Source organism: Symsagittifera roscoffensis, chromosome 7 (genome assembly GCF_963678635.1).
Source record: "Symsagittifera roscoffensis chromosome 7, txSymRosc1.1, whole genome shotgun sequence".
In the NCBI taxonomy this organism is placed as follows: Eukaryota; Metazoa; Xenacoelomorpha; order Acoela; family Convolutidae; genus Symsagittifera; species Symsagittifera roscoffensis.
This window is the reverse complement of record NC_087068.1, coordinates 45,350,507-45,422,595: the sequence shown is the minus strand read 5'-3', so window position 1 is coordinate 45,422,595 and position 72,089 is coordinate 45,350,507. Positions and strand designations below refer to the sequence as shown.

At 34.2% G+C, this 72,089-nt stretch overlaps 2 protein-coding genes and 1 long non-coding RNA gene across 3 annotated transcripts; all 3 read right to left on the bottom strand.

The window, feature by feature from the left end:
- Positions 1-22,385: 22,385 nt before the first annotated feature.
- LOC134851224 (uncharacterized) lies at positions 22,386-25,283 on the bottom strand. The gene is made up of 3 exons (XR_010164222.1): positions 25,209-25,283; positions 23,361-24,658; positions 22,386-22,853 (listed from the first exon to the last, which is right to left on the bottom strand). It is a non-coding gene; the product is annotated as an uncharacterized LOC134851224 (long non-coding RNA).
- Positions 25,284-37,222: 11,939 nt separating this feature from the next.
- On the bottom strand, positions 37,223-39,733 carry LOC134851650 (uncharacterized). Its single transcript, XM_063867827.1, has 2 exons — positions 39,082-39,733; positions 37,223-38,847 (listed from the first exon to the last, which is right to left on the bottom strand). The coding sequence occupies exons 1-2, from the start codon at positions 39,587-39,589 to the stop codon at positions 38,093-38,095; spliced, it is 1,263 nt and encodes a 420-aa protein (XP_063723897.1). The 5' UTR covers positions 39,590-39,733; the 3' UTR covers positions 37,223-38,092.
- A 4,548-nt stretch (positions 39,734-44,281) lies between these two features.
- On the bottom strand, positions 44,282-51,519 carry LOC134850994 (alpha-methylacyl-CoA racemase-like). The gene is made up of 2 exons (XM_063866859.1): positions 50,273-51,519; positions 44,282-45,184 (listed from the first exon to the last, which is right to left on the bottom strand). The coding sequence occupies exons 1-2, from the start codon at positions 50,590-50,592 to the stop codon at positions 44,335-44,337; spliced, it is 1,170 nt and encodes a 389-aa protein (XP_063722929.1). The 5' UTR covers positions 50,593-51,519; the 3' UTR covers positions 44,282-44,334.
- Between the last annotated feature and the right edge of the window lie 20,570 nt (positions 51,520-72,089).

Genomic DNA, 72,089 nt, shown 5'->3' with positions numbered 1-72,089 from the left:
CAGAAAACCAATTTTGACTGAACACCAGTTACCGAGAGTTAATTTTTAAGCCATTGAAATCTTACTTCGGATGAGTAATTTTCCGATTTTTCTAACCTGAATAAATACCTGTAAGTACAAAAACTCTGAGTTGATTTAGTTAATATTGATTTTTATAACCACTATTAACAAAGTGGAAAAGAAAAGAGCACAGTTTTGACTGATAGCCTGGAAAATGGGTATTCTTTGAGTGAGAAATGCTTTTGGGTTTTGACTTTTTTCATAAATCAAGTGTAAATAGAGTTGTAATTCACTAGACTAGAGGGGAAGATAAGACGATAGACTAGCGGAAAAAATTACACAAACTCATGTTTTTACCGTCTGAAATGTCTTATTTTAAGGACCATCTTGGACAGTTTTAACTTAGAAATTTGAAAAAAAAAATCATAGACTCATTGCAAATGATCAGAGGTTACACTCTCTGAAAGTTTCAAAATTTAATTTGAAACACTCATCAGTTTACTCTCGGTCACAAAAAGGCCAATTTTCACTTTTTGTAACAGATTTTCTGTAGCCGTGAACACTTTTATGAATGAGTTGAGTGATTAAACTTGTTCATGCGATATAAAACGTTTTATTGTTCTGTGTGACAACTTTTTCAATCTTGTTGTTTCTTATAAACTCTTACCGTTAAAAAGATATAAGACAAACGGTACAAACTGACACTTTAAGAGCTGGAATAGATTAGTGAGTGCTTCCTTCAAATCAATAATTGGCTCTAAGATAAAGTACTTCAGATCATTTGATATCGGTCAGTGTAAGCATTTTGTAAAATCTCCCAATTAATTCTGTCCAAAATGGTCTTTAAAATTAGGAACTTAAGAAACTAGAGAAAGTTGAATTTGCATTTTTTGTCCTCTAGTGTAGATATCTCCTTCAACTATGTCGATAAAAGTTGTTTGATTTCTCTGTTTTTGAATTCACTAATTACACTGCTTTCTTTCTCCAGTATGTATGCGCGGTCTAGGTTACTAATGCTTTTAGCGACACAAAGAGTTTATTAGAACACTTTTGCTTATCTGGTGTAAAAAAATTATAAAAAACTCAAAAAAAATTATAAAATATTGTCAAAAGTCAAAGCATTATTCATTCAAAAATTGCATTGGTGTACATACTCCATTGTGTGCTCAATTGTCTAGTAACTGTGTTTTAATTCAGAAACTAGCAGAAACATAATCCATGATAACAGAAAAACATACATTTCGTCTAAATGTTTCATGTAGCCAATTTCAAAACTACTCCAGCTAAATCATGGTATTGAAAACAAAACTGCTCGTATCAGGAAAATCCCTGAAAGTTCCAAGTGCCCTATAGTTGATCTCGAATGATTTTTGGTAAATTAAAAATTTGCAAAGTATTAAAATTAAGCTGATAATATCAAATTTTTAGGGTTAAAACTTGACTCGTGCATGCAATTGATAGAGATAAACTCAATTAGCTTTTTGCCTCAATTTATTTTGGAACAATTTTTTCGAGCGGGATAATTGGCCACGTTTATTATATAGAACGAGAAAACTATGCAGACTCTGGCAGAATACTATAGTGGTGTACACATAGTGGGATCGAATACGAAGGAGCAGTCCCCCTCAATTCTAGTTGCCTATTTTCCCCCAAGGGCTTCACTTTGAAATAACTTCACAATATCTATTTTTGTCTTGCAACCTCAAAATTTTGGCCTGTTTTTAGCCTGTTTTTTAAAATTAAAAACAAATTTTAAAAAAATTCAAAATTTTTCAAAAAACTGCCCTCCTTCCTAGAAAAATTTCTGCGAACACCTCTGCTTGGGAGTAAGGAGCTTTGTAAATTTTATCTGAATAAAAAATTAACCGGAGCAAACTTAATCCTCACTTTCTTCGAAAGTCGTCAAAAAACATGGTTTGTAAAAATTTACATAGTAATTAAAACATAGCCTGCAGTTTAAAAAAGCACCTTGCATCTATTGCGTAGTTCCTATAAACTGCAATGGCGGTTCGGTACAATTTTATTCTATAAATAAGACCAATTAAAAAGCTTAATTAAACCGAACCTCGAGTGCATTTGCTTTTTGGTTATAAACATTACGGATGGCTGCCTTACTTTTGCTCATCTTCTTTAATTTTTGATACTTTCCCCTGGAGTTTTCGCCAGTAGTAGCCTGTGGTAATTAATTTTGTATAGAAGCAAAAAAACTGAAGCCGTAATTCTTTATCAAGCTGAAATAAGCTGAAAAATTATTAAGGCCGACGATAGACCGATAAAACAGAAGTTTTCCAGTTTTCATAAAAAGCAGCCCGTCTGGACTCAAAATCTAGGCCATTGTTGTCTCTCGGAAAAAATTTACCTGTACGCGATTTGTGTAAAATGAGCGAATTAATTGATTTTTTAAAAAACAAGATGAAACTCGTGTAATAGTTGACCAAAATTGATCAATTTAACGGAAAAAAACAATACCGGTTGCGATACCGATAGATAGAACAACTACAAGAAAAATTGAAGAAAAAAAACACAAATATAGCTTCAAAGTCTTTCGTCGAGTTATGCGTCATATTTTTAATTTTGTCTGAAACCTGCCGTTCTTTTTTTCAACTCGAAGCCATAGAAAATTTACACTCTGGGCAATTTTAAAAAATGTCTTTTGCTTTTATGTTGCCCATAAATTTTGTGTTACTCTTTTGAATAAAAATTTTGGGTACCAGTGTTTTTTTTAAATTCTTCTATTCTATTGCGGTGGGATTTCGGTCACTCAAATTTCAATGCTCACACAAAATTCATTACGAGGGCAAACTGTGCTTTTTGGGAAATGTAAGCGGATTCCGCAACAAGGACGCTCCCTTTGTTCTGCTTTTGTTCTTTCATTTCCTTTGATCGTTCCGATATAAATTCAACATGTTTGAAGAGTTGTTTCTGGAATCCAGGAACATAAAGACACAAAATTGAGCGTCTATCCAGTGCACAGTTTGGTTCGGCCTTAATGTTAAACTTTCACTCACTGTTTAAAAGCTGACCATTTTTGTTCATTGTTTTTTTTCGCAGGTATAAACAAGGTTCAAAAATTTCAATTTGCAAATTAATGCGCACTGTGTAAGCTAAGTAGAATATGACAAAACATTTTCCCAGTTTGAAAATTTGATTTATATAATTTGATTTTGCAGTTTTTTAAATTTTTTTTCCCGTTTTTTCACTTATTGAAAAGCCCTTCCTAGAACAAAAACTGGACATTCAGACAAAAGAATTAGGAAAAAAAAACTACAAAAAAATTGATTTTTTTTAAATTTTGAAGTTTATAATTGAAGCTTATAATTTAAAAAATCTTTACTGAAATCAGTGTGACCAAAACACATATTATTACTGGCACAGCAACAAACTATCCTTGATGCATTTGAAGACATAATAAAGTCTTTTTCAAATTGAAAAAACGGACTCAAAATTTAGTTTTTGTTTGAAACTCATTTTACAATATCATAAAATTGGAGGAAAAATTACATAAAGCCAATAACAATTTAGAAAGTAAAAAAAATAACTCATAAAATGTTCGAATTCAAAAATCGGTTAGAAACGAAATAGTCGAAATCAGTTGTTTCCTTGACTTCGTCGCGTCTAAAAAACTCAAAAAAAAAATCTGAACTCAGTATATATTCTGCTCAATCCTAATTATTCATAATATATGAGCAGATGAGAATTAATTATTTAAAAAACTTTGTTTTCGGCTTCATATCAGAACAAAAAAACGCTCAAAGTTATTGCTTACATTGAAAATCTGGATGACTTCTTTGTGCTAACAAATCAATGACAGGAAATTGAAATAAAATTAGTCTGAAACTCCACGAAACTTTTAGAAAACGGTCTAGAACTTTTTCTTTTCTAAATTACAATTTTAATTTTTGCAGAATTTGAATATTTTGATGTATTCAACTACACGTTATAGGTTTTTTAAGTTTTTGTTAATTTTCCTATTTGATTTTAATTAATTAAGCGGATTTTCCAGTTTTGCATGTGAACACTTAGATTCTAAGTCAATTGATTCAACTTTCACGTTGCAGCCGGCCTCATTTTCCAGTGAAAAATTAAAATGAAAAGGCAGAGTTGGGGTGTTGCCAAACATAAAACCTAGACGCTGGTGATTTCTTAAGTTGGCTCTGCTGATATCGGCTGCGGCTGTCTCAGACATTTAACGGATATGCTGATTGCGTTGAGGGTTTCTTGTCGATGATTTTGGATTTTGGTTGGTGAATGCTGACGCGTCCGCTGATTTCGGCAATGGTTGTGGTTGATTTTAATGTGTTGCTTATGCTTTTAGTTATTGCAGAAATTTGATTTCATGCATCTCAGATCAAATACAGATTCGTGGTTCTCAACCAATAACTGAAATAGGTTTTCCAATTTTTTTTCTCCTGGCGTCCAAATCTTTGTTTTTTTTGTCTAATCGTTTAGCTGTTAGTTCGAAAGTACACATGCGTGTGTTGGGTGTGGTGCGTGTGTTCATCTGGTTTTGTCCCGATGTTTTGTCCTGTGTAACTGATGGCTTCTGTTGAAGTTTAGTAAGTTGCGTGCTGAAAACTTTTTCATCAAGGTAGAGCTTTCCTGGAGTTTTTAGTTTCGTACAGTGTTTCCAATTGCGTTGTTATCCACGTTGGCTCTTTACAAGAGTTCTCGAATAAACTCAAAATTACGTTTAAATAGATATGCGTTTAAGAGCATGTTGAGGAAAAATTTGAAGATGAAAAATGAAGATAAAAAATGAATCACCATAAAAAGTTAACAAAAAATTATTTCAGGTACCAAAATAGGAGTTTGTTTAGTTCAAATCTTCATGCGTACAAAAAAGTTGAAAAACACTGAAAACTGATTGCTTTTAGCTGTTACAATATCTATGCTACTCACTGACTCACATTCATGAATTGGTCTCAACAACTCGGATTCACGCTCAAGAAGTTTTTTATTATTCCAAATTACATTTGATTCCTCGTTTTTTCTTGTTTGAAAACAAATTAATTTTTTTGAATAAAAAAGTTATATTTTGGAAACTAAATTGCTTTGAATACATCAAGTTATACAAAAGAGTTTTCCAAATCTTTCCGTAAACCACTAACAAAAGACATTTTGCTCAAACTATAAAAATTGAAACAAGCTTGCAACGAGGAAATAATTCGAGGACCAGGATAATAAAATGGATGTTCATAGCGTGCCTGTTTAAAAGAATGTAGATAATTCGTAATTTTACGATCTTTTTTATTCAAACTTTCAATTTTCTAAGTGGGGCACTAAGAATTATATTTTTTAACAGAAAAACATCAAATGTTCCTTACAGAACAATAATTTTTACAAATATTTACTAAAACAAATTTAGTTGTAAAATGATTAAACTCTGTTTGGTCTGAATGAAACGTCAAATTCAAAAAATTGTTCCAACACCCTCTTATTGGTAGATCCCCCAGATAATTTAAGTTGGCTGATGGTTCAACATCTTTTTCTGATGCTGTTAAGGGTTAGAGATTTGCTGCTTCTGAAAATCTAGTGAAGCAAACACTTAAACCTATTCAAACGAGTCATTCCAATCAAATTTTGATCTCAGATTCAACAAAGATTGTCAGTTCCAATTGAACTGCTTGTGATAACACGAGCGCTCCAGGTTGGTTGTATTAATGCGACCTTCAAGCCAAGAGAGGGGCTTATGCACTGATTATGCGAAAATAAAACCTGAGTGCTCTGTGATAACGCGGAGTTAACACTATAACTAACTTTTTTTATCTTTTTATTTACCTAAATTTCAATTTTATTTTTTTTCTCCTTAGATAAATATGAAAAATCATTGAGTCTCTACAGTAAAAGAGTGCAATCAAAAACACGGCAAATTGTGAAACTTAATTTTTTGAAACAACAAACTTAGGGTTATTGATTTAGTACAAGAAAAGCGTATAAAACATAGGGACGTAGAAGAGGAAAGTTTCAGGCCAACTGAGCAAATTTGTGATTTTTAGACCAACAGAGTCATGCAAAGCACTATAACATGAACATCATTGAGCAAACACTTTTGCAATTTATTAGATCGTTTCCAAACAACAGAGAAAAACTTCAAGATAGCCTATCTCAAAGCGTTAAGTGTTGAACGGAAACCTGGCTTTTGTCGAAGAAGAAAATCAAAATCTTCAATCATTGTGAGTATCAACCTCTCAGTGAAAGTTCTCGTAAGCGTAAGGAAGGAGGTGTATGATTATATAAAGAATTGGAACAAAGTATGAAAAAAAAAACAAGAATTAGCAACAGTCAATTTTTATGCATCAAAATAACAAATGGAAAATTAAAAAACACAATTAAAACATGTTTACATTCCTTGCAGCGCGATAAAATTTCAAGTACTCTCGATACTACAAATTGTTTTGGATGATAGTTTAGTAGCACAGTCTTACCTGGTGGTTTTAATTTCATTAAACTAATTAAAACAAAAAGTTTCTCTGAACTGATAAGTATACCACATGGAAGCGATCTTTTCCTACAAAAAAGAAAGCAAGCAACCAGGAAAACTAAGACCTGTAAAACCTGTATAGATCTGGTTTCTCTCCAAAATAAAACAAAATAACCAACTTCAAAACATCTGGAAGTGATCATAATGGGGTGATCTTAACGCAACATCACAAACCTGCAAAAATGAATTTCCAACATCTGACCGTGGTACAAACTTGAGTCGAAGTCTCTTTTGAAAGAGCTAAGTGATTCGTTAATTAAAAATTAATTTATTTTTAAAAGAAAAAATAACCAAAAAAATGCAATGAGCTTTTTTTTTCTGTGGAATGAAAAACTTAGAACTAACATTGAATCATTTTGACCGCAAAAAGCAATATTTAGAAAGAAGAGGTGCCAAATTAAGCTTCCAGAAAACATCAAGTCAGGAAAGTTTTCTAAAAACTGAAATCACAGAGGCCAGAAGAAAATTTGAAACTCAAACCAAATTAGTTATGAAATTTGAAACTCAAAACAAACTACAAATGCAATCCAACAGCAACTGCAGATATTTTTTCCGTCTGTACAACAATGTATTATGTGCTTCCAAAAACAATGACATGTTGGAGAAGAATATAACTGTTGATGAATTGAACAACTTTTCTGCAAACGTTGGAAGGAAATTGGCGAGGAAAACTAAGAATTCAAATTGATTTAAGGTCAGAGATGAAATTAAATCAGTGTTCTTATTAGACATAAAGGAAAAAAACATCAAATAAAATTGCGGAAAACAAAGCTTACTTTAGGTACAAATGGACTTAACCATCAATTTTAGAAAACGATTTGTCCAGTTTTGCTTTCAGTTTAGTCTAAAATTTTACAAAAAAAATTGCCTGGACAAAATTGCCTAGACAGTTTCAAAAATGTCAATATTAAACTTCTCCCCAACAAAAGCGTTGTTCTGAATCCATCAAACTGCCGGCTAACTTCTCATTTACCATTTTAAGTAAATTTTTTAAGCGGGTCCTTTATAACAGAATAAATCAATAACTCACAAAGTATCAATTATAACAAAACTGCTGGCTTGTAAGCAGTTCAAAAAAGGGTACAATTGATGTTTTGATAACCATAACAGAAAATCCCGCAAGATTGAAACTTTAAGGTCACGAAGACGCAGTGCAAATCCATTGAACTTAAAAAACATTTGATACGTTTGACTACATGCTTTTACTTGAGAAACTTGACGCAAAATTTATATGGTGACGCAAGTTTCAATGTGACACAAATTTCAATATAACCTATCTCGAATAAATTAATTGCCTAGCGCTAAATGTTGCACCGAAACCTGGCTTTTGTCGAAGAAGAAATTCAAAATCTTCAATCATTGTGAGTATTAATCTCTCATTGAAAGTTCTCGTAAGCGTAAGGAAGGAGGCGTGTGTTTAACTTAAAATGTGGAACAAAATATGAAAAACAAAAAGAACAAGAATTAACAACATTCAATTACTAAGCATCAAAATAACAAAAGAAAAACTATAAAACAATTAGTACAAAAGTTTACATTTCTCGCAGTGCGACAAAGTTTCAGACACTTCCGATACTACAAATTGTTTTGGATGATTTTATAGTAGCACCATCTACGCGTCGTTTACTTGGTGACTTTAATATTTTTTTTTGAAGACAAAAAGAAACTTTCTGAAATGATAAGTATACCAAATGGAAATAAGCTTTTCCTTCAAAAAAGAAAACAATTAACTCTGGAAACAAAGACCAGTAAGACCTGTATAGATCTGTTTTCTCTCCAGAGTAAGAAAGTAACTAACTTCAAAACATCTGTAAGTGATCATTAAGGAGTCATTTTAAACAAACAAAAATGAATTTCCAACATCACAAACATGCAAAATTGAATTTCCAACATCTGACTGTGGTACAAATTTGAATTGGATTTTTTTTGAAAGGGCTCAATGAGTCTTTACAATAACTTACTTGTTGTTGAAACAAAAAGTAACCAAAAAAATGCCATGACTGTTTTTTTTAAACGAAAAGCTCAAAATTATCATTGATTTATATTTACCGTAAAGAACAACAATTGGAAAATTCTTGAAGACTTGGGTAGATAAAGAGGTGACAAATGCAGCTTTCAGAAAACACCGATTTAAGAAAATCTCAGAAAAAGAGCTTTCTATCAAAACAAACTACAAATGTAATCAAACAGCAACAGCAGAGATTTTATCCGTCTGTATAACAATGTATCATGTGCTACCAAAAGCGACGACATGGTAGAGAAGAAACTAACTGTTGATGAATTTAACAAATTTTTTGCAAACGTTGGAAAGAAACTGGCGAGTAAGATTAAGAATTCAAAGTGATTAACGGCCAGAAAGGAAGTTGTATCAGTTTTCTTAGCAGACAAAAACAAAGTGAAAAAAGCAAATAAAATCGCGAAAATTGCAAGTTCCTCTTAGGTACAAATGCATTTATTCTTTATTTTTAGAAATCAATTTGTCCAGTTTTGCTTCCAGTTTTGTCTAAATTTTTACAAAAATGGACGGACAAACCTGTCCAGACAGTTTCAAAATTTTTAAAATTAGACCTCTCAACAAAAGCAATGTTCTAATTCCATCAAATTACCGGCCAACTTCTCGTTTACCAATCGTAGGTAAAATTTTTGAACGGGTCACTTATAACAGAACGAATCATTATCTCACAAAGTATTATAACAGAATTGCTGGTTTGAAATAAGTTCAGAAAAGAGTTCTACTGATGCTTTGATAACCATAGTAGAAAGTCTCGTCAAGATTAGAACTCTAAGACCACGAAAACACAGTGCAATTCCCTTGAACTTAAAAAAAAACTTTTGGTACGTTTGACCACATGCTTTCACTAGAAAAAGGTGACGCAGACTGTTTTCAAAGACTTGTATGTATGGATATCTCAATATGGTTATCCCAAAATGGATATTTTATAAAAGAATATGGAAAATTTATTTATTTAAGAAACCAACAACAAAACGTTGCCAATAAAACCAAACGATCTCAATGTGAAATGTATATTATGGAGTACCACAGTTCTCCATATCTGGCCCGCTTCTTTTCATAAACTAGATGAAAACAGTAACAGTAATTTTAATTTATATGCAGATAGCACTGTCAAAAAAATACAGCTAGAAACAGTGAGTTAACTGGTAGACATCAAGAAGCAATGGACCAATCAGCAAATTGGCCAGAAAAAAACAAGCTGATCTTAAATGAATATAAAACAAAAACAATGATACTATCTAAGAAGAGCAGTAGAAAATCAGATATAAAAATAAATGGATTAACTAATGAATTGAAACAACCTTTCAAAATGACTCTAAGCTTGCCTTTATTGATCATGTTACAAAAATTCAAAATAATTTGTTAAGGTTTTGTGTCATGTATCACAGGTTGAGAAAAATTTCAGGTGAAATTTAACTATTGAAAGCAAAAATTGCTTACATGAAACTCATTTTACAGCACGGGTTCTTGGCTCAAGGGTCAACGGACAAAATTAAGTTAGAAACAACTTAATTTAAAATCAAACGACTACTGAAAATTATTTGTCTTTAATCAAAAATTAGCGCATAGAATAAATAAAACAAAATCGGTAAAAACAATTGATAAAATAATTACATATCAATTAATTCAAAAATTACTATGTAAGATTTTAAGAAAAAATGCAAATCGACCATAGTTCAGGAAGCTGTAACTGAGAGAAATTTGATAACAACTCCGAAAAAAAAACATTTTCAGCGGAGCAGATACCTGTGCATACAAAGGGTTATCGAAAAACTTTGATAAACTTTAGAATTAGAAATTTTTTCTTTTTTGTTCTAAAATACTACCCAGATTTAGTATTCTGGATTCCGAGTTGCTCAGAATATCAACAACAAATTTTCAATCATTAGTTTTTGGAAAACTTTATTCAAGGAAATTATCAACTGTTTAAGCTCTTTTTTGAGTAAAAGGGACATTTTAAAAATGTTTTGACGTCAAGGGTAAAGTTTTTTTAGTTTCACAAAATCGTTTTTTACTTTTTTTTGATTATCAATCGATATTAAAAACCAATAGAAGTTATAGCAAGATCAAACGCGCGTAAAAATAGGCCGCAAAGTTCCACGGCGTTCTCGCAATGAGATTTTATTTGGTTGTAAATATAGTAACTTTTAGAGTGAATGCAATTTATATTGCAAACAATTTGTTATGATTATTATATATGTTTTGTCGAAAAAATTTTACTCCGCTGAGAAAGTCGAAATAAACCAAATTTTGGTTTAATTAAGTCAAAGCATCTCGTCTTGAGGTTCAATTGAATTTCCCATGATTTATAACACAGTAGAGTGTAACATAGACACAATAGAGTATAACACAGTGTTATATCAAAGTTCTGCATTTGTTGTCGAAATGACATCATTTCTCCGCGACGCCAAAGTTTTGTTTGTTTCTTCTGAAATCAATTTATCAAACACTCTCCAGCCAGCTTCATTACTTTGCAAAATATAATTCGAGTTATCTGGATTTTGATTCGCTGCATGGAGAGTCCAAATCTGGAGTTGCAGCAATCTTGCTAGAGTGGCCTCCACTAAAAATGACCACTCGACCTCTAAAAGAGGGCGGATTCTAGTGAACCCTTTCATGAAGGCATTTCCTGTTTGAGCGAAGCTCTTCTCAGGTGTGCATGTTAGAAGGGAGCTGAGAATGGATCCGAACTCGAACACCAGATAGGAAGAGCAAGTGTCCTCGAAATCGATTATTGCCCTGACTTCATCGCAACTAATTTCATCGGAATTTTAATATTTTAACTTAACATAAAATTTTCCAGTCTTAATTTCATGGAACTCAGAAGTTTGATCCGTAAAATGATTTCAAAAAGTTTTCATAGATGCGTATTAAACAAAAAACGCTTTAATTTTTTAATAAACTGAAAAACTGGAGACGTCTAAGAACAATTTACAAGACAAAAATTGGCTCTTTTTCAGTTTTCCACCCCCCTCGTAAAATTAAAAAACAAAGCTGTTCAAAAATTGTTCAAACGGCATGCTGCATGTGAGAAAATTTGTAGCAATTTAATCACGCTGCCACGTTTTAATGTAGTTTATAACATGAAAAGTCATTTTAAACATACTTTCATGCTATGAATTTCAGAATAAAAAAACAAAAAAAGGGGGGGAGGAAACTAAAAAAGAGCCCAAAAACGGAAACTCGAAGATCTTTCAAATACAATTGAATAATGAAGAGAAAAATAACAAAAAAAACTTAACGATTTTGACTTATTTTTCATTATTGACCAGAATATTGTTGCAATTACCATCTGAATGAATCACCGCTTCTCTGCAATTTGATTCTATTTTTTGAAAGACTTAGATACATTTTTGCGTGTTTTAACGTGGTAGTTTACACTGTCGAAGCCATTTAGAGGTTTCAAAAGTTCGATATCATCGATTGAATAACTTTGCAAAAGTAGCTGGAGTAAATCTTCTTCAATCGCAAATGCTGGGTAAAATATAGCCATTTCAAGATAAGTTAAAAATTAAAATTTTAAATTAACAGAACTACACTATACAAAAGCGTTGAAAAAAATTCGGAGTAAGTTTTATAATTGGAGAATTGATCTTATCAGGGGCTGATCTTGGATTTTAGTAAGTGTTCTCGCTAGAATTAATAGCGAGAAAAACCAAAGTCGTAACTAATAAATTTTCTGGTGAACGAAGAACAGTGTGTGAAAAAAGACAAAAACGGAAAGATTGAAACAAAGTTCACAAGTTGTTCAGACGCTGTTTTAAAATTGATTTATCAATGTTTGCATTTTGCGTATTTTATGACATTGAATTCTGCTTTTAAATACCTAAATTTATGGCAGTCCGTTAATCTTTGTTGACTTGTAATATCCGATAACTACGTTTAATTTACGTATGAAATGAAATGTTTTCATTTCGCCAGCTACCCGAAACCGATCTACCTCAGAACCGAAACGAGACAGAAATAGTAACTCCTCGACTTAGAAAAACCCCCAACTATAAAATTGTTTTGGGTCGTCTTACACAAGTGTTTACTCTGTTCAAGGAAACATTTCACGCCGTTGCGAATACAATTTAAAAAGAAAACGTTTGCTTTATCGTCATTACACAAGAGCAACTTCGACATCAGAAAAATGATTGTAATTTTTGAATGGCAAAACCGTCATTAATATGTCCTTCATCTATTTATTTGAGCTACACACATTATTTATTTTCTTAAGCGTATTATAAAAGAATACTCACGTGCGTAAAGTTCTGAGGGACGCTCTGAAAGACGACAGATCAACAAGCTAGATTTGAAAAAACAGTACATCTGCTAGCAATTCGTTTTAACAAAATAATTTTTTTGATAAACTAGAGAAGCCGATTGTCGTTTATGAATAACAGTGCTACAAAAAGTCACCAACACAAAAAAAAACAGAAAGCTAGAAGTTATTCCAGAAAGTCAAGTTTATCTCTTTTTTTTGCATTCTTTTTAAATAATTCTCCGAAACTGAAAAACTGGAGACGTCTAAGAACAATTTACAAGACAAAAATTGGCTCTTTTTCAGTTTTCCACCCCCCTTGTAAAATTAAAAAACAAAGCTGCTCAAAAATTGTTCAAACGGCATGTTGCATGTGAGAAAATTTGTAGCAATTCAATCACCTGTTCACGCTGCCACGTTTTAATGTAGTTTATAACATGAAAAGTCATTTTAAACATACTTTCATGCTATGAATTTCAGAATAAAAAAACAAAAAAGGGGGGGAGGAAACTAAAAAAGAGCCCAAAAATGGAAACTCGAAGATCTATCAAATACAATTGAATAATGAAGAGAAAAATAACAAAAAAAACTTAACGATTTTGACTTATTTTTCATTATTGACCAGAATATTGTTGCAATTACCATCTGAATGAATCACCGCTTCTCTGCAATTTGATTCTATTTTTTGAAAGACTTAGATAAATTTTTGCGTGTTTTAACGTGGTAGTTTACACTGTCGAAGCCATTTAGAGGTTTCAAAAGTTCGATATCATCGATTGAATAACTTTGCAAAAGTAGCTGGAGTAAATCTTCTTCAATCGCAAATGCTGGGTAAAATATAGCCATTTCAAGTTAAGTTAAAAATTAAAATTTTAAAGTAACAGAAATACACTACACAAAAGCGTTGAATTAAATTTGGAGTAAGTTTTATAATTGGAGAATTGATCTTAGCAGGGGCTGATCTAGGATTTTTGTTGACCTTTTTTCAGATAGGTTGAGCAAAATGAACTTCCGAGCTCTCCCAAAGCACTAAAAAGACACTGTTTTGGTTAATTTTTGTGCGCCGCAGGCAAAAAATTGAAAAAACAGGCCAAAATAGGCGTTTTAGGGTACTTTTGGGGAACACTTTGACCAAAAAATTGCTTTTTTTTGGCGAGCGCTCCCCTCTCAAAATTATTATATATTGGCGCCGAAGGCGCCTATAGAACGTTTTTAGGGTTCGTCGCCCAATATGGATTTCTCAAAATAGTACAAGGGGGACCCTTTGTGTCAGCAGGGAGTCGAATCCTTGAGGAGAGGCGTCCGCCCGCCCTAAATCCCGCCCCTGAATCTTAGTAAGTGTTCTCGCTAGAATTAATAGCGAGAAAAACCAAGTTCGTAGTTAAGGAATTTTCTGGTGAACGAAGAACAGTGTGTGAAAAAAGACGAAAACGGAAAGATTGAAACAAAGTTCAAAAGTTGTTCAGACGCTGTTTTAAAATTGATTTATCAATGTTTGCATTTTGCGTATTTTATGACATTGAATTCTGCTTTTAAATACCGAAATTTGTGGCAGTTCGTTATTCTTTGTTGACTTGTAATTTGCGATAATTACGGTTAATTTACGTATCAAATGAAATGTTGTCAATCGGCCAGCTACCCGAAATCGATCTACCTCAGAACCGAAACGAGGCAGAAATATGGTCCGCCGACCCGGAGCGGAGCAGTTCCTGGATTTGAGAGCTGACCCGGCTGACCTTGGAGGTCTCACCTCTTCTCTCTCTATTGGGTGGCAAGGATGTTCTCGCTAGAATTCATAGCAGGAAAAATTATAGAACAATTAGTACAAAAAATTACATTTCTCGCAGAGCGACAAAGTTTCAGACACTTCCGATACTACAAATTGTTTTGGATGATATTATAGTAGCACCATCTACGCGTCGTTTACTTGGTGACTTTAATAATATTATTTGAAGACAAAAAGAAACTCTCTGAAATGATAAGTATACCAAATGGAAATAAGCTTTTCCTTCAAAAAAGAAAACAATTAACTCTGGAAACAAAGACCAGTAAGACCTGTATAGATCTGTTTTCTCTCCAGAGTAAGAAAGTAACTAACCTTAAAACATCTGTAAGTGATCATTAAGGAGTCATTTTAAACTTGCAAAATTGAATTTCCAACATCACAAACATGCAAAATTGAATTTCCAACATCTGACTGTGGTACAAACTTGAATTGGGTTTTTTTTGAAAGAGCTCAAGGAGTCTTTACAATAACTCACTTGTTGTTGAAACAAAAAGTAACCAAAAAAACGCCATGACTTTTTTTAGTTTTGAACGAAAAGCTCAAAATTATCATTGAGTTATATTTACCGTAGAGAACAACAATTAGAAAATTCTTGAAGCCTTGGGTAGATAAAGAGGTGACAAATGCAGCTTCCAGAAAACACCGATTTAAGAAAATCTCAAACCAAATTGGTTCGTAAAATGCTATTAAGAAAAAAGAGCATTCTATCAAAACAAACTACAAATGTAATCAAACAGCAACAGCAGAGATTTTATCCGTCTTTATAACAATGTATCATGTGCTACCAAAAGCGACGACATGGTAGAGAAGAAACTAACTGTTGATGAATTTAACAACTTTTTTGCAAACGTTGGAAAGAAACTGGCGAGTAAAATTAAGAATTCAAATTGATTAGCGGCAAGAAAGTAAAAAATCTATCAGCGTTCTTAGCAGACAAAAACAAAGTGAAAAATCAAACATAATCGCGAAAAAAGCAAAATCCGTTTAGGTTCAAATGCATTTATTCTTTATTTTTAGAAATCAATTTTTCCAGTTTTGCTTCCAGTTTTGTCTAAATTTTTACAAAAATGTTTGGATGGACAAACCTGTCCAGACAGTTTCAAAATTGTTAAAAATAGACCTCCTCTCAACAAAAGAAATGTTCTAATTCCATCAAATTACCGGCAAACTTCTCATTTACCACTCTTAGGTAAAATTTTTGAACGGGTCACTTATATCAGAACGAATTATTATCTCACAAAGTATTACAACAGAATTGCTGGTTTGAAATAAGTTCGGAAAAGATTTCTATTGATGCTTTGATAACCATAGTAGAAAGTCTCGTCAAGATTCGAAGTCTAAGACCACGAAAACACAGTGCAATTCCCTTGAACTTAAAAAACACTTTTGATACGTTTGACCACATGCTTTCACTAGAAAAAGGTGACGCAGACTGTTTTCAGAGACTTGTATATATGGATATCTCAATATGGTTATCCCAAAATGGATATTTTATTTAAGAATATGGAAAATTTATTTAAGAAACCAACAACAAAACGTTGCCAATAAAACCAAACGATCTCAATGTGAAATGTATATTATGGAGTACCACAGTTCTCCATATCAGGCCCGCTTCTTTTCATAAACTAGATGAAAACAGTAACAGTAATTTTAATTTATATGCAGATAGCGCTGTCAAAAAACAACAGCTAGAAACAGTGAGTTAACCGGTAGACATCAAGAAGCGTTGGACCAATCAGCAAATTGGCCAGAAAAAACAAGCTCATCTTAAATAAAGACAATGATACTATCTAAGAAGAGCAGTGGAAAATCAGATATAAAAATGAATGGAATAACTAATGAAGTGAAACAACCTCTCCGTTATTAAGGTGTTCAAAATGACTCTAAGCTTGCCTTTATTGATCATGTTACAAAAATTGAAAATAAATTGTTAAGGTTATGTGTATCACAGGTTGAGAAAAATTTTAGGTGAAAATTAACTATTGAAAGCAAAAATTGCTGACGTGAAACTCATTTTACAGTACGGGTTCTTGGCTCAAGGGTCAACGGACAAAATTAAGTTAGAATCAACTTAATTTAAAATCAAACGACTACTGAAAATTATTTGTCTTTAATCAAAAACTTAGCGCATAGAATAAATAAAACAAAATCGGTAAAAACATTTGATTAAATAATTACATATCGATTAATTCAAAAATTACTATGTACGATTTTAAGAAAAGAATGCAAATCGACCATAGTTCAGGAAGCTGTAACTGAGAAAAATTTGATAACAACTTCGAAAAAAAAAACATTTTCAGCAGAGCAGATACCTGTGCATACAAAGGGTTATCGAAAAGTTTTGATAAACTTTAGAATTAGAAATTTTTTTCATTTTTGTTCTAAAATACTACCCAGATTTAGTATTCTGGATTCCGAGTTGCTCAGAATATCAACAACAAATTTTCAATCATTAGTTTTTGGAAAACTTTATTCAAGGAAATTATCAACTGTTTAAGCTCATTTTTGAGTAAAGGGGACATTTTAAAAATGTTTTGACGTCAAGGGTAAAGTTTTTTTAGTTTTACAAAATCGTTTTTTACTTTTTTTTGATTATCAATCGATATTAAAAACCAATAGAAGTTATAGCAAGATCAAACGCGCGTAAAAATAGGCCGCAAAGTTCCACGGCGTTCTCGCAATGAGATTTTATTTGGTTGTAAATATAGTAACTTTTACAGCGAATGCAATTTATATTGCAAACAATTTGTTATGATTATTATATACGTTTTGTCGAAAATATTTTTCTCCGCTGAGAAAGTCGAGATAAACCAAATTTTGGTTTAATTAAGTCAAAGCATCTCGTCTTGAGGTTCAATTGAATTTCCCATGATTTATAACACAGTAGAGTGTAACATAGACACAATAGAGTATAACACAGTGTTATATCAAAGTTCTGCATTTGTTGTCAAAATGACATCATTTCTCCACGACGCCAAAGTTTTGATTTTTTCTTCTGAAATCAATTTATCAAACACTCTCCAGCCAGCTTCATTACTTTGCAAAATATAATTCGAGTTATCTGGATTTTGATTCGCTGCATGGAGAGTCCAAATCTGGAGTTGCAGCAATCTTGCTAGAGTGGCCTCCACTAAAAATGACCACTCGACCTCTAAAAGAGGGCGGATTCTAGTGAACCCTTTCATGAAGGCATTTCCTGTTTGAGCGAAGCTCTTCTCAGGTGTGCATGTTAGAAGGGAGCTTAGAATGGATCCGAACTCGAACACCAGATAAGAAGAGCAAGTGTCCTCGAAATCGATTATTGCCCTGACTTCATCGCAACTAATTTCATCGGAACTTTAATATTTTAACTTAACATAAAATTTTCCAGTCTTAATTTCATGGAACTCAGAAGTTTGATCAGTAAAATGATTTCAAAAAGTTTTCATAGATGCGTATTAAACAAAAAACGCTTTAATTTTTTAATAAACTGAAAAACTGGAGACGTCTAAGAACAATTTACAAGACAAAAATTGGCTCTTTTTCAGTTTTCCACCCCCCTCGTAAAATTAAAAAACAAAGCTGTTCAAAAATTGTTCAAACGGCATGTTGCATGTGAGAAAATTTGCAGCAATTTAATCACCTGTTCACGCTGCCACGTTTTAATGTAGTTTATAACATGAAAAGTCATTTTAAACATACTTTCATGCTATGAATTTCAGAATAAAAAAAACAAAAAAGGGGGGAGGAAACTAAAAAAGAGCCCAAAAATGGAAACTCGAAGATCTTTCAAATACAATTGAATAATGAAGAGAAAAATAACAAAAAAAACTTAACGATTTTGACTTATTTTTCATTATTGACCAGAATATTGTTGCAATTACCATCTGAATGAATCACCGCTTCTCTGCAATTTGATTCTATTTTTTGAAAGACTCAGACAAATTTTTGCGTGTTTTAACGTGGTAGTTTACACTGTCGAAGCCATTTAGAGGTTTCAAAAGTTCGATATCATCGATTGAATAACTTTGCAAAAGTAGCTGGAGTAAATCTTCTTCAATCGCAAATGCTGGGTAAAATATAGCCATTTCAAGATAAGTTAAAAATTAAAATTTTAAAGTAACAGAAATACACTACACAAAAGCGTTGAATTAAATTTGGAGTAAGTTTTATTATTGGAGAATTGATCTTAGCAGGGGCTGATCTAGGATTTTTGTTGACCTTTGTTCAGATAGGTTGAGCAAAATGAACTTCCGAGCTCTCCCAAAGCACTAAAAAGACACTGTTTTGGTTAATTTTTGTGCGCCGCAGGCAAAAAATTGAAAAAACAGGCCAAAATAGGCGTTTTAGGGTACTTTTGGGGAACACTTTGACCAAAAAATTGCTTTTTTTTGGCGCGCGCTCCCCTCTCAAAATTATTATATATTGGCGCCGAAGGCGCCTATAGAACGTTTTTAGGGTTCGTCGCCCAATATGGATTTCTCAAAATAGTACAAGGGGGACCCTTTGGGTCGGCAGGGAGTCGAATCCTTGAGGAGAGGCGTCCGCCCGCCCTAAATCCCGCCCCTGGATCTTAGTAAGTGTTCTTGCTAAAATAAATAGCGAGAAAAACCAAGGTCGTAACTAAGAAATTTTCTGGTGAACGAAGAACAGTGTGTGAAAAAAGACGAAAACGGAAAGATTGAAACAAAGTTCAAAAGTTGTTCAGACGCTGTTTTAAAATTGATTTATTAATTTTTGAATTTTGCGTATTTTATGACATTGAATTCTGCTTTTAAATACCGAAATTTGTGGCAGTTCGTTATTCTTTGTTGAGTTGTAATTTGCGATAATTACGGTTAATTTACGTATCAAATGAAATGTTGTCAATCGGCCAGCTACCCGAAATCGATCTACCTCAGAACCAAAACGAGGCAGAAATATGGTCCGCCGACCCGGAGCGGAGCATTTCCTGGATTTGAGAGCTGACCCGGCTGACCTTGGAGGTCTCACCTCTTCTCTCTCTATTGGGTGGCAAGGATGTTCTCGCTAGAATTCATAGCAGGAAAAATTATAAAACAATTAGTACAAAAAATTACATTTCTCGCAGAGCGACAAAGTTTCAGACACTTCCGATACTACAAATTGTTTTGGATGATATTATAGTAGCACCATCTACGCGTCGTTTACTTGGTGACTTTAATAATATTATTTGAAGACAAAAAGAAACTCTCTGAAATCATAAGTATACCAAATGGAAATAAGCTTTTCCTTCAAAAAAGAAAACAATTAACTCTGGAAACAAAGACCAGTAAGACCTGTATAGATCTGTTTTCTCTCCAGAGTAAGAAAGTAACTAACTTCAAAACATCTGTAAGTGATCATTAAGGAGTCATTTTAAACTTGCAAAATTGAATTTCCAACATCACAAACATGCAAAATTGAATTTCCAACATCTGACTGTGGTACAAACTTGAATTGGGTTTTTTTTTGAAAGAGCTCAAGGAGTCTTTACAATAATTCACTTGTTGTTGAAACAAAAAGTAACCAAAAAAATGCCATGACTTTTTTTATTTTTGAACGAAAAGCTCAAAATTATCATTGAGTTATATTTACCGTAGAGAACAACAATTAGAAAATTCTTGAAGCCTTGGGTAGATAAAGAGGTGACAAATGCAGCTTCCAGAAAACACCGATTTAAGAAAATCTCAAACCAAATTGGTTCGTAAAATGCTATTCAGAAAAAAGAGCATTCTATCAAAACAAACTACAAATGTAATCAAACAGCAACAGCAGAGATTTTATCCGTCTGTATAACAATGTATCATGTGCTACCAAAAGCGACGACATGGTAGAGAAGAAACTAACTGTTAATGAATTTAACAACTTTTTTGCAAACGTTGGAAAGAAACTGGCGAGTAAAATTAAGAATTCAAATTGATTAGCGGCAAGAAAGTAAAAAATCTATCAGCGTTCTTAGCAGACAAAAACAAAATGAAAAATCAAATATAATCGCGAAAAAAGCAAAATCCGTTTAGGTTCAAATGCATTTATTCTTTATTTTTAGAAATCAATTTTTCCAGTTTTGCTTCCAGTTTTGTCTAAATTTTTACAAAAATGTTTGGATGGACAAACCTGTCCAGACAGTTTCAAAATTGTTAAAATTAGACCTCCTCTCAACAAAAGAAATGTTCTAATTCCATCAAATTACCGGCCAACTTCTCATTTACCACTCTTAGGTAAAATTTTTGAACGGGTCACTTATAACAGAACGAATTATTATCTCACAAAGTATTACAACAGAATTGCTGGTTTGAAATAAGTTCAGAAAAGAGTTCTATTGATGCTTTGTTAACCATAGTAGAAAGTCTCGTCAAGATTGGAACTCTAAGACCACGAAAACACAGTGCAATTCCCTTGAACTTAAAAAACACTTTTGATACGTTTGACCACATGCTTTCACTAGAAAAAGGTGACGCAGACTGTTTTCAGAGACTTGTATATATGGATATCTCAATATGGTTATCCCAAAATGGATATTTTATTTAAGAATATGGAAAATTTATTTAAGAAACCAACAACAAAACGTTGCCAATAAAACCAAACGATCTCAATGTGAAATGTATATTATGGAGTACCACAGTTCTCCATATCAGGCCCGCTTCTTTTCATAAACTAGATGAAAACAGTAACAGTAATTTTAATTTATATGCAGATAGCGCTGTCAAAAAACAACAGCTAGAAACAGTGAGTTAACCGGTAGACATCAAGAAGCGTTGGACCAATCAGCAAATTGGCCAGAAAAAACAAGCTCATCTTAAATAAAGACAATGATACTATCTAAGAAGAGCAGTGGAAAATCAGATATAAAAATGAATGGAATAACTAATGAAGTGAAACAACCTCTCCGTTATTAAGGTGTTCAAAATGACTCTAAGCTTGCCTTTATTGATCATGTTACAAAAATTGAAAATAAATTGTTAAGGTTATGTGTATCACAGGTTGAGAAAAATTTTAGGTGAAAATTAACTATTGAAAGCAAAAATTGCTGACGTGAAACTCATTTTACAGTACGGGTTCTTGGCTCAAGGGTCAACGGACAAAATTAAGTTAGAATCAACTTAATTTAAAATCAAACGACTACTGAAAATTATTTGTCTTTAATCAAAAACTTAGCGCATAGAATAAATAAAACAAAATCGGTAAAAACATTTGATTAAATAATTACATATCGATTAATTCAAAAATTACTATGTACGATTTTAAGAAAATAATGCAAATCGACCATAGTTCAGGAAGCTGTAATTGAGAAAAATTTGATAACAACTTCGAAAAAAATATATTTTCAGCAGAGCAGATACCTGTGCATACAAAGGGTTATCGAAAAGTTTTGATAAACTTTAGAATTAGAAATTTTTTTTCATTTTTGTTCTAAAATACTACCCAGATTTAGTATTCTGGATTCCGAGTTGCTCAGAATATCAACAACAAATTTTCAATCATTAGTTTTTGGAAAACTTTATTCAAGGAAATTATCAACTGTTTAAGCTCATTTTTGAGTAAAAGGGACATTTTAAAAATGTTTTGACGTCAAGGGTAAAGTTTTTTTAATTTCACAAAATTGTTTTTTACTATTTTTTGATTATCAATCGATATTAAAAACCAATAGAAGTTATAGCAAGATCGAAGGCGCGTAAAAACGGGCCGCAAAGTTCCACGGCGTTCTCGCAATGAGATTTTTTTTGGTTATAAATATAGTAACTTTTACAGTGAATGCAATTTATATTGCAAACAATTTGTTCTGATTATTATATACGTTTTGTCGAAATTATTTTTCTCCGCTGAGAAAGTCAAAATAAACCAAATTTTGGTTTAATTAAGTCAAAGCATCTCGTCTCGAGGTTCAATTGAATTTCCGATGATTTATAACACAGTAGAGTATAACATAGACACAATAGAGTATAAGACAGTATTATATCAAAGTTCTGCATTTGTTGTCAAAATGACATCATTTCTCCACGACGCCAAAGTTTTGATTTTTTCTTCTGAAATCAATTTATCAAACACTCTCCAGCCAGCTTCATTACTTTGCAAAATATAATTCGAGTTATCTGGATTTTGATTCGCTGCATGGAGAGTCCAAATCTGGAGTTGCAGCAATCTTGATAGAGTGGCCTCCACTAAAAATGACCACTCGACCTCTAAAAGAGGGCGGATTCTAGTGAACCCTTTCATGAAGGCATTTCCTGTTTGAGCAAAACTCTTCTCAGGTGTGCACGTTAGAAGGGAGCTGAGAATGGATCCGCACTCGAACACCAGATAAGAAGAGCAAGTGTCCTCGAAATCGATTATTGCCCTGACTTCATCGCAACTAAACTCATCGGAACTTTATTATTTTAACTTACCATAAAACTTTCCAGTCTTAATTTCATGGAACTCAGAAGTTTTATCCGTAAAATGATTTCAAAAAGTTTTCATAGATGCGTATTAAACAGAAAACGCTTTAATTTTTTGACAAACTGAAAAACTGGAGATGTCTAAGAACAATTTACGAGACAAAAACTGGCTCTTTTCCAGTTTCCCACCCCCTCGTAAAATTACAAAACAAAGCTGTTCAAAAATTGTTCACACGGCATGTTGCATGTGAGAAAATTTGTAGCAATTTATGTTCACCTGTTCACGCTGCCACGTTTTAATGCAGTTTATAACATGAAAAGTCATTTTAAACAGACTTTCATATTATGAATTTCAGAAAAAAAAACTAAAAGGGGGGGGGGAACTGGAAAAGAGCCCAAAAATTGAAACTCGAAGATCTTTCAAATAAAATTGAATGATGAAGAGAAACATAACAAAAAAAAACTTAATGATTTTGACTTACTTTTCATTATTGACCAGAATATTGTTGCAATTACCATCTGAATGAATCACCGCTTCTCTGCAATTTGATTCTATTTTTTGAAAGACTTCTTTCTTAAATCTCTGCAAAAATGTTGCACATTTCTTGATGCGTTCATCTTGGCCAAAATCAGACAATAGATAGAGAAAACTTTCACATTTGATCACGTTTTTCGGATCCCATTTAAAATCTCTGCGTTTTGTAATAACCGAAGAAAACTTCTGAAGCGCTATTGAAAGTCGGGCAAATTTTTCACCTACATTTTCGATAAGTGCTAATGAAAAGGGAATCATCTCAACCATAGGCGTTGCTTCTATGAATTCGATTAGCGTTACATTATGAAAATGTTTGCCCTCATTTTTGGGATTCTTACAGGCAACCATTGTCTTGATAACTGTTTTTCCATCTACGGAATTAAAAACTCGTTGTGTAATTGAAGGAACTTTTTGGTACAGAAATCGCATCAAGTTTATCTGGTCATTAAATATTTCAGACACATGATCAGGGTCGGTGCAAGGGCCAATTTTTAACAAAAAGTTTCGACAATCATCGAAATAAATTTTGCGTGTTTTAACGTGGTAGTTTACACTGTCGAAGCCATTTAGAGGTTTCAAAAGTTCGATATCATCGATTGAATAACTTTGCAAAAGTAGCTGGAGTAAATCTTCTTCAATCGCAAATGCTGGGTAAAATATAGCCATTTCAAGATAAGTTAAAAATTAAAATTTTAAATTAACAGAACTACACTATACAAAAGCGTTGAAATAAATTCGGAGTAAGTTTTATAATTGGAGAATTGATCTTATCAGGGGCTGATCTTGGATTTTAGTAAGTGTTCTCGCTAGAATTAATAGCGAGAAAAACCAAAGTCGTAACTAATAAATTTTCTGGTGAACGAAGAACAGTGTGTGAAAAAAGACAAAAACGGAAAGATTGAAACAAAGTTCACAAGTTGTTCAGACGCTGTTTTAAAATTGATTTATCAATGTTTGCATTTTGCGTATTTTATGACATTGAATTCTGCTTTTAAATACCTAAATTTATGGCAGTTCGGTATTCTTTGTTGACTTGTAATTTCCGATAATTACGGTTAATTTACGTATGAAACGAAATGTTGTCAATCGGCCAGCTACCCCAAACCGATCCACCTCAGAACCGAAACGAGGCAGAAATATGGTCCGCCGACCCGGACCGGAGCAGTTCCTGGACTTGAGAGTTGATCCGGCTGACCTTGGAGCTCTCACCTCTTCTCTCTCTGTTGGATGGCGAGGATGTTCTCGCTAGAATTCATAGCGAGAAAAACCAAAGTCATAACTAATGAATTTTCTTGAAGTTGTTCAGACGGTGTTTTAAAATTGACTTATCAATATTTGCATTTTGCGTATTCTATGACATTGAACTCTGCTTTCAAATACCAAAAATTATGGCAGTTCGTTATTCTTTGTTGACTTGTAATATCCGATAACTACGGTTAATTTACGTATGAAATGAAATGTTTTCATTTCGCCAGCTACCCGAAACCGATCTACCTCAGAACCGAAACGAGACAGAAATAGTAACTCCTCGACTTAGAAAAACCCCCAACTATAAAATTGTTTTGGGTCGTCTTACACAAGTGTTTACTCTGTTCAAGGAAACATTTCACGCCGTTGCGAATACAATTTAAAAAGAAAACGTTTGCTTTATCGTCATTACACAAGAGCAACTTCGACATCAGAAAAATGATTGTAATTTTTGAATGGCAAAACCGTCATTAATATGTCTTTCATCTATTTATTTGAGCTACACACATTATTTATTTTCTTAAGCGTATTATAAAAGAATACTCACGTGCGTAAAGTTCTGAGGGACGCTCTGAAAGACGACAGATCAACAAGCTAGATTTGAAAAAATAGTACATCTGCTAGCAATTCGTTTTAACAAAATAATTTTTTTGATAAACTAGAGAAGCCGATTGTCGTTTATGAATAACAGTGCTACAAAAAGTCACCAACACAAAAAAAACAGAAAGCTAGAAGTTATTCCAGAAAGTCAAGTTATCTCTTTTTTTTGCATTCTTTTTAAATAATTCTCCGAAGGAGGGATTGTCGATCGTCATGAAATTATTGTAAGTGCTTAATTTTACCCAAAGTATGGCAAACTTATTTCAATTGTATCATCTTTTCTTAGCTAAGCATAAAAAAAATTCTGGAAGAAACCCATTGCAGTTCAATTTGTTTACTCAGAATTGAGAAATCTTTGCAAGGACATCTCATGCGATTGCATCTAGAAACATTTGTGGGTTTTGAGTTTGCGTAAAAAAATAAAACCCGAACTTCAAATTTCATTTTTTTTAATTTGTCGGGAAAAATCACTCACTCCAAAAAATGTGAATACAGCGAAAAAGCTTTAGTGAAAAGCTTAATGCATCAGAGAAAAACGCTTTGAAAGATTTCTAATTGCAGTAGAAAAACTGCATACCCTACTTTGTTAACTAAGTAAAACGCAATTACAAGAAAGTGCAACCCAGATATTTAAATGGTGTTTATGCACTCAAAATAACTTGTCGAACTTAAAGAGAAGTTGAGAAACAGTATAAAAAAGCGTAAAGATAAAACAATAGAAAGGTTACGTCTCCTCCTCTCAATCGAAAGGTCAGATTTTCGAGGCCCACCATGATCCGTGCTCGTTGCTAGAAGGTGAGGCAACATTACCCAGACCAGAAAAATAACCAAAAAAATTGCGTGTAGCTCTTAAGCAGGTGCACAACAGCGATTCGCCGTAATGAGATGTACAGCTCGCATGTTGGTCCTTTCCCTCGGGGATAAATGGTCTTAAAAACAATGCTTGACATCTTGTGCAGACAGATTAATTGATGCAGACAGATTGATTGAAGCTAATCAGTTTGGAGGTCAAAACTGATTAAACTCAGACAAGATGAACTAGTGGTCCCAAACTAATTAATTAGTCAGTAATTAATTAACTGGTACTTTTGTGATACTTAAGTTGTCATAAAAAAATTCTATTCTCGTTTTCAATTCAATCTTCTACATAAACTACTTCTTCTTAATCCTCAGCTTAAACCTCAGATTCTATCTCAGTCTCTAACCCCAGTCCTTAATCCTAATTGCACTAAATCTGAATCTTAACAGGAAAAGAGCCCAGAATTTTAAGTTTTTTATAATTTTTCTGTCAGAAAATTTAGCTTTTAGCAAGCAGCATTTACCAACGGTGGAGTTGAAACTGGCGGCTTTCAGTGTTAAGTCTGAAGAGTTTGCGGCTTGGTCGACAAAGTTTGGCGCTCATGCACACGATGGGCCTGTTCAGCGCAGTGATGGGCAACGATGATCTGCCAGAGACTGAGTTTACTCTCCAGGAGAGCCCAAATGTTGATCAGCAAGCAGCATATGATACCAAGATGCAAGAGCGATCAGTGGCACCAAGATGCAAGAGCGAACAGTTATCATCTTTTCTTAGCTTAGCATAAAAAACTTTTCTTGAGGAAACCCATTGCCATTCATTCTGTTCAATCAGAATTGGGAAATTTTTGCCAGGAAATCTCACGCGATTGCGTCTGGAAACATTTGTGGGGTTTGAGTTTTTGTGAAAAAATAATACCCGAAATTCAAATTTAAACTTTTTTAGTTTGTCGAGAAAAATCACTCACTTCAAAAATGTGAATGAAAAGAAAAAATTTCGGTGAAAAAAAGTTTTGAAGTCTGCTCTAGCTGAATGTTCTAATTTTTTAAAGAAAGAATGTTTCATTTTGCATTCAAATAAATTTTTCAATTTCCTTAATTGTTTAATTTGTGTTTCAAACTTTTTTCTGTCTTCAGATTTCCACTACAATTATACATTTGTTTCTGATAAACTGAAAAAAATTAAATAAGAGTCTGAAGAAGGATTATTTGCATCTGTTCAAAAGCGTTTTCGATTAATTTTTCCATCAAAAACTTCTATTTTTTGTTAATTGATAATGAATAGCATCGTTAGTTTGCATATTAATTTTTGAATTTTCGAGGTTCAGCCATTTTCTGGACGCTAGTGGTTCTCCGCATTTTTTCTGATTTCCACCACCGTTCGTCAGCTTAACAATGTAATGATCTGTGATTGATATTTTCAAAATTTTTATATTTCAGTCAAGGCTGCTATAAAAATGTTTTAAGCAAGATTTTGACCAGCTGGTTTCTGCTATACGGAAAGTTATGACGAACAAAATTAAGTGAAACGTTTTCTTAAAAGAATTTTAAAAAGTTTATTTTTTTGAGACTTAACTGCTATAGGTCAATTTTCCAATCTAGACTGGCATTAATATATCTGCAATTAACGCAGAATCAATACTAGGAAAATACTTTTAATTAAAAAGTTTCAGATTTGTAATAGTTCAATCTCCGTAGAGGCTGTGCATCAAATTTCTAATTCTGACCCTTGTTTTCTCTTTTGTTTTCAGGGAACAGTCTAGCATTCGAGTCTTGTTTCCTTGCACTCCTTGATCCCACTGATGCAGTACTCAACCTCTTTTTACAGCCTGGCTTTCTAATGCCATCACGTCTTCCTTCTCGTGCACTCTGACAAAAAAATTGATGCACCTTTTTTGTGTGAGCACCAATTCAAGGCAACTGTTTGTGATTGTAATCACGCCCATTCTTTTCGCCGCTGACTTGATTTCGGCCTCACAACTGGGTAATATTTCGGATATGTAAAAACACTTTCTGCTCACAGCGTTTACTTTTCCCCTTAGCTTTTGCCTAGCTCGGAAGGCGTCATCATTGTCCGCAAAGTGAATAAGTTTCCAAATCGCTGAGGGCAGGAGTCCCCTTGAGCCACCCGGTAATATATGACAAGTTTTTATGCAATGATACCTAAGTTTAACACCCTTTAAATTTTTTTGAAAAAATATAATGTATCCGCTGTTACATCTTGAGACCTTGGAATCAATGGGTGGCTTTAAAATAAATACGCAGTCCTTACTTGTATAAATCTCCTGCGCTCTAAGCCTCACTTTCATGTTTTTTTTTTCATTCTCTTGCAAAACTTTTTTGTTTTGGCCTCTTAAGTCGCCAGAGCCCTCAAATTTTCTGTTTCTTCGTGAACAACATCACTTAGATCAGTTTGAATATTCATGGTACTCAAGACACCGCTCAATGCTCCTGTATGATGACCCAGTTGGTCCATTCTTAGCAAAAACTGACAGGTATAACTAATAACGGGTTTCATTTTGAGGTTAGAAAACACGAAATGAACCCCCTAGAAAAACACACAAGAAGCTTGAAATCAAGTGATATAATCCATTGGGAACAGGGGTTTTTTGATTTTTTTTAAACTTGGGTGTCTTTGATTTTGTTTTTGCTTCTCTAATCGAACTCGAACCGCAATTATATATATTCAAATTTGAATCTCAAGCAGAATCTGATTTAGTCTAGAATTTATTTGTATTGCTTTTCAAACACTCTCGAGAAAGATTTTTAAGCGAGAAAACGCAGCAAGTTTGAAACTACTCTCAATTTAAATTTAAAACTCTTAAAATCGACGCTACAGAAACTTTCTAGAGCACTGATTTTGTGGCAACTGTTAAAGTTAAAGTTAAAGTTGGTAGCACCGTTTTCTTGATCAGGATTTTTACTAGTGTTTCATTAATGAGCTCTCAGAATATAGGCTATAATGAGCTTTCAAGAAACAAGTTTTTTTGTTTAACTAAACTCCTCCGCGATCTTAATCACAGCATTGAAATTTTCCAGGTGTGTGAATATGAATTCGACGAGTGTCTTGGGCTAGGTGATTTTTCCAACTCCGTCTTTTTTCCAGCAAAAAAAAGCGGTAAAGCTGTGTCAGGAATTCAGTGATTTCAAGCGTTTCTATGCGTTTTACCATTAAATGGTAAGAAAAAGCACAGTTTAAGTTCATTTAAGTTTTTGCATTAAGTCCTCGTACAATCAGTGTTTGAAAACTTTTCTCATGACTTGAAATGAGTTGAGTATCAGAACAGTTTTTGACTGTGCATTATCTTATTCATACCATCCTTATACTCATACCCATATTCCGCTAAATTAGTTCACATGCCTCAGGGTTCATTAGAAATAGTTGACTTTATTTTTTGCAAGCAATCAAAATAGTAATGATGATTTGATTTTTACTCAGTTTTAAATATCGGGTCACAAATTACTATACAGCTCGAAACTATTATGATTATCTCGGTGTTGTCTGTGTAAATAATAAAACGCAGCAGTAGTTATGATTTGATTTTTACTCACAGTTTTAAATATAGGGTCACAAATTACTATACGGCTCCAAATTACAAATTACAAATTACTATACTCAAAATTTTTGGGGCCTAGGAAATTAGATAAGAAAATAGACGACCGTTACAACGGAATTTACGGACAAACCAGTATTTAATCAGCCAAAATTTAATTTAAGTCTGTAAACAAATTTCACGCAATTTGTTCGCTAGTTATTGTCCAAATTGGGGTTTGATAAATTAGACGATAAGCAAATTAGACGGAGGTACTTAAAAGGAAATTAGAATTAACTTTGTTTGCACACAAATTGCGTTAGAAAAATAAAATTGTTTGTAGACAACAGTTCAATTTCGGTGGCCGAAAACTTTACAAGTCAATCATGCATAATTTATTCAATTCAAAACTCTCCTGTAATATTCAGATTTGACATTTGATGTTCATTTAAACTAATTGATAGGTATTGGCATTTTATGTTCTTTTTGTATTTGTGAAACTTGACTCTTAAGAAAAATTTTTGTTGGCCCTTTCCCTTTCGTGTAAAATGCCAGATCTGTAAAAAATAAATTCCGTCTAATTTCGTTTTTGTAGCATCCGTCTAATTTGCTTATCGTCTAATTTCCTAGGCCCCGTCCAAATTGGACAATCAGTATTTACTCTGCCAAAAGATAATTTAAGTCTGTAAACAAATTTCACGCAAGCTATTGTCTAAATTCCGTTCGATTTTCTGATCGTCTTATTTTCTTGTCGTCTAATTTCCTAACCCCTTCAAAACTACTATAATTCTTTCGGTTTTGTCTGCGAGTGGAATTTCTGTTTATTCTTCTATCCTCAACGTCTAACCAGAACAGTTGATTTTTGTTTCAATGCATTTTCTGATCGTGTGCAGAACATGGTTCGAATTGGCTCAAAATGGCGCAATCGTCTTATGTTTCTTTTGTAACTTATTTTCACTACAAGTGCGGAATCACACACATGCCTTCTTTTTTGACAAGTTTGAATCATTTTAACTTTCAATCAAAACCCCTTAAATTCAATATTGCTGAAATTTTCAGACGCACTAAAAAGTTGAAGTGTTCAATTTTTAATTAAAAACCTTTTATCAGACAGAGAGCTTTTTGACAGTGCTTCGCTTTTGAGCTTTTAAGCTGGAGTTCAATTATTATCTGGAAAGCTCTGGAGAGGTAAGAATTGTCATTTGAAGGACAATCAAGAATCAATTGATAATTTTTATAAAAAGATCAACAACTATACTTTGCAATGAGAACATTTTGAACAGATGGAGACCGCAGTTTCGAGATGTGAACAATTTTCGAGATGCACCACAAGCTCTTTCTTTCTGGTTCGAAACACATGTGAAAAAAAATTGAGCAAAAAGCACTTTTGAAAACGCTCCTAATTTTCATTCCTAATTTGCTATGTTTATGTACTAGGAAAGATTGGGGACTATCATTTCAAATACTGAAAAAATGTTTCAACGATTGCACTTATATTTTAAATAGAACACGCGATTTGAAACATTAGTGCAGTAATTTTAATACTATTACACTGTCTTCTCTATCGACTAAAACAAACAAGATTGCTCGCATCAGGGCGAGCACCTGAATGTTCCGACTGCCTCTTAAGGTCTATGGAGCAGGGATAACATGAAAAAATTAAATTTAATACACAAAAATGAATTTTTTAAATTTGAGATTTTTTGTACAAAGTGATAGCTTTGCTCCTATTAACAAATCAATTATGGCATATAAGCTTCCTTCAACCAATTTGGAACGATTTCTAGTAGCGCGAAATATATTGCGCGTTAAATGTCCCAAATTGGCCAAAATGGCAATCTTTAAACCCCCGTAACTTTACGAAAAATGATCACAGGTGAAATAACTTTTCAAATTTGAGCTCAGGACGACAATGCCTGTTGAATGATATAACAAAATTCCGTCTAAAATAGCTAGTTAAAAAGTCGAAATTTGTCTGAAAAAAAACCAACCGCGAATACAAATATTCCGTTACTTTCTTTACGAAAGTCGGAACAATAAGAAAAAAAAACACGTTTCAGCGTGAAAACTTTTTCGAATGAGTAGTGTTTTACGCTCGATTTTTTTTCACATGTATTTTATACCAGAGAAGCAACAGCTTACATTGCCTCTCGAAGTTTGCTCACATCTCGACACAGCGTGTTTCGATTTGTTCAAAACATTCTCGATTCAATGTATAGCTCTTGCTTATCTACTACATTTTGCACTCAAAAATTATTTATTGCATTAGTTTTTATGCACGAAAAAAAATTGCACGCATGTTTTATTACTGAAAAAAATGAAAATTGATGAAAAATTTGTATGAAGTTCAAACAGGCGTAAAAAGTATCAAAATAAATTGCTCAACAAACATTCGACAAAATTTTACTAAACAAAAATGGTAGTTGCAGGCAGAGATCTATTTAAGCTACAGGCAAAAAAGATTTCACAAAAATGCTACCAAAGCAAACTCTTTTCTCTGTCCCAACTTTGCATGTGTGCCTTCAAGAAGGCTCTTGTTCAAAATATGAAGACAAATCAAAATCAGATAACACTTTACTCTAATTTTACTCTAATTAGACGAAATAAGTTTTTTGGCTGAAAATGTCATTTTTAGTCTGCAGAAAGCTGATCAAATTGGACTGTGAGTACAAATTAGTCGACCGGATGGACAATGAAGCTAACTTTGGCGCCCTTTTTTAAGTTCAAAGTTAGAAATAATGACTCTAATTCATTATTTTCTGGGGAACCGAAAGCTGATTTTTAATTAAGGAAGTAGTTTCCTGATTTCCCCTCCGCTTTGTGAAAGATCAACCTTTTAATTTGATATATCTACTGACTTTTTTCTGAGATAATGATGTTTACTTTGAGTACGGAAGCATCGAACTTGTATTATGCTCAAAACCTGCTGCAAAACAGTTTCTTCTAATGAAACTAACTAAAGAGAAAATTTCTTCTTTTGATTTTTAAAACGATGCTTAAAAAAGGACAGTACTAATTATGCATAATAAAGGTTGCTGAAGATATGTTCACCAATATTAGCTGGCTGATTAATCTATATTTGACTTAACTGGATGCAATTTGTTTAAAAAATTCCGAGTTTAGCTTTATAATTTTCAGATACCGGCTAGTCATTTGCCCCTTAGTGGGTTCAAAGACAACTCAAGTAATAGTTCGCAACGATTATGACACAGTTTGGGTTTAGAGCACATCGCGAAATATTTTTTGAGACTCGTAATAGTTTTGTTTTTAATTTTTTAATTTCGAAAAAAAACTCGACACTGCTAGTGCAAAAAAAAAACTGGATTCGCATTTGATTTTACATTAGAAACCGCCTTTTGATTTTCAAATTTTCAAAAACTTTCTTCAAAGAATTCCATTTTTGCAATTGGCTTAAAATAATATGTAAATTTTGCAATTGGCTTAAAAATTTGCGGCCAATTTAGTAAAATTTTTCAATCGTTTAAAAACATATGAGAAGTATAAGTATGTAAATTGTTTTTGAGGAATTACTGATCTGTCAAAATCGTTATTGCAGTTATTGCTAAACTCAGGTTTATGATTCAACCGGTTTTTGAGAAACGTCATCTTAGACTGGGCCAGTTATTAATCTCTTACACTTCCATAAGCATGAAAAAAAAATTTCGAATTTTGTAATTTAGCCAACCTGATAAGAAAGAATATATTGATCAAAGTTGTTAATTTTGTTTTTAAACGGATCAAAGATGCCCGAGCAGATTAAACACCGAAAAACGCTTTTCATTGCAAAACACGCGCCTTCTTCAATTTGGCAGGAACTATGTTTTGCCATAACTAGGTTGAAAATCATCAGCTACAATTAAACGCAGCAGTGCAATGCACTTCAGTTGCCTACAGTTGCTCTCAAAATTCTAGATATTTCATGTTAAACAGTTGACACAGAAAAACTCCCTTAGCTCTCAACGTTCATGGTACCCAAAATAAAAAATCAACCATAACTCGAAAAATTATTCACCTTGAATACTGATTGATTGGAACGTAAGCCAACTAGTTGAATTGTTTTTTTTTGTTAAAACTGCAAAATAAAACTAAACTAATCCACTTTCTTTTCCAATAACTTTAGCGACCATGCCTCAGCTGCAGAACGACCATGCATCAGAGGCTGTGCAAACCTATATGGAATGTTTCACGCAGCTCGCAAATGCCAGGCATGTAACGACTTTAAAATTGCGTAAAATTGGCTTCGTAGCTTTTACCCATTTGAACAGTATTTGGAACTTATCCGACAGCTTCTTTATCTTGGGACTCGTCGGCAGATTTTTCATTTAGGGAGCATTGAGGCATCAATGGCGCCTAACTTGCTCACGAAACTTAATTTTGGGGAGTTTCGATAAGCATGCGTGTCTATTAGCATGTGATAATTGTTTTAGTTAGGAGCGCCTTTAGACTACAGGCAATTTAGCCTGTATCAAATATTCGATGAAGAGAAGGTAGTTCAAATTGCACACAAGAGCACACAAAAACATCTTCAGTAGTGAGCTAGTCAATTGTTTTCTTTTAAATGGGAATGCTTATTGTAACATGCTAATAAACCGGACTACTAAATAGGCGTCTAAAAAAACAACACAATTCCCCGTTGTAATAAATTGAAAAACCTATTGATCAATGTTTTATTTCATTTCTATTGCTTAAAAATGTTTTCTGTTAAGCACTCTGCTAATTGCAAGGAACAAAATAAGCAATTAAATATAGCAAAAAGTAGTTTAATTGGTAATTAGGCATTTTTTTGTTTAAGAAATCTTGTGTTCCAATAGTTGCAAGCTTAAATGAGTTGAAAATAAATTTGATCGAATGCATGCCAAACAACGTAAATACAGTTCAAATGGAAACAAATAGAAATTGGTTAACAGTAAAAAATGGGCTATTTGGCTCAAAAAGGGGGGATAAAGTTTAACAAAAACTAAATAAGTGTTTACATATGAACTCATTAGATCATTCAGCAAAAAAGAGCTATAAAATGAATCAGTCTGGAGAAGCTATTCAACTTATTTAGATTGAAAAAAAAATTGAGATGCAAAACAAGCCGGCAACAGGAGCGGATCTATATTTTCTAAAGGGGCATGTTTTCAAAAATGTTGTCGATATTTTTTTAAGTCGACCCAATGAGTTTTCGATGCTTAAACTTTTGACAAAGAGGCGGACTCACATTGCGGTACAAAAAAGTGAGTGAAAAAAATGCAAGAAAAAAGTTTGCATTTTTGACATAGAGGCAAAGCAGAGCTTCGCAATACTTTGCGGTACAAAAAAGAGCATGAAAAAAAGTATAAAAAAAAGTTCTGAAAAATTGTTGGAAAAATTTACTTGAAAAATTAACTAGATAAAAGTTGAAAAATTACCGCAGCAAAAAATTCACATTTGCATCGAATGATTTTCATTAACAGCCCTTAAAAAGAAGAAAGCATTTACAGAGAGGCAACAAAGGCGAGAAAGTTTGGTTCGAAACCAGTTGAGCCGAATCAAAACTGCTGTCATGAAAAATTTCATAAAAATTAAGTCTTTATGACCCATCCAATTGAAACATAAAATCCCAAACGGATATATTTTTCCCTCGAAATAACGCAACATAAGTTGACATAGTCGATAAAACATAAACTGAAACTGTTTCAATATTTAAGGAAAAAAAAAACGAAAAAAAAAATTGAAAAAAGAACTCAATATCAGACATGGTAAATTTAAGAAACTCATAGTAAAAACTGTTTACATTGAAACTAAAGGCATGCTTTTAAAAGTAAACCAAAACCAAAAAAAACCCTACCAGATAAAAAATGGCGTTACAAAAACAGAAAACGAACCGAAAGAAATTAGGACGAAAACAACGAACCCGAAGAAAAAAGTTTTGCAAGATAATTACAATTGAAACGGGCTTGAACTAATTATTACTTAAGTGATAGTATTTATATATTTAATTTGAAAGACCCTGTAGAAGTTAAGATTCTCTAGAAGAAGTGAAGATCCTGTGGACAAAGTTGTTTACGGGAAAAAAGTCTAATACCCGATTGTACTACCCTTGCTTATCGCAGGGGTAAGGAAACAGCTCGAATTCCGATTTTGGACACTTTTTGGTAAGCTTTGACCAAACAAAATTGCGTATATTTTTGGTGCGCGCTCCCATTCAAAATTATTATGTATTGGCGATTATATTAATATTTTAGAAAATTAAGGATTGGTCGGCCGAAAATGGATTTCATGAAATAAAACTTTAGGGGGACCCTTTGGTTGGTAAAGGGGTCGAATCCCTGAAAGGGAGTGGCGTCAACTCCCACCCCCAGAATCCATACCTGGGCGGCTGTCGCATAAAACTTAAACAAAATCTACCGATTACAAATCTACTTTTTTTCAATTAGGCCTAAACTTAATTTAAAGCCCAGAGTGTTGAGTTTCGGTTCAAGAATTTGAGCAAAAATATTCTAGAAAACTTTTCATCATATTTTAACAGGGGCAATATACTTGAAAAATAAAAAGCGTTGCTTAGCAATAAAAGTTAGAGAAGTATATGAAAACGGCCAATCATTCAAAAAAGTTAATACGCTATTTTGGAGACGCTTTTTAACATCGCAACAACAGCTGTGGCTCCCGAATTGATCACGATGCCAGCAGATTTTAACTAACTGCCGCATATTAACAAATTCTAGGCGCATTTACTTAGTAATAAATACGGACAGGACAGCATGAATGTTTTTTTTTGACGAAATTAAAAATTTCGCAGTTCAAATTAGGCAATGAAATTATGCAAAAAACTCTGCGCTCCGGGAGGATTCAGTAAATATTTTAAAATATTTTTCTCGCCAATACATACTTTTTTTAGGAAAAGAGCAAGCAGATCTTTCTCAACGTGCGCAAAAACAGCAATTTTGTCACCTTACATCAAATATTTGTCTTCGGAGCAGCCTAACAAAAAAGTTGCATGATAAACGAACAAAATTCTCTCATGTGAAAAAGTTTATATTCGAGCTGTTTCGAAAATTTTTTTAGCCTAGCTTTCATCTTGAATAAAGGCAACCACGTGCTTTTAGAAAGCATAGCTTAGCCAAAAAATATTGGCGTAATATGGCAACGACCACTGACAGTTGGTAGAAACTATTTCTCGGTTGAGTTTTTGTTTTTCCCCGTTGCAAAACCAGGTATCACAAATAATCGGTTGAGTATAATAAATTCCATTGATTTATGATTCGAATGACATCAAAATTTTTCCAAATAGTTTTGCAAGTATAGAGACAAAACGGTTGAAAATTTGTGATTTTTGGTCTTACTTTTAGCAAATAAATCCAGAAAATAGTCTTATAATAGGGTGATAATCTTATTTGAGCCAAAAAAAAAAAGTTATATTTCAAGTTTCTGTTGAAAAATATTTTCTGCAAACTCTTTTAAGCTTGTTATTTTCTTTCAATTCAAGAAAAATGGAATATGCCTATTTAACTATACCTATAGAATATGCCTCCAGATCTTTTTATCCCACCTCGAACAAAAACACGACACATTTGAAAATAATAGAAAATAATATAAGTTTTTTATTAGTGGTCTTTCACAGCAACCAGCTATCACTATTTAACTGCTGTTAGCAGCTTTTTTGAAAGAATTATGGAAGAAAATTGAATTGGTAAAATTGATAGGGTTGAATATTGTAAGCACATATGTTGGGTAAATTGTGGTATTGCCTATCAATATTAGACACAACTAAACAGCTATTTTAGTTTGTGGATCATGGAGTTTTTAAAAATGTTTTCTTAAGCAAATCATCATAATATTATATGACTAATCAAAAATTAATTTTTCCATGTATCCACTAGTGTGTATTTGCATATTTATACGTATAAAATTCTGCAAAAAAAATTAATTAGATAATAGTAATAGGGGTCAAAACATTCCTAAACCCGACATGTTATCTATACCGTTGCTAGGATAGGCGTCTAGCTGGAATACTTCAATTTTGCATCGGTCTAATGGTGCAAGTTTTTGGTTAAAATCTCGAGTTTTCAAACTTGATTGATAAAGGTAAGCACAGAAAGAAACTGGTTATAGAAATGATCATTACTAAGTACTACTAGTTTTCTAACACCAATTTTGAGAGGGAAAAGCTATGCCAAGTGGTGTAACTGCTCTGCATATAAATTCATTTAATACGCATTGCATTAATACTAATATCCAATCACTCGCTCAAGCGAAAGTGAACACATTCAATTTACTTCAAGGGAATAACACGAAACTTTATTTAGTAGATGGCAGAAAACGTTCAAAATTAAAAGCAACAACAGTCAGGAAAAAAAACTGTGTCCAAATTACGACAAATTTATGATCATGAAGCTCTTCAACTTTGCAAACTGAACAATTTAATAGCAACAACACTGGTTTCATTAACTTTCTTGATAATTAAATATGAATGCTAGATCGATCGATAAATAGTACATACGATATTAATTCTAGTCCTTCAAAATACAGTCAAGTTCTCTCACGCTGCGCTATTTTTGTTTTCCGCCTCTGGATCTTGCACTTGAAGCGTCCCGTTGAACACTTGGACTTCGCTCTCGTCGCCATCTGCCAAATCTGGAACATCAACTTGGACATCCTGTTGACATCTCTCGCTCGCCTGTTCGTAGCTCGGCGGTGGACCATCCATGTTTTCGGTTCCCTCGATCACAGTTTCGGCCGACGGAACTCCCGGTTCTGCCAATGGTGGTGCATCGTACCCTGGACAATCCGGAGCCAATCCCGAGTATCCCGGGCACGCCTCGTCATTCACAGTATTCCCCGAGTTGCCAGCAGTCGAGGTCATGTTGACGATCATGAATTTCTTACCCTGTGGATCCTTCGCCACCTCTGAGTAATTCGGAAGCTTGAAAGGGGCAGTAGAAGCTCCACCAGTTCCAGGATTGGAGGCATCGTCGCCATTCTGGTCATCACGATCCAGTTCTGTTAGCCAGTTCCCGGACACTGGTGGGTTCACTGATCCGTCCGGTCCCCAAAAAGCAGCACTTCCAGCCGCATTCGCCAGATTATTTACTCGGCGCATGTTCTCTCTGTTGCGTCTCAGAATGAACTTGTAGCACCTCCAGACGATGCTTAGAGTGTAGATGAGGATGTTGAGATAGAGGAAAAAGAAGAGAACTGTTGCCAGGAGCCCATATCTGGATGCCGATAAAGACGCCATTGAGTCAATATCTTGCATTTCGCTCGTTTGGTCATTCGATTCCACTCGTTCTCCGTCTTAAAAAAGTTATCATTTATATATCCTAAAAATCTTTTAGTCTCTAAAACAAAAAGAAATGGTTTTTCAATTAAAAATCTGAAGTTGTATTATAAATGTTTCGTCAATGTTGAAAGTTATCGAGAAATGGACCCGACACAATCACACTGACAAGTCAATATATCGCAATATTAGAACCAATGCTAACAGCTATCGGCTTCAGTATGCGAAAGGAAAGTTAATTAAACGCTTACTTTGATCACTGATGATGAGCTCTGGCTCTCGCTCATATTCTCGAACTGTATGTGAGAACAAATTGGCAATCCCCAAAACAGTTTGAAGTAGATTAAAGAACCTGATGCACATGAAAGGCATCAAGTACATCGACTTGTAACTGTGTGCTCCGTAGACCAACATCGTCGCCACAGCTATTTGTAGAAAATGCTTCAAAGGTTCCACACGGCTCGACGCCATTACATACTGCTGTTGATCCTCGTCCGAATGCTCACTTGTAGTCGACATCTTCTCAGCTCCGTCGCCTAGAGTTTCCGGCTGGGGATTGACAGGCGGCGGAACGTACGTCATCGAACTATTTTGAGTTTGCAGACCAACTTGAGTGAGTGGTATGAAAATAATCGAACTAGCGTTTGCTGCAATCAGAAAACAGCCGAGAAGAATTGTGGCGAACCTCACGTGCAGGCAGAGACAACATCGCTCTTGCTCCGTGGTTGGAGTTACTTGCAAGTTGCGTAGAAATGACATCGCCCTTTGAGACGATAAACAAAGTTCTTTTCTGGTTGAGTTTTAGTTGCTTAAAAGCACAGCACAGTTACCTGTGCGATAATAAATTCGAAACAGACTATCTGAAAAAAAATTAATTTAAATTCTACTCTTTGCTGTAAAAGAAAAAAGCTAATGAATTTCTCGACCTAGTTTAAATTAAATTTGAAACGACCAATCGATATAAAGATCATTTCTCGCTTTAAATGTCAAGTTGGGTACCACTTAACTGTAGATTTAAAAATTTAAGTCCCCCAAAGCTTTGAAAAGGGCAACATTTATCGTAGCTATAATTTCCTAACATTACAATCCGATCTAGTACAACAGGCCGACGATTCTTTCAGTCTAACTTTGAACATTTTCAGCTGGCATAATAATTTCAACCACATTCAGTTAGCTGCATATTCTTATTCCTATACTCGAACGATTCGGCCTCATACTGATTCGGTTACGAGCCCTATACCTGTTCCAATTGCTATGGAATTGGACTGGAAATTAATGGAGTTTTAGAAAGGTCCGTTTCCTGTTTAAAGCCATCTAAACCCATGCTCCCCCTTTGCAAACAGCCAAACAAACTGATGAAGACATTATAAAGGATGTACATTATCTTTAAATAATTACTCTTTCAAATATAAAGAGCTTCGCTTCGCATGACAAGCTATAAAGAAAAGACGCCGACCAATTGTTGGAAAATGCTCTGAACTCATGACTGATAATCTGATAAATGCGTCTCTATCATTTAGGTAGAAAGTTCAAATTAATACAGGCAACAGCATTTGTTAGCAATTACCCAAAATGTAACAAAAACAGCAATCAACAGAATTTTTAAATAGCAATGGCGAGTAACGCACCTCTGGTGCTTCAAATTTTTGACAGGTCATAAAAAAAACTATTATAATGGAAATAAGATATGCGTCATTTGAGTGTACTCTGATAGCACCCAATAACAGGGTTGGCAATTTCAGTTTTGTAAAATATTCTAAGATTTTTTATTCAAATTTTGAAAAACCAGAAAATGAAGTTTGTGAAGTTCTTTGAACATTTTTCAAATTACATAAAAAAATGTCTAATCTTGAAATTTACAAGCTATTGAGCAGTCGCAATTGGACTAAATTTGCAGTTCTTGAGAGTAATCTCACAGTAACCAAGAACCCCCAACTACAGGGTTAGTAATTTTAAAAAGTTTTCTGAAATTTTTTATGAAAAAATCACAAAAAAAACATCATATCTCGAAAACAGCAACGATTTGAGTAGTCAAATTTGGAGACTAAATTTGCAACCCCAGGGAGTACCCTTTCAAAGCCTCACTATAGAGATGAAAGCTTCAAATGTTTTAAAATTTTTATATCTAAGTTCTTTGAATAATTTAAAAGAAAAAGATATAACATACGTAACATCTTGGAAACTAAGAACCTTTGAGCAGTCGCATTTGGACGCAAAAATTGCAACTCGGAACTCCTGAGAGTCCCCTCACAGAGCCCAACTTTAAGGTTGGGAATTTCAACTTTTGTGAATTACTGAGGTTATCTGAAAAATCACAAAAATCGTCATATTTCGTCAACTAAAAGGATTTAGGCATTCATAAGTCACAGCCGTGATAGCATCCCACTTTTGGGTTGCTTATTTTAAACATTAATTTCAAAATAGAAAATCGGAAAAAAATCTTAACCATTTCAACATACGATATAGCTTAAACGTGCAAAAATTCTTTTGTTGAACATGCAAAAATAATACGTTGAAAAAGCTTAAACATGGCGAGATAGTGAAGCCCGCATTTAAATATATAATAGATAATATATTACAAAAAATCAACACAATTTACGCCATAGAAAAACAATTATAAAAAATTTTAAACTGATGAATAAATAAACCGGGAGAAACGCTCTCTGATGCAGAAATACTATGACTGAAACTTGGAAAAGTAAAATTAAAACAGACTGAAAATACAGCATAAAAAAGCTAGTAACATTGGTGGCTTTTTATGCTAAATTTTCAAAGTAAAGATAGCTTTCCGGTTAGAATTATCTACAATTGTTTCTCGATGATAGCTGGTGATACATTGAATTAACTTCAGCATAAAAGAAGTCGTTAAGAATGACAATTTCATTCATACTCTGAAATTTATAATGAAGAAAATGAATTGAAAAACATCGAAATCGCAAGCGTAACTGAAGAAAAAAAAACTATTTGCTCATAGAAGCTCATTTCACTGCACAGGCACACTTGTCTTAAGGAATCCTCCCCACCTGCAATTAAGAATTTGTAGAATTAGGACAATACAGTGTTTGTAATTTCATTCTTTTCCTTCTTTAAACACAGAGTCGAAGCGCAAGTGTAGCACTTTCGATATAAAAAAACTTTCGATATAAAATTATGGCAAACTAGATGACAAAAAACGAGACGAAAGCCGCTTAGTGCAAAAAAAATTCAATCAAAAGGTTTGAAAGTTTCTCTCGATTGGCAATGAATAGTTCAGGGAAAAAAATGCGAAAATAACATCGGATAAAAACTGTCAAAACTGGTTGCTTTGTAAAATTACTAAAAACTTTTATCAAATCGAGTTCCAACTTTTCTACACAAGTAGAACCTTCGCTTCGCAAACACTTGCGAGAACACGACAAAAAGCAGCTCTAATGTGCAATAATAAAATTAAGAAATAAGCCTCGAAGTAGTAAAAAAAAATTCGGCAACCTCTGAGATTCAAACCTGCGACCTAGCGATTGAGAGACCAACACACTCACCGCTCATCCACGGAAGCTTACTAGGTACCAAACACTAGCCACAAATTAAGCAGAGAACAGATGCTATGCAATTTCCAATGCTTCATTGAAATTTCCAAATAAGTGAACACTTTTATTTGCGAATTAGATTTGAAAAAAGAAGGTTTGTAATAACACACTAAGATGATCGCAAGTATAAAAAAGCAAATACTGTTGGAAAAGAGTCGATGAACGCAAAGAAACAGAAAAAATGAATTTCGAAATTCAAAAACAAAAACATATGCTTTAAAGCTCTTCAAATTTCAAGAACAACTTATTACGCGCACTTTTTTTGATAGAATTAATTTATTTCGAGTGTAAGGTAAAGTTTTTCTGCTGGGAAATTTAAAAATTAAATTCAAAATTAAAAATCGATCACGTTTTTTCACGCCATTTACTCTTTGTTAATTTGAGATGGAACTTTGACTGCATTTTAGCAAATGAAATTGAATTGAAAATGAACATATATCTACGGACATTCATAAAAGCATTAATTTGTATGAATGCACTTTCTGTAGTAATCAGAACATTTTGAGGCTTTTCCTGAAAAAAAAATTGAACAACATATGTTCAAAATGCATACATGCTCAAAATATAACTGTTGCAATAAAATATTGCTAAAAGAGGTATCTCGGAGATGACTCCTAAACACAAAGTTACGGGATAAAAAAATCGTACCAAGTTTCATTACCTTTGTAAGGGACAATTAAATCACGCAAAACCAAGGTACCACAAATTAACGTCCGATTACGTGGAATGAAACATCACATGAAAACCTTTTTAGGACACGATTCGAGGTGCAATAAAAAAATTGGAAACAGCATCAGGGGCAGAAAACAATCCAATAAAGCAATTTTCGCATTTTATTATTTACACAGAAGTGAAGCTGCACTTTGTAAATACAAGCAAAAAAAAGACAAAAACTAGCTCTAAAAAGTGAAATAAGAAAAGGTTTAAAATAAGTTGATAAAAAGTTTTGGTATGTGTCGGATTCGAGCATCCAACCTCGGGATATGGTGTCGCACGTCCTCGCATCTGCGCCACAGGCTCTTGAACGTTTGATAACTCTAGCCACCAATAAAGCAGCTAAAAATGCTGATAAATTGCCAATGATATGCAGCAAAAACGTCACCGAAATATAAATAAAACTATTGCTAAGTGCGGCATTGAATCTCCGACCAGCAGAATGGGAGCCTCACTTCTTTACCTCTAAGCCACGGTCACTTGAAGATCCGCAACCACTAGCCACCAACAAATCACACAACAGACGCTATGAAATTTCCAATGCTACAGATAGCGATGATTGCAGAAATACCACCATATGAGCATTCATATTTGCGACTTTGGTTGGAAAAAAAAATATTTATTACACTACGCTAGCTTGCTAATAACTACAATACGCTCGTGTGAACTGCAAATAATGCACTCTACGAGATCATAACGAGTCTTTCAAAATTGTATGGCAATTTAACTAGTGTTGCTTAAATAGATTTGTTAAAAATTCAACCAATTCGAAATTAAACTATAACGTGGTATCAATTTTAGCCTAGCAATTCTGAAACTCAATCCCATCCTAGCATTGTCTTCCTTCTTCAAATAATAACGCAGGTTGTATGCTCGTAATCGATTTGTTCTCAAATTTCAAGAGTTTTTTAACAGTTTTCGTCGGATTTTTAATTTTATTTTGTGTTTTTACGGACTACTCCTTTTGGGTTTCAGGCTTCATCTCCAAACTACTCTTTAAATAATTGGCCAATCGGTCAAATAGAATTTTTTTCCAAAACAACAAAATTCATCAGCAACTTAATTGCTCAAAAAACAGCAACGCTTAAAATAATAATAATCTTGATCACATTTGGAAATATTGACACTTCAGCTCACGCAAAACTTGTCAACTCTAAAATAAAAACTTTCTTAGCAATTAATCATAACAAAATTACAAAACTGATATTGTTAATATTTAAGTCTTTACAATTTCGAACCTGTTGAATGACAAAAGATATCTCCATTTTCTTTAAAATAGCGAATTTCTTCTTCCGTGTAGTCCAATTCTGTCAATACCTCTGAAGTATTAAATCCAATAGGTAGAACTCGAGCTGACTCATCTTTGTTTAAAGCACCAGGCGTTCGACCAAGTTTAGGAGCTACATTGGGAACATTGACTCCAGACTTAGTATGAACAAATGATTCGTTTTCTTGATTATGCTTCAGTTCGTAGGCTTCGCTTAATTCCAAAACAGGAGTAACACAAGCATCTACATCGGCAAAAATTTCAACCCAATCTTTCATTGATTTTGCAGCAAATTTCGCTTCAAAATCTGATCGCATTTCGGGCCATTTATTTCTATCCATTTGATCTTCAGTGGAGTAATTGTTATCTAAATCTAACTTTTGAACTAACTTGATGAAAAAGTGGGGCTCGAGGGAGCCAACAGCCATGAATCTGCCATCTGATGTTTTGTACGTGTCATAAAATGGACATCCGCCATCTAACACATTTTGACCTCTGCTGTCTTGTGTTATGAACGGAAGAAGATGCTTGGAGTGGAATAGAAACGAAGCTATGTATGCAGCACCTGCCGTCATACTGCAATCAACTATTTGGCCTTTTCCGCTTTTCGTTCGTTCCAAAAGAGCCATGACAATGCTAAAAGCACACATCAAGCCCCCACCGGCAAAATCAGCCAGCAGATTTTGAGGAGGTGTTGGTTTGGAGCCAGCTCTTCCAAGTCTACTGAGGACTCCCGAAAGCGACAAGAAGTTGATGTCATGGCCCGCCATTGAACTCCAATTGCCTTTTTGTCCATAGCCGCTCAGCCTTAACACCCATGTTTAATAAAATCCCTTGAGTTTACAAGCGATCAGTACTGGGGCAAAAAACTTAGGAAAAAAATGACCAGCCTAGCTTTCACTATGTTAAACAAAGATTTCAAGATAAACTTGATTGCTTTGATGCCCTTTTAGGGTCTATGAACAAGGATAGAGGGTTTCTGTGAAGTAGCACGGAAAGTTCCGACCTGATTTAAAAATATTCAACACAGACGTAAAGCTGGTCTTGCGATACAACAATTATAGGAGTAAAACAGCATGACGCTCAAGATTAGGCAAAAATGACTTCGCACGATGTTTCCTTTAAAGAAAGAACAAGGAAAACGAAATTTTGTTTAAATTTATTAAAAACTTTTTAAAGAAGTCCACCAATGGGATTGATTTTGAGCAGTCTAAAATTTGCGGCAGAATTCTTATCAATCTCAAAAATAAAATGGGAAATTTGTAGTAAATGGTTAATTAAGCTGACAGAATTAAGGCCAACAGGTAGAACCCAATAGCATTTTTTGGCAAAATCTTATAGGAAACAAGAATACCGCCCACATACAATCCACGAGTGCCATATATGTACTGAATGCAAGGTGATACAAAAAAATATGGAAACTAAGCCGAGAGGTTAATCGACAACCATAAAGACGAAAAACCATCATCGAAATTATATAATAGTAGATACAACTAGATCTATGAAAACAAATGAAGCAAATTTTGAAATCAAACACGATCATCAGATGTAGCTTCGGAAGAAGGCTTAAAAAGCGGTATCAAAACTGAAAATACCTGAGCAGAAAACGTTCAACAGAAGAAAAATTCGGAAATTTCCTTGATTAGGCAAAAAGGCAAAAAAGAATTTTGAACAAATCAATTTGCCTAAACTACAACCGTCATTTTTGGCTCTTGAATTAAGCCAAAAAAAAACTTTGAACGAATCGATTTTGTAAATTTACAACCAATATAAATGCAAAATTGGAGTATGACGGATAATTAAAACACTAACATGATCTTAATATGTAAATTGCTGTGTTACCAACAGATAAGACCAAGAGATCAATGAGTCCAGTATATGATTCATCCGAGCAAATTTAATTATGGGAAAAAAGATTAACACCCGATTGCAATACTCTTGCTGATCGCAAGGGTAGAAAAATCCAAATTTTAACCCCTATGTTCAAAACTCTTTAATTTTTTCTTGACACTGAGAAAACGTTCTCGTTTTTCGAGACTACCAATCACAACCATTATGCCTTCAGAATGATACCTCACTTAGTCTCTTATAAGCTTCCCTAGGAATCATCAAAAGTGGAGACAAAAAGCCGATTATGATATAATTTTTCAAATTTGTTTTACAAATGTCATCTTGAATGCAAAGCTAGGTCTCAACTTTTTTAAGCTTTTGGCGCTTCTCTTTTGTCACTCCCCCTTTCACAAACTATGAGGTCAACTTTAAAACAACTGACCTTTCAATGGCAAAAAAAAGTTCTACCAAATTTTCTTAGCAACTAGTCATTACGGTAGTAAAATACTGATGATTCAATTTGAGGTTTTCATAATTTCGATATGTGAAAAATTCCTATTTTCTTGAAGCGAACTAAAATCTTCTTTGATCTATTCCATATTCTGTAGTATTAGTGTTCTTCAGTATTACTCAACCCAATTGATGGAACTTGGGCTGGCTGACTCACCTTTGCAAAAACTTAGCCCACTCTTCGGCAAAAACTTCAGCCCAATCTTGGCTGCAAACTCTGATCGCATTTTGGTCCATTTATTTAGATCCATTTGATCCTTAGTTGGATGATTGCAATCTAAATTCAACTTTTGAACTAACTTGATTCAAAAATGAGATTCAAGAGAGCCAACATCCATGAATCTGCCATCTGAAATTTTGCAGGTGTCATAACACGAACAATCGCTATCTAGCAGAAATTTTCCTCTGCTTTCTTGGGTAAAAATAGAATCTTTGAGTGGACTAGAAACTAAGTTACATACGCAGCTTCTGCAGTAATACTAAACATTTGGGCAAAAATCTTGTGAAACTAATACCAAGATAAAATTGATTACTCTGAAGTCCTTGTAAAGTCTGAAATTATATACACTGAGGCTCAGAACAGCTTCGAGTGACTATCAACACAATGCAAGTGTAGCAGTGCAAGCTAGCGAACAGAAACGGACACAAAAATCACTATGTCAAAAGCATAAAAAATTGAAAAAAAAAATCCAATTTTAGAAAAAACAGCCATAAAGCATTGATTAGCGTTAAATCACGAGCGATTAAGTTTCAAAAACTGATTTTTTAGACCACAACCGTCCTGAAATATCAAAACCGAAGGAACTCAAATACTGTTCTTCAAACGACACAAACTGAGTTGACTAAGCCTGTAAAACATAATCTGAACACATTTTAGTTTAAAAATCATAAACTTTTTCAAAATCCGAACTGTTTAATATATAACACAACACGACGACTACAATTAGAGTAGAAATAGTAGAACTGTTGGGTTTTGTTTAAAAAACCAAAACAATATTTAAACAAAACCCAACAGTTCATGCACTGAAAAAACAACAATGTCCGACCTTAGTCGAAAGAAAAAAAATAATTGAAAGACAAAAATCCAATTTCACAAAAACTGTCGAGAAAGCCACAAAGCATTAATTAGCTTTTAATCACGAGCGTTGAAGTTTCAAAATATGACACTATTAGACCACTACCGTCCTGAAATATCAAAACCGAGAGTAATCAAATGCTGCTCTTCAGACGATACAAAATGAGTTGACTAAGCCAGTAAAACGTTATCCGAAAACATTTAAATTTAAAAAAAAACTATTTATTTTATAATATAATAATTTTCTCGACACTGAGAAAACGTTTTCTATTTTCAAGACTACCAATCACGACCAATATGACTTCAGAATGATACCTCACTTAGTCTCTTATAAGCTTCCCTAGTAATCCTCAAAATTGGATACAAAAGCCGACTATGATATATTTGTTCTTTTTTTCAAATTTCATCTTAATTGCAAAGTTAGGTCTTCATTTTTTGTTCTTTCGGCTCTTCTCCTTTGCCATGACCCACTCACAAAAGTTGAGGCCAACATTAACATAACTGACTCAAAAAGGGTATGACACAAAATGTACACAAAATTTATTTAGTAATTAACCTAATTAACCACTATCGTACGAAAACACTGATGATTTAATTTGGGGTTTTCATAATTTCAATATGTGACAAAAATAATCCTATTTTCCTGAATAAATCGAATTTCGTCTTTGATGTATTCCATTTTCTGTAGTATAGGTACTAAATCCAATTGATGGAACTTGGGATGACTCATCATTGTTTATAACACCAGGTGTTCTGCGGAGTTTAGAAGCTGCAAGAGTACTATCAACTCCAGACTTAGTTTGAATACACCATTCGTCTGCAAGATTATGCTTCAATTCATGAGGTTCATTCAACTCCAAAAATGAAGAAACACACGCATCTTCATAGGCAAAAATTTCAACCCAATCTTTCATTGACTTTGTAGAAAAATTCGCTTCAAACTCTGATCGCATTTTGGTCCATTTATGTCCATCCAATTGATCTTTAGTTGAATTATTGTAATTCAAATCCAACTTTTGAGCTAAATTGACGCAAAATTGAGGCTCGAGGGAGCCAACAGCCATGAACCTGCCATCTGATATTTTGTCGGAGTCATAACACGAACATCCGCTATCTAGCAGATTTAATCCTCTGTTTTCTTGGGTAAAAAAAAAGAAGCTTTGAGTGGAATAGAAACGAAGCTATATACGCAGCAGCACCTGCAGTAATACTACAATCTATTACTTGGCCTTTTCCACTGTTCATTCGCTCTATAAGGGCCATGACAAGGCCAAAAGCGCATATTAAGCCCCCACGGGCCAAAGCACCCAGCAGACTTTGAGGAGGGGTAGGTTTAGAGTGCGCTCTTCCAAGTCTACCGAGAACTCCCGAAAGCGACAAAAGTTGATGTCATGGCCCGCCATTGAACTCCAAGGGCCTGTTTGTCCATAGCCACTCAGCCTACAGCAATTTTTAATTAAATTCCAAGAGCTTGTAAGCCATCTAAATTGGGGTAAAAATCTTAGGAGAACATAGCGCTGCAGCTGTGTGAAACTAATACCAAGATTAAATTTATTACTCTGAAAACCTTGTGCGGTCTGAAATTATATACACAAAGGCTCAGAACAGCTTCGAATGACTATCAACACAATGCAAGCGTAGCAGTGCAAGCTAGCGAACAGAAAAGGAAACGAAAATCACTATGTCAAAAGCATAAAAAATTGAAGAAAAAAATCCAATTTTAGAAAAAACAGCCATAAAGCATTGATTAGCGTTGAATCAGGAGCGATCAAATTGCAAAAACTGAAACTTTTAGACCACAACCGTTCTGAAATATCAAAACCGAGTGTAATCTAATTCTGTTCTTCAAACGACACAAACTGAGTTGTCCAAGCCTGTAAAAACATAATCCCAAAACATTTTAATTTAAAAAAATCCATAACTTATTCAGATCCGAACTGTTTAATTTATAAAACAACAGGACGACAATTAGAGTAGAAATAGTTTAACCGAAAAAATATGCTTCCGAAATTATGCCGACAAAAATAAATAGACAAACGAAAACCCAACTATTTATGCACTGAAAAAAAAACAAGGTCCGACTTAAGGGTGCAGAGGCAACTGTGTTACCTCTAGAGCAAGTAGAAGGGAGCCTGGCATTTGTTACGATTCATTAAAAAAGCAAGTTCAATTTGTTTCATATTTGTAAGAAAATTTGTTCACTGGAAAATCTCTAGTTCCCGATTACAAGACAGTTGCTTTCGCAAGTGTAATTTAAGAAAACGAATTTCATGACACTTGCTCTTACATTTGTACTTTAAAAATTCAATTTTTTTGGTAAATTTTCTCCTTTATCTTCATTTTTAAAAAATTAAATTAAAATACTATATAACGTCGGATTGTCAAAAAATGCCACTTCTACCTCACATAACTGCTTATATACCAATTTCCTCTATTTTTTTCCAAATTAAATTGCTCAGTAACACCTAAACAGTAATTACCTTGCATATATAAGCGCTGGGTTGCATTCCATGGCAATATCGGGTCCCAGTCCCATTCGCTCCATTGTTCCTGATCTGAACGGCTCAATAAGTACATCGGATTTCTCTATAAGTTCTTTCGCAATTTTCATTCCATTCTTACTCTTCAAGTTCACAGAGACTGACTTCTTATTATCAGCCAGCACATCTACCCCAAAATTTGGTGCTGGTAATTTGTCTAAACGCGTTACAGATGCTCCATGATCAGCTAGAATCTTCCCGCAAAATGGACCCGGAGCAAGTCCAGCGAGCTCAACTACCTTGACTCCTCTCAATGACATCAAAATCTGCAATTCCGCAAATCACAATTGTTATTTCAATGCTACCCAAATATTATCCTTTTCGTCTCTTAAGATTGAGAACAGATCCTGATTGCGGTTTATTAATTCAGTCAATGACTTGAAACCCAAGTGGTGCAGGTCGATGTATTGTTTGTGCATGTTGAAATGATGTGTTTGCAGTGAATTTATTCTAACAGTGCCTTCTCTTGTCAAAATAGCACCTATATTTCTACGTATTCTGTCTTCGGATAAGTGATTGTTTAACTCTAACCAATGTGCCTTATTGGTTTGCACAATTGATTCTGAAGGATACAGCATGCAGACTTCACCAGGGTGAACAGTTATGATTTCTTCCAAGAGTAGAAAGATGTCTTTGACAGTTGAACACATGCAAGAGCTGGGCATCAAATCAACTCCGTTCTCCTCACAGTATTCATACAAAAATGCATCTAGAGAAACCCCATTTGGGTGATTTTGGATCAAACTGCTGACATTTTCCCTAATATGCGCCGGAACAAAGCCAGGAGTTCGCCTGTTGGCAACTTTCTTCTGTAAGCCGGAAGGTTTTCTATGACTTCCAGTTCTGGTTTTAACATTGTTAGGGCATTCCGGGTACGATAAAGCACCCCTAAAACTGCTTGACAAACCCTTCTTTTCAGCAAGCACGTACTGATTTCCAGAACCATATTTAGACGGAACACATTGAATGCGGTCAGGAAATCGCTTCAAAAAGTCGTCTAAATTTGCGCAATTGAATCTTTGCCAAGGAACATCTCTTCCTACAATGAAACTGTACTCTGACATCAAATCACTCGTAAGCATTCCCTCTCCTCCGTTCGAGGCAAGGACAGCAATGATATTTCTTATAACATCTTCACTAGAATTTGGAAGGCAATCATTGATAGCTTGAGAACGCTGAGCCATCGTAACCTAAAATTGTAGATTAAAAATCATTCAAATAAAAAATACCGGTTCTTTCCCATAAAAGCTTCCCCATTCTACTAATTTAAAAAACATAAGCCCTATGAAAGACAATCAGACGTTCGAAAAAAGCCAATATGGAAAGTTCATAGTTATAAGAACTAAACTCCTTGCGAGAATGAATAAGCAAACGGAAGATTGCGATATCACAGAAAACAAAACTCTGACAATAGAAAACATTAAAAAAAAACAAATCGCGTGGCAAGACCTTAATTTTCTGGAAGATACCAAAAACATGGACGAGCCAAAGTCATCAAACACACATTATTTCCTTCATTTATTTTTGTTCCGGCTTTCGTACAGCCACATGACATAGAAGTTGCAACTTTTTGATTTCATTTAGAAACTGAACGAACTTTTTCTTCACGTTTTGTTCGTTTTCTCAGCAACTATTCAAGATACAAGAGTCAAATTTTGACGAAATGTAGATGAAACTATTTGAAAAGGCTTAACCGGTCCAAAAACTTAAAAACCGTGTTTTGAAGGCGTAAATTAGCCAGCTTATTTCAAGTAGTTTTACAGGTTTTCTTCGTGTGGAAACAACCTCAAAAACGATATAAGGAATTGAATTTAATGGGCTCAAATTAGTTCTGTGGGAAGCTGGTGAGCTTGACTTACTCATTGTATTGCCTTAAAATGACAAATAACCGATGTAACAGAGTTACTTGGTCCGGCGTAAGAAAACGGCTATAATTTTATGAAAAAATTCGCGCTGATGATAGAATTCAGTCAACAAAAGAGATATTCCAGCAAATATTTTGAAAAACACTGCTCCAATCTAAGCACAGGAGTCTCATTAGCAGGTGTGTTGTGTGTAAACTTTGTCCAATTTTCTGGTAAAAGCTCCAAAGAACTCTTAGTGCATGTGTCGTGAAAACAGATATTACCGGTTCTCGGCGCCGGTCCAAGTAACTCTGTTAATTCTGCTATTCGTTATTTTTGAGCAACTTAATGAGTAAGTCAAACTCATCAGCTTCCCAAAGAACTAACTTGAGTCCAGTAATTCGAATTCCATATATTGTTTGTGAGGTTGCTTCCACAGCAATAACACCTGTAAAATTAGTTATGATAAGCTGGCTAATTAACGCCTTCGAAACAAAACTTTTCGATTTTTAGACCGGTAAAGCTTTTCAAACAATTTCAACTACCTCTTGTCAAAATTTGAATCCTGTATCTTAAATATTGCAGAGAGGACAAACAAAACGTGAAGTTCGTTCATTTTCTCGTTGAAATCATTGCAACTTCTATGTTCCGTGACTGTAGAAAGTGGCGGAATATTTGTGCTCGAGGTGGTTTATAAATACTGAATGACTCATAAATTTACCGCTTGAAAAATGCGTATGCTAGCAAAACCTGTAAGAACGTGATATTTCCTGAAAAGCATTGAAAAACTATTTCTAGTGCAAAAGACCCTACAGAGAGTGATTGGTAATTTGAGTTTATTGCATTTTGGTTTTTAAACGTGTGCTTCAATTATTGTACAAAGAACTATGCGTCAAAACAGTACAGTGTAAACAAGAGGAAATGTGGAACATCTTTAAGAGCACCTCGTGTTTTCAGTCCGATCTTCGGTAAAAAAGTCTATAGCAAGAAAAAATCTTCTAGCTGAGAAGAGTCTCTGATATTTCCAGTGACATAGGCTGAATTTGCCATCTCGATAGCCACTCTAACTCGCTGATGTAGGTAAGAGGCGGCTTTCCGCTCTTCCAGCTCGTTTTTCAAAATTTTACTGAGATTCTTGAGGAAAACGAGAGTTGAGGGGCCGTAATTACCTTGGGTGTAGAATGCGAGCGGCTGGAATAAGTAGACAGATTCTGTTAGCTCGTCGTACTTTCTTCTTTTTTGTCGTCTGCGGTTAGTGTAGCTGTTTCTGACAGACCAGAAGCAAGTCACGCTGGCGATGGAGAGTCCACTACAGTTATATCCCAGATGAGACAAAAACCTCTGCTCCACGTGCTGGTTGTCATTCAATCGGGTCTTTTTCAATCTTGATCGCAGAGTCCGGGTGGTTCAAGAACTGACGGTACGTGAACAGTGCCAAGGGCTTGCTTGAAGAGAATTTTCAGGACGGTGTGTCTAGAGAAACGACCAGAGCTTTTGACACAAGACAAAGCGTGAGTTTCTTGTGTCGAGACTGCAGTTCCACAGACGCAGGTATGCGGTTCGCAAACTTTTGCTCCGAGTCTCCAAGCAACGATTATTTTCAACTGTAGGTTCGTAAACTTAAGTCCAAGATTTGCTGAAGGCAGAGCGTTTAGCCAAACTCAACTGTGTTTGCCCTCGCAAGCTGATATCCGGGTTTTAGCTTCATCATTCGATGAAAGTTTCAGAGTTTTCAACTGTTCTTTGTGGCAGGGGCGCGTCCAAGACTTCTGTAAGTGGGCATTTTCCTGGGTTTCTGTGCAATGTGAGATTTCAAACCATATGAAAGTAGCATGAGGCTCATTCAGAGGCTCGAGGAGGATCATCATGGAAGTTTGTCTGCAAACAACTGCTGATGCCATATGGGCAGAAGGTGCAAGGAGCGTTGCTGACTCAATACCAAGACCACTTAAGTCGCTCATAAATAGTTCCATATTGAACTGAGGCAAGATAATTGGTGTGTTACTTAACTCTATGAACATCTCTAGTACTTTGCATATGGTGTGGGAAAGAATTTTAAAAAATATATTTTCTAATGAAAAAATTTATTAAATTGAAAACTTAAATAGATGAAAATTACAAGATCAGGTCTGTGCTAAAATAAATTATGACAAGCCACTAAGTCATGTCTACCAAAATTTTCATACGTTTCTATCAGCAATGAATAAGCCTTGAAACCAAAAATTATAAATCAGATAAAAAATGTAACATTCGCCCGGAAGATACATATCGACGGATAACAAAACTAAGTCTTAAAACGACTGGCTAGCGTCTAAACAGAGCCTTGCATGTTTTTCACCGTCTCTACCAAGCCAGTACTTTTCGGTGGTCTTTCTTACATCGGGTCGACAAAAACGTTACTGCTCTCCGGCTTCGACCAGAACGCTCAAATTAACTGAATTACATGCAAAAATAGTGAGCTCATGGCTGGGTCTCTGTATCCCCAGACCACGAGGTCACTCCTAAAAACAGGGCTACTACTTATCATATTACTATTGTTTTTGTTCAGTAGATAAAAATCATCATCTCCATCGAAGATGGATCAACCCTTTCCCCCAACTCCTAGCTTCTCATCTTAGTAGAATGAATTCAGATGTTAATTAAATTCAACTCAGGACATGACAGGATGCTAAAAGTTTATGTGAGTTAATAAAAGTTTCCGTCCCGAGACCCTTCCGGATTCTTGAATCCGCTGAATCAAGCTCCTTACTCTTGATTTCTTGCTAATCCGGAAGGCTGGTTCTCACCCTTCACCGTTGTTGGCAACGGCCTTGCAACTATTGTAGCAGCACAATAGTTGCAACTCGGAACGCTCTCTGCTATTCTGTAGTTCGTTGTCGTTCTCCAATCTCGATTTTCGTACTGTTCGCAATCGCAGATAAAAGTTGTTCTGTTTTTCACTCGCTTTTTGTTAAAATGGCCGTTTCAGCATTTCTCAGAAATGTGACGTCATCAATTAAATTTTTGAAAATTTAAAATACTAGAATATTCTAGCCCTCACCGTTTGGCTAAACGTTCCAATAACGTCGCTAATCCTTCGAAATCATCAACTCGGAAGGCTTACTGCTCAAAATTCGAATCCTGCATAAATTGCATTTTGGCCATTCTGGTCGAATGTCACAAAATTGATATACTGGGACAGCCGCGGTGGTCCCCTGCAAATTATCTTGACTGGATTGTTTTACCATTGCTACCACTCGTGGACACTAGTGGGTGTACACAGGTTGGTGGATCATATGATTGTAAATGGAGCAAGCTCCCTCAGAAGGACCCTTGACTACCTACCCTACGATCTGAAGGTAAAGTATCGAAGATTCAATTTTGCAAAATCGGGACTAATCCTCAACCCAACCAACGTGAGTAAATTCAAGAAATTGCAGTGGTTACTTAGAAAAGGTTCCCTAAAATCCAGAGAAACCATTCTCTGGCACGACGTGATAAACAATTGTATCACAAAGCATCCCAAAAACTTTAATACGAAGTGTTCCCCGGAGCAGTTAACTGAAATCATCACGAATTTTCAGCATCAAATATGCGATCATATACATTCGTCGAGACAGTACCGCTCACATTTATGAAAAAATACGGAAGACGAAACCTCTCATCATCGACGCGATAAAACGACTTGTTCCTAAACAAAAACAAATCGACATCGATACAGTTGTTTTCCTCTCTAAACTACATCCCCTACGTCTCTTGAGCTGAAGTTGCTCAACAAAGTACTTTCGAAACGTCACAACCTTCGTTCACTAGTACTTCAGCAAAGATCAAAATCAAGAGTACGGCCCACCAAATCAAAGAGAGCAGCAGCAACAAAAAAACAAGCATCCCAATCCTCATCTTACTAGTTCTGGTAGGTCTGATTTTCTTGAGACTAGTCTCTCTTGAGGTTTTTATACCTTGGAGTGTTAGTTCCAGGAATTATTAGAGTCCTAGGAATAAGAGTTATTTTTGAGTCCTATTATTAGAGTTCCTGCTGTGCTGTATACCTTAGAGTATCAGTTCAAGGGAATAAAAAAACTCAATAAGTTCTCTCTAGACTGGTTTTCTCCGGAGGTTTTTATACCTTGGAATGTTAATTCCAGGAATTATTAGAGTCATAGGATTTTGTGAGCAATATCCTCATCGCACTAGTTCTGGTGAGTCTGATTTTCTTGAGACTAGTCTCTCCTGAGGTATTTATACCTTGGAGTTAGTTCCAGGAATTAATAGAGTCCTTTTTATACCAGGAATTATACCTTGGAGTATCAGTCCAAGGGAATCAAAAAACTCAATAAGTCTTCTCTAGACTGGTTTTCTCCTGAGGTTTTATACCTTGGAGCGTCAGTTCTGAGAAGATTTTGTGAGCAATATGGGCTCCGAAGATAGACGCAGAAATGCTAGCGTTTCGCAAGCATCTGAGAAATCTTGTAAAACAAGCAAAAAGCCGATCACCAACAAAAGTCAAATCTTTAATTGAATTGGCTGTGGCGATGTTATGCACATGACAAAAATATGCACTGGAATATCTGAAACTGCCATCTTTGGAAATTAGGAGATCAGTCAGAACGTCTTCCCGCTCTGTAACTGTTGTGTTGGAAACAATAGGAAAGAGTCGATGATCAACGATTTGCTGCAAACCCGTCCATCCATTGCCAAACAAAACTAAACGAAATCGCCGAACACTTCTCTACATTTAAACAAGAGATAGATTCATCTAAGCAAAAAATAGATGAAACAAACAAAAAACCACAAAACAGAAATGAACCAAAGCAACATGCCTTAAACAAACCAGAATCCAGCTAGAACGGAATCCGGATAAGAGGACTGCTTGAACTGGACTCAAAAAATTGAAGAGATATACACAAACACGACTTGGATGAGGTGAATAAACTGTTTGCGTTCTTAACAGTCGAAACAAAAATCACAAATTTAAAACGTTTAGGAAAATATGAAGAAGGAAAAAGGCCACGCACAGTAGTTGTAAACGTATCAATTGAATGGCAAAAACGATTGATACTAATGTCCCCGGCAGAATTGAAAATCTACGACAAAACAATTTTTGTGTCAAAAGAGCTCAGCTTAAGTGAATTTCTGATTGAGAACAAACTTGTTATGAAAAGACGAACAATGATAGAAATTGGCGTATCAGCTAAAAACCTAAGGCTAAGGGACTTTGTACTTTACCAATATGACGAAGAAAGTGGAAATTGGAAAAGAGTTGAAGAAAGCAATTGACTACCTACTGCTAAGTATTTAAAAATTTTATGCCTAAATGTCAGAAATATTTTGAACATCAACAGAAGAACAGCTCTATCAAATGCCATTTTACAAACAGACTACGATATACTATGTCTCAAATAGACATGGTTGTTAAAGAATAAACCAGATAAAGTTCTGCATTTGGCTGGTTCTGGTTTTAATATAATTCGCAAAGATAGAAAAAAATCCACTCACGGAGGTGTACTCATGGCGATAAAAGAAAATGTACATTACGAAGAAATTGATGCTCCAATAGAAAATGAAGAATACGTAGTGGCCAAACTAACAGGTGAAACTAGGCATCATCAAATTCTCTGCTGTGTTTATAGTCCCCCGAAAAACAATAAATACCAGTGGAAACAACAAAACCTCATCAGTTTGTTCGAAAACTTAACAAAATTACAAATACAACACAACTGTAACGCAGTGTCGATTACAGGAGATATAAATTTTGAATACACTAATTGGAAAATGATGCACTCAAAAGACGAATATGAAAATGCAGTGTTAAAAAGCTCATTGAACTTGACTATGAACAATTATTCGACTCTAAAAAAAAGCAGGTTGATGTTTTATTAACAAACAACCCTGGAGTGTTACTCAACTGGCATACGGACCAAACAGCAACAAACGCATACAGCATTGACAAAGTTTCATGCTCAGATCATTATGCTTACTCTGCAATAATTAACATGGAAGTCGGTATCAAAGAAATAAACAAAGGTGAAAGTCTGGCATTTAACAGAGCCGATTGGACGACAATAAATCAAGAAACAAAAGATAAACTTTTCATACCGTATTGTTACAGTAATGTAAATGAGCTCCTGCGTCAGTAGTATGCATAGTTATAGGACAAAATAAAGAACAATGTACCCAAGACTACATCACACAGATCAACTCTCACCCCGTGGGTGAAACCAAGTACGTCTCACATGCTAAAAAGAGTACAAACCTACTTTAAGCCTTATCCTAAAACACAAAAAACTGAAAGAAAATCTTCAAATAGCATTGACTGAAGATCAAGCAATTTATGAAGAAATAGTAAAAAGCAGTAGACGATCCGGTGACTTACAAAAATTATTGAACAAAATAAACAGTTCCAGGAAATATCCCCAAAAAATTGAAAACTTAAATGGATGAAAATTACAACATCAGGTCTGTGCTAAAATAAATTATGGCAAGCCACTAAGTCATGTCTACCAAATTTTTCATACGTTTACATCAGCAATGAATCAGCCTAGAAACCAAAAATTATAAATCAGATAAAAAATTGATATACTTGGACGGCCGGGGTGGTCCCCTGCAAATTACTTTGACTGGATTGTTTTACCATTGCTACCACTCGTGGACACTAGTGGGTGTACACAGGTTGGTGGATCATATGATTGTAAATGGAGCAAGCTCCCTCAGAAGGACCCTTGACTACCTACCCTACGATCTGAAGGTAAAGTATCGAAGATTCAATTTTGCAAAATCGGGACTAATCCTCAACCCAACCAACGTGAGTAAATTCAAGAAATTGCAGTGGTTACTTAGAAAAGGTTCCCTAAAATCCAGAGAAACCATTCTCTGGCACGACGTGATAAACAATTGTATCACAAAGCATCCCAAAAACTTTAATACGAAGTGTTCCCCGGAGCAGTTAACTGAAATCATCACGAATTTTCAGCATCAAATATGCGATCATATACATTCGTCGAGACAGTACCGCTCACATTTATGAAAAAATACGGAAGACGAAACCTCTCATCATCGACGCGATAAAACGACTTGTTCCTAAACAAAAACAAATCGACATCGATACAGTTGTTTTCCTCTCTAAACTACATCCCCTACGTCTCTTGAGCTGAAGTTGCTCAACAAAGTACTTTCGAAACGTCACAACCTTCGTTCACTAGTACTTCAGCAAAGATCAAAATCAAGAGTACGGCCCACCAAATCAAAGAGAGCAGCAGCAACGAAAAAACAAGCATCCCAATCCTCATCTTACTAGTTCTGGTGAGTCTGATTTTCTTGAGACTAGTCTCTCTTGAGGTTTTTATACCTTGGAGTGTTAGTTCCAGGAATTATTAGAGTCCTAGGAATAAGAGTTATTTTTGAGTCCTATTATTAGAGTTCCTGCTGTGCTGTATACCTTAGAGTATCAGTTCAAGGGAATAAAAAAACTCAATAAGTTCTCTCTAGACTGGTTTTCTCCGGAGGTTTTTATACCTTGGAATGTTAATTCCAGGAATTATTAGAGTCATAGGATTTTGTGAGCAATATCCTCATCGCACTAGTTCTGGTGAGTCTGATTTTCTTGAGACTAGTCTCTCCTGAGGTATTTATACCTTGGAGTTAGTTCCAGGAATTAATAGAGTCCTTTTTATACCAGGAATTATACCTTGGAGTATCAGTCCAAGGGAATCAAAAAACTCAATAAGTCTTCTCTAGACTGGTTTTCTCCTGAGGTTTTATACCTTGGAGCGTCAGTTCTGAGAAGATTTTGTGAGCAATATGGGCTCCGAAGATAGACGCAGAAATGCTAGCGTTTCGCAAGCATCTGAGAAATCTTGTAAAACAAGCAAAAAGCCGATCACCAACAAAAGTCAAATCTTTAATTGAATTGGCTGTGGCGATGTTATGCACATGACAAAAATATGCACTGGAATATCTGAAACTGCCATCTTTGGAAATTAGGAGATCAGTCAGAACGTCTTCCCGCTCTGTAACTGTTGTGTTGGAAACAATAAGAAAGAGTCGATGATCAACGATTTGCTGCAAACCCGTCCATCCATTGCCAAACAAAACTAAACGAAATCGCCGAACACTTCTCTACATTTAAACAAGAGATAGATTCATCTAAGCAAAAAATAGATGAAACAAACAAAAAACCACAAAACAGAAATGAACCAAAGCAACATGCCTTAAACAAACCAGAATCCAGCTAGAACGGAATCCGGATAAGAGGACTGCTTGAACTGGACTCAAAAAATTCAAGAGATAGACACGAACACGACTTGGATGAGGTGAATAAACTGTTTGCGTTCTTAACAGTCGAAAAAAAAATCACAAATTTAAAACGTTTAGGAAAATATGAAGAAGGAAAAAAGCCACGCACAGTAGTCGTAAATGTATCAAATGAATGGCAAAAACGACTGATACTAATGTCCCCGGCAAAATTGAAAATCTACGACAAAACACTTTAATGTCAAAAGAGCTCAGCCCAAGTGAATTTCTGATTGAGAACAAAGTTCTTATGAAAAGACGAACAATGATAGAAATTGGCGTATAAGCTAAAAACCTAAGGCTATGGGACCTTGTACTTTACCAATATGACGAAGAAGTGGAAATTGGAAAAAAGTCGACAAAAGCAATTGACTACCTACTGCTAAGTATTTAAAAATTTTATGCCTAAATGTCAGAAATATTTTAGACCTCAACAGAAAAACAGCTCTATCAAATGCCATTTTACAAACAGACTACGATATACTATGTCTCACAGAGACATGGCTGTTAAAGAATATACCAGATAAAGCTCTGCATTTGGCTGGTTCTGGTTTTAAAAACCAATCACTTTAAAAACCAATCATGGAGATGTACTCATGGCGATAAAACAAAATGTACAATACGAAGAAATTGATGCTCAAATAGAAAATGAAGAAACGTAGTGGCCAAACTAACAGGTGAAACTGGGCATCATCAAATTCTCTGCTGTGTTTATAATCCCCCGAAAAACAGTAAATACCAGTGGAAACAACAAAACCTCATCAGTTTGTTCAAAAACTTAACAAAATTACAAATACAACACAACTGTAACGCAGTGTCGATTACGGGAGAAAAAAATTTTGAATACACTAATTGGAAAATGATGCACTCACAGGACGAATATAAGAATGCAGTGTTAAAAAAGCTTATTGAACTTGACTATGAACGATTATTCGACTCTAAAAAAATGCAGCTTGATGTTTTATTAACAAACAACCCTGGAGTGTTACTCAACTGGCATACGGACCAAACAGCAACAAACGCATACAGCATTGACAAAGTTTCATGCTCAGATCATTATGCTTACTCTGCAACAATTAACATGGAAGCCAGTATCAAAGAAATAAACAGAGGTGAAAGTCTGGCATTTAACAGAGCCGATTGGACGACAATAAGTCAAGAAATAAAAGACAGACCTTTCATACCGTATTGTTACAGTAATGTAAATGAGCTCCTGCGTCAGTGGTATGCATGGTTATAGGACAAAATAATACAATGTACCCAAGGTTACATCACACAGATCAACTCTCCCCCGTGGATGACACCAAGTACGTCTCACATGCTAAAAAGAGTACAAACCCTAAAACGGCGTATTGATCGGCAAAACAAACCTACTTTAAACAAACCTACTTTAAGCCTTATCCTAAAACACAAAAAACTGGAAAAAAAAACTTCAATTAGCATTGGCTGAAGATCAAGCAATTTATGAAGAAACAGTAAAAAGCAGTAGACGATTCGGTGACTTACAAAAATACTTGAACAAAATAAATAGTTCCAGGAAAAATCCCCAAAAAATGTTTTACATGGAAAAATCCAATAGAGATGACACTCAAAAAGCTACATTTTTTAACGAATTCTTCATCATTGTATATCAAAAGGAATCAAATCCTAACCCTCTCGCACGAAATACAAACTGTTCTCCTACAGAAGAAATCTGTACACAAATAAACATTGAAGAAACTAAAATTGAATTCATACTCAAAAATCTATTAACAAATAAAGCATCAGGTTTTGATGCTATAGGTAATATTATCCTAGAAAAACTTTCTGAAACTCTGTCAAAATCGCTCTAGCTTCTCTTCCGCAAATTCATTAACAAGCGGCTCTTCCCGACTTACTGGAAAACAAGACAAGTGGCCCCAATTTTTAAAGAAAAGAACAAGGCGTCAGTTGAGTGCTACCGCCCAATTAGCCTTTTATGCTCCGTCTCGAAGGTCTTCGAAAAAATTATCTTTGATAAAATATACCCCAAAGTTCAACCTTTCTTGGAAAACGCACAAAATGGCTTCCAGCGAAAAAAGGTCAGCAGTACTACAAATGGTACAATTTTTGAGCAAAGTATACGAACTCTACGATGACAAAAATGTTCAAACACTATCAATTCTTTATCTAGTATTGTTTAAAGCCTTTGATAAAGTTCCTCATAGTATCCTTATCGCTAAACTACGGAACAAAGGTCTAGGCATTCAAAACCAAGACATAATACAAGACTATCTAACAGATAGAATGCAATTTGTGAAAAAAATCAATAAAAGTTCATCAACTCTGAAAGAAGTAACTAGCGGTGTACCACAGGGCTCAATTCTTGGCCCTTTACTTTTTATCATATTCATTAACGACATTCCCAAATGCATTGAGAAATCCGATTGTTTTGGCTATTGTGACGATATGAAGATCTTGTCTACTGAAAAAATTCATCTGCAAAAAGACACGACAAATGTTGAAAAATGGTGCGAAGAAAATAAAATGCCGCTGAACGAAGATAAATGTAATCTGTTAAACCTCAAAGGGAAAATGGAAGTTACACTATTTAATACAAATTTTGATACCGCAAAGACCCAAAAAGACTTAGGTATTTTAATGTGTGACAATTTTTCGTGGTCAATAAATGCTGAAAATTGCATATCAAAAGCAATGGGAGCTTTTTACAAAATCAAACGGATTATGTCGAATAAAACATCATTTAAGTCAAAATTAAATTTATACTGTGGATACATTGTACCAATCATAAGCTATGCATCGCAAACATGGTATCCGATCAAAACATAATTAAGACAACTAGAAAGAGTACAAAAACGAGCCACTTCTTGGATTACAAATAACTTCAAAATGAGTTATATTGAAAGACTGAAATTCTTAAAGCTCATTCCACTCTCAAGGTACTTTGAATTACACGACATATTGTACTTAGTTTCACTACGAAAAAGTAGAAATGACATTGATTTGAATACAATCTTTCATAAAAACGAATCACACACGAGACAAGCAACACGTGGTGAGATTGCTATTCAAGCAACAAGACGGAAAAGTCAAATGAAAATTTTTATGTACGTTCTGATACGCTATACAATTATTTTAGCCAAATTGTCGACTTCGAATATCAAGATTATGACAGCCTGAAAATATCTCTAACAAATAAGTATGGGAATTTCTTCAACAGAAATTTTGCAGAAAACAACTTGTGTATGCGGAGAATTCTTTGCTGGTGTGGAAACTGCAACCCACTGGGAAAAGTTACGAACTTATAAACGAGGTTTCGAAACCAATGGAGAAATCCTAAAGCCTACCCTACTACTACTACTACTACTACTACTACTACTACTACTACTACTACTACTACTACTACTACTACTACTGCTACTACTACTACTGTTCCGACCACGGTCTTTAGAAAACTACGGCTTAGAAAGTTTTTTTTTCCAAAGTAAAGTAGTTTCTTCTGCTTGGTGTGATAAAAGGATCTGAAATGAAAAACTAATTCAAGCATAATAGACAGTCATAGTGACATAGGCAAATTGGACCAAAAAATTGTAGAAAAATGACAAAAAAAATATTAAGGAAAAAAAATTCAAATTTTTTGAACTTTTAGAAGTTTTCCCAAAATGAAGCTACGAAATTCCGAAAACTAGTTTTACTTGCTTGAAATTAAGTTTTAAGGTCTTAAATTAGGCATAATTCAGCTGTTGTAAGCCTGCTCGCTTGCTTTGTTCACTCGAATTAAGACGAAAAATCAAATTTTGTACACCGGTTTTTCTCGACACTGGAAAAAATTAATTTCTTAAGGGGGTTCAAATTTGTTTAAAACGGCTTCAATATGTTGTATCATTCAACCCAGTCCGATGATCATTTATGTGACATTCGACCAGAATGTTGAACAAACAATTTCGCAATCGAATTTTTTTTGGAATTTCCAACCGAGAAGATTAATGGTTTTCATGAATTAGTGAAGTTAATTGAACGATCAGAAAAATCGTGAGGGGTTAGTTTTGACTGACATGCTTTTTTTTTAATTTTTTGATTTGGACGTGAAAGACGCGTAACTTTTTATTGTTTCGCACACACTGAAACTGCGAAATCAGAACAACAGTAGTCTCAATGACAACAACTACGAAAAAGCGACAGCAGATTGAGATTGTGATTAGAAATTGTCAGAAACCACTCCGAGTTGTAACGATTGTGCCGCTACAATCGTTACAAAGCAATTCACGAGAATCGGGAAGGGTGTTGGGACGTCGTGTCCAGCCTTCCAAGAAGAAATAAGAACTTTATTTCTCCGGATTCCAGAATCCGGAAGGGTCTCGGGAGAGAACTCACTATTTTAACAACTTTTAGCTTCTTGGAGTGTCTTGAACAATAACAATAGTGAAATAGTAAATAAGTAGTAGCCCTGTTTTTAGGAGTGAACTCGTGGTCTGGGGATACTGAGACCCAGCCAAGAGCTCACTATTTTGCATATAATTATGTTAATTAGAGAGATCTGATCGAAGCCGGAAACAGTAACGTTTTTTTTTGTCGACCCGATGGTAGAAAGACCACCAAAAGAACTGGCTTTGGCAGAGACGGTGAAAAGCATGTAGAGCTTTGTTTAGACGCTAGCCAGTCATTTTATAACTTAGCTTTATTTTCGTCGATATGTACTATCGGGCGAATGTTACATTATGGTACCTAATTTTGCATGGAAAACAAAGAAAACTAAAACGCACTCAAATACAAAGTAAAATTCCTTACCATTTTTCAAATGATTGGAACATGAATAAGCAGATGCCGTGAAATTAGCACAGAAAGTTCTACAATCAATTACTACAAGACTACATCAATAGCCACAAAGTATTTAAAAATAGTTCCGACCATTGAAAATTGGGATGAACTTTGTATTCGGGTGTGTTTTAGTTTTTTGTCTTTTTGTTTTCCACGAAAAATCAGGTACCACAAATAATCTTCGGACTGATTTGAGTGATATATCATATTAGATCCCTTACAGTCGTGATTCGAACCACATATAAAATCCCAAAACTAATTTTTTTCTTCTGTCGAGAAAAACCGATTTGAAATTTTTGATTTGTCGTCTCAATTCGAGCAAATAAAGTCTGGGAGCAGGCTTACAACAGGTAAATTATGCCTAAATTAAGTCCTCAAATTTAACTTTAAGCAATTAAAATTCATTTTTGGAGTTTTTTAGCTTCCTTTCGGGAACTAAAAACATAGAAACATTCAAAAACTTTCAGCAAAATAATTTGAAAAAAAATTTAAAGTTTTCTTTTTTTTTTCTTGTCATTTTCCTACAAAATTTTACATAATTTGCCTTTAATTCTATGACTGTCTGATAAACCTCAATTAAATTTTTGCGCCAGATCCTTTTATCACAACAAGCAGAATATTTGGAAAAAAAAGTTCTAAACCGTACTTTTCTAAAGACCGTGGTCACAACATTCTGTGTTGATTGCACGGTAACCGGTTATCCTTGTTTGTTTTTAAATTTGTGGGGTTTTTTGTTAGGGATGTGAGAGAAATATTTTTAAACTTGAAAAAAGCTAAATTATATAAAGAACAATGGTTGAATCAAAAAATCAATAATAAAAAAAAAATTGAGGAAGCGCTAGAAGAAGCTTTAAAACCATTTTCCTTGACGGAACCCGTATTTCACGACTTAAAACCACAATTCTTTTATTATAACACCTACGTGCACGCTCTACCCGCTCAAATTAGAAAAGCACAGATTTTAAACCCATTTTCTCAACGCTGAGAAAAATTATAGGAAGATTATCATTACCATTCGAATCACGTCTGAAAAAGTTTATTACGAACTATCACTTGGACCAATCTGCTGAACCGAAGTTACTGTCAGGAGTTTTCTAGATATGGTAGTGATAACGATAAAAGAAGATGACAAGTGTTGATGTCCTTACAATTAAAATCCGTTCGCAAATTTTTGAGCCTAAAACTTTGCGATAAGTTACTCATGTTGGAATAAAATGAGATGAAATGAATGTATCAAAAAATTGTCAGTTTAGGTATGAAATTGTGAAGTAAAAAATATTTTGAAACACTCGTAAAATAGTAAACCACTTCCAATTATTAAAACATTGTCAAAACTGAACATATAATTGCAAAACAACTAATGAAAATGGATTTCAGGCCATGTATTTGTATGCGTACATATACGATTAGATTTCATTTCAGAGGAGTCGAACCCTTTTCTAAATATTTTTTCTTGAAAATTGATGTGGTAATACAAAACTTGGTAATTTACAAGGCAACGAAATCCATATTTTTGACGTCAAATAAAAAAAATATAGGAGAAGCAGTTGTATAGTGGGTAACAAATGTTATTAGCTTTCTTCGTTGATTTATTCTATAATTCGACGTCAGTAGCCTCAATGCATTTCTAAAAAGCTCGTTTTTGTAAGTCAGATACTGATATAGATGTGTAAAACAATTCAGTTCAACTCTTTTCTCAATTCCGATCAAGGAGTTACTTTTCTGTAGGGCGGCAGAAGTTTTAGATTTTGATCTGAAAATGTTGCTTTTCAAAAACAGATCTTTTCTAAGGAGATTACTGAAGTTAAATCAATTTGCTCCTGACATATCGATGGATAATCTAAATTACTTATAATTAAACAAGAAAGCAAAGCAATCAAAGACGATGTTGGAAATAGTTCTCCAATGATATCTATCGTTTTAAGTCCTTAGATGTTTTTGCATGATTTTTTGTTTCAGTTTGGAAATAAAAATTAAAATCAAGAATCAGACCTAAATAAATGCACTCAATTTTTTTGCCATGTATTGGTAATTTATAATAAGCCCGTCAGTTTCCACATTCTATTCATCAATTTTTTGAAAAATATTTATAAATTCTGATTTCGATGCATTCAAATTGAAGAGTTTCGGCAAAACTTTTAGTGAGTTCAAGCAAGAGGTTTTGTAACTGATTCAGCGCATCATTTAAAGACATCATACCAAAGTACATTCATATGATAACAGTTTTCGTATATCATTGATAAAAAAAATTGAACAACTATGGACCTAGTACGGTGCCTTGTAGCAAACATCATTTCACCTCAATCCAGTCAAATAAACTCCATTTATGTTTACTTTTTGAAGGCGTTCATTGATAAAATTCTTGATAAAAAACCTAACAGTGTAATTTCTTTTCTATAATCTTATGTGAAATAGAGTCAAACGTCTTTGAAAGGTCCAATAACGCTGCATAAAAATGCTTTTTTAGAATCTTTTTTTTCGGATATTTTCTGTAACGTTAGTCAATGCATATTATTTTGCGATTTTTTGGCAAAATACAAATTGAAATGGAGTCATTACTTGATGTTTGTTCACAAGTTCTGTTCTTTGAGCAGGAAGAACTTTTTCAAAGATTGTGGAAAAAGCACATGTTATTGAAACAGGCTGGTAATTTTTTGCATTCAATGAGTAATGTTTTAATGGTTTTGAACGAGGGTCTGACATTTGGATTTTTATTTCAGATGATAAAACGTTGTCTTCTATGCAGTTATTGAAAAGTAAAGTGGGTCACAATTATTGATTGACCGTCGACTATTGCCCAAGCAGGCACGGTAGAAGGTTCCATAGGTTTTTGGGCCTAATACTCTCGAAGCAAATCAAAACATTGCTTCACTGTTATGTGGTGAAAACGGAACAGCGGAAGTTCAGACTTGGTTGGCATATAAGGCTGAGACTTAACAGAGCCAAAAAGCTCGCCTTAATTTGAAAATACATAACTTAAATGGCGTAAAATTTTAACCTGAGTTATCATTTCATTGAGTTACGTACCGTCTTAATACTGCTGCTTGAACACGAACCACGAAACTGGTTGATGTATTTCCATTTTTGCTGAATTGTGTTCAGAAGTGAGTAAACACTTAGCCGTTGTTTCTTTTGTTTATTTTAATTTGTAGGGCAAATGTTCACGGCAATGACAATAATTTTGCTATTTATCTTCGGTTTTTTGATTTCGATAAGCTAAAAGTAATCCTTGCTTACTTTTCAAGTTTCCTTTGCGCTCTGAATCAAATCATTCCAATTTCAGCGCATTTTTTGCGAATATGCAAATTTTTTGCAAATTTGCGAATATTTTTTTTTCGATAGGCGCATTTTGGTGAAGAGCATTAGAAATTATATTTATCATAAGAAATAACATGATTTGTGCGTCTGCGCATTGATTTAACTAAAACCAAAGGAGAGCGAAAAGCGTTTTTTAAAAATCTAATTTACGGTAATCATCTTTGTTGAAAGTATAAATAATTTAAGTTAATTTCTTAGTTCCTAAGTTAATTTTTGCCACAACAAGTGAAGCAAGATGGTCCCTTTTATAAACGTTAGTAACTAATGACTAAATTCCAAGATAGTCACCAAAGAGGTAATCGGTATGATTCTTTGCCGAAGCCCTGACTCGCGTCTCATCATTGCGTCAGAAGGCTTTTAATCCATAGAAATTAATGGTAGATTCCACCTTGTCTTTATCTGATTTGTTCAAGTAATTCATGTTATAGTCACCCATGAGCGTTATGCTTTTAGAAACAGAAAATGTTTTGTCAATGTTACGTGCTTATTGTTCTAAAAATCAAGGAGGTTTGTTTTGTTTTGATTATAACACAATGAATCATTATTTTTCTTTACTCCGAACGTTTGAAGTTGATTTGCATGCATGCCATATTCACTCATATTTTTCGTTAACAAACAAGTTTCAATCTTTCCGTAGTTTCGAAACCAACTTCATTGGTATAAACAACAAAACACTACCATTTTTTAGTTTTATTGAAGATTGTCTACCAAATCTAAACATCATTTTGTTGTAAATCCCACAACTTCATTTCATCTTTTATAGCCATATTTCCAAAATTTCTGAGACCGTCTTTTCAACCATATCCTGGTCAATTTCTTCACCTGCATGGGTCTTCTAATAACACTTTTAAAACTCAACTGAACAAATTTCCAACTTTTTGCATTCTTGGAACAAATTTTGTAGACAGCTTCTTTTTAAACTCAATTAGAACAAATTTATGACTTTACCAGTGTTAGTTTATTCATTGGTAGCAGCTTCTCTTTAAAAACGTATATGCAAAAGGATATTAAATTAGCATCGTTGAGAAATTTCTTTTTTTTTTGCTTGAATTTACTTCCAATCCAATTTTTCTCCAATTTAAAGATCTGCTGTTCATTTCAAAACCGAAAAATGAAATCTTGGGCTTTATTTTCGAAAGTTATTTTGGTTTTGCAAGACGCCAAAGTTTTGTTAATAGTGTGTCCACGAAAAAATTTGGCGGTTGCTCAACAGAATGCATGATTTAGAGTACAACGACAAGCTAATTAATTCACTCATTGGATCAATATTAGAAATTTCAAACTCTTGAAGGGAAATTATCTAACTGGATGTGGAACCACTTTGAAAGTTTTTACAAGGAGTTAATAGTTGCAAGTGGCGGGTGGATGAACTAGGACCCCACAGCAAAAAAAAACTGTAGAATTCTGAATTCTTGAGTAAAGGTAAAAGACGAGGAAAACCTCCTTGGTTTTTAATACTAAATTCAGAAATAAAATAGTAAAAAATTGACCACGGCTTAACACAAGCAATTATGCCGAGACTATAAGGGTTAAGCATCCAATGATCTCTCAATCAAGTTATTTACTCGCGCCGAGGTTAAGGTATTGCAAATTGAAACACAAAAGCGAAAAAAAGCACAATATATTTATGACCGGCTTCTATTTAATAAAAAATAATTATAACTAGCAAAAAAATTGTTATGTTTTACCCACTATGGGTTCCGAAAAACAAGTCGTTTTCAAGAAAAAAATATTCATTAAAAAATTGTATTCAATCTCCAAGATAACATATAAATACCATAGCTTATTTTCTTAACCCTGAAAAAGCATTCAGATACATTTCCAATCTTCCTAAGCGCGTGAATTAAATGCAAACGTTTGTCAGAATGTAAGACGGCGCAAAAAGGAGATAATTCTTAGTCTTACTGGTCTACAGTAAATCCTTTTCTATAAGAAGGCACAGTAGGTGAGTAATTGTTCCGATTGTTTTCAAAATGTATGTGAATAAAAGAAAAGTAACTGGGAAAACCCTATTCAACGCTTAAAAAATGTTAAGGTAAAAGTACCCTAATTGAGTTAAGGTTAAAAAAAATTCCATTACCTTAAAAAATTAGTAAGCAAAAACTAGTAAGGAATTAAGTTAATTTATCTTAACCTAACCTTAACTTTCACTGAAAAATTTATGATTGATTTTAACTAAACAGTAATAAGGGAAGTTAGATTAACATTGAATCTCGTAGTCAACCTACCAAAACTTCAATTCAACCGTTCAACGAATAAAGTTTTGTATATATGTATGTATGTATGTATGTATGTATGTATGTATGTATGTATGTATGTATGTATGTATGTATGTATGTATGTATGTATGTATGTATGTATGTATGTATGTATGTATGTATGTATGTATGTATGTATGTATGTATGTATGTATGTATGTATGTATGTATGTATGTATGTAGGTATATATGTTTGTATATGTGTATGTATATACGTATGCATGTATGTAGGTATGTGTATATGTTTGTATGTATATTTGTATGTATGTATGTATGCATGTATGCATGTATGTATTTATGTATGTATTTTTACTTAAGGTTTTTTTACCGTAGTCTTTGAGTTTTTAATGAAAAATTTATGATAAAAATACCTTAATGTTAAGGTAAATTTAGGTAAACTACATACTTTTTTAAGGTAAATATTTAAGATAAATTTACATGTAAAAAACTTTTTAAAATGTTTTGTCAGTCTGAGACATCCTAAGTTTTAAGGTGATTTAAGGTATATTTTTAAAGTGTTTTAAGGCAAGTTAAGGTGTACTTAATGAAGTGCAATTTACTTTAGTTTTTAAAGTGTTTTAAGGCATTTTTAAGGCAACATTACCTTAACTTTTTTTGAGTGCATCCGTTGAATTTATGAATGATAAAAATGAGGTACAAGATACTCTAGATGTTTAGACAAAAAGTTCATGTTCAAAGTAGGATCGAGTTAAATAGATTTTAAACTGTAAAATAGAATTGATAACGAAATATTCAGCCCGGTTTCTTAGCAATATGTTTTTGGTTTTATAAATTGCCACTAGTGGCGCTTGAAGTTTATCAAATTCCTTAGTTTTGCCCAACTAAGTTAAAGTGGAAAATTTTCCAGAAGATAATTACAGAAACGAAGTGATTTTTCGAAAATAAACTGGGGCATGGAAGCTTCTTTCATGAGAATTGTTTTGATAGAACTTTTGATCTCCCCCGAAAAACATTTTTTCCTGCAGTTTTTTTGAATTTTTGACTGGAACAAAAGTCATTCATACAGAAACAGCAAAAAAATAAAGGTCATTTTGAAATGGATAAAAAAAGTGAGTACTGGACCAGAAGAGAGAAATTGGTCGTCAGAAGGTTGGATTGCGAGAAAATTTAACAAGAAATGGAGTAGATTACCCCAAAACGTTAGAAGGATCAACAAGGAATAAAGTCAAAGTAATTTAGATAACTGTTTTTCTAGACGAACTCGAGTAAGTCATTGCGTTGTTGGTTTTGATTCACATTTGTATTCGTCAC

Coding starts and splice junctions, on each gene's coding strand:
- LOC134851650 (XM_063867827.1), bottom strand. CDS start 39,589: ATGTCATTTCTACGCAACTTGCAAGTAACTCCAACCACGGAGCAAGAG. Junction 38,848..39,081: donor GCTCATCATCAGTGATCAAA/GTAAGCGTTTAA, acceptor AACTTTTTTAAG/ACGGAGAACGAGTGGAATCG.
- LOC134850994 (XM_063866859.1), bottom strand. CDS start 50,592: ATGTCATTGAGAGGAGTCAAGGTAGTTGAGCTCGCTGGACTTGCTCCG. Junction 45,185..50,272: donor CCAGCGCTTATATATGCAAG/GTAATTACTGTT, acceptor ATGGGTGTTAAG/GCTGAGCGGCTATGGACAAA.